The sequence below is a fragment of the Hibiscus syriacus genome, unplaced genomic scaffold, assembly GCF_006381635.1.
Source record: "Hibiscus syriacus cultivar Baekdansim isolate YM2019G1 unplaced genomic scaffold, ASM638163v2 tig00110944_pilon, whole genome shotgun sequence".
Taxonomy (NCBI): Eukaryota; Viridiplantae; Streptophyta; class Magnoliopsida; order Malvales; family Malvaceae; genus Hibiscus; species Hibiscus syriacus.
In genome coordinates, this window is record NW_024062925.1 from 266,605 (window position 1) to 338,693 (window position 72,089).

At 34.9% G+C, this 72,089-nt stretch overlaps 1 protein-coding gene, 2 long non-coding RNA genes and 2 pseudogenes across 4 annotated transcripts; all 5 read right to left on the bottom strand.

Annotated features, from left to right (window-relative positions):
• Positions 1 to 4,853: 4,853 nt before the first annotated feature.
• Positions 4,854 to 5,772, bottom strand: LOC120147822. The gene is made up of 4 exons (XR_005518321.1): positions 5,642 to 5,772; positions 5,299 to 5,365; positions 5,072 to 5,151; positions 4,854 to 4,954 (listed from the first exon to the last, which is right to left on the bottom strand). It is a non-coding gene; the product is annotated as an uncharacterized LOC120147822 (long non-coding RNA).
• A 342-nt stretch (positions 5,773 to 6,114) lies between these two features.
• LOC120147823 lies at positions 6,115 to 6,894 on the bottom strand. Of its 2 annotated transcripts, none has more exons than XR_005518323.1 (3): positions 6,831 to 6,894; positions 6,509 to 6,619; positions 6,115 to 6,223 (listed from the first exon to the last, which is right to left on the bottom strand). It is a non-coding gene; the product is annotated as an uncharacterized LOC120147823 (long non-coding RNA). The 2 variants fall into 2 exon arrangements; XR_005518322.1 differs by lacking the exon at positions 6,115 to 6,223 and adding an exon at positions 6,379 to 6,412.
• Positions 6,895 to 7,164: 270 nt separating this feature from the next.
• On the bottom strand, positions 7,165 to 17,480 carry LOC120147846 (annotated as a pseudogene).
• Positions 17,481 to 18,832: 1,352 nt separating this feature from the next.
• LOC120147848 lies at positions 18,833 to 23,304 on the bottom strand (annotated as a pseudogene).
• Positions 23,305 to 48,481: 25,177 nt separating this feature from the next.
• On the bottom strand, positions 48,482 to 52,253 carry LOC120147828 (cytokinin dehydrogenase 7-like). Its single transcript, XM_039161114.1, has 4 exons — positions 51,543 to 52,253; positions 50,927 to 51,202; positions 49,757 to 50,019; positions 48,482 to 48,846 (listed from the first exon to the last, which is right to left on the bottom strand). Exons 1-4 carry the CDS (start codon positions 52,236 to 52,238, stop codon positions 48,534 to 48,536), a joined length of 1,548 nt encoding a protein of 515 aa, XP_039017045.1. The 5' UTR covers positions 52,239 to 52,253; the 3' UTR covers positions 48,482 to 48,533.
• Between the last annotated feature and the right edge of the window lie 19,836 nt (positions 52,254 to 72,089).

Genomic DNA, 72,089 nt, shown 5'->3' on the forward strand with positions numbered 1-72,089 from the left:
ACGGAGTACACAGATTCACAGTTCCTACAATTCTGTAAGGAGCATGGGATTCAGAGGCATTTTACAGTACGCAAGACACCACAACAGAATGGTGTTGCGGAACGAATGAACAGGTCGTTGAATGAAAGAGCCAGATGTTTGCGGTTGAATGCGGGGCTTCCCAAACACTTCTGGGCTGAGGCTGTTAACATGGCGTGTTACCTTATCAACAGATCGCCAAGGGCATCGCTGGCTGGTAAAGTTGCAGAAGAGGTATGGACTGGTCATGATGTTAGTTTTGATAACTTACGGATTTTTGGTTGTCCTGCTTATGTGCATGTACCTGCTGATGAGAGATCCAAACTTGATGCAAAATCGAAGGAGTGCATTTTTCTGGGTTACAAGAAAGGTGTCAAAGGATTCAAGTTCTGGGATCCAGTTGCGAAGAAAGTTGTGATTAGTAGAGATGTCGTTTTTGATGAACAGTCTATGTTGCAGCAGAAGCAAGACACGACAGTGGTAGATTTCGAGCAGTTTCCAGTTGAGAAACCAGAAACTTCTCAACCGACTTCTGGTGGTTCCACTACGGATGATTTGCAGGATTATAGTCTCGCCAGAGACAGGGTGAGACGGACGAATATAAAGCCTCCGAACAGATTGGGTTTTGAAGACTTGGTATCTTTTGCACTTACTGTTAGCAATGATGATCCATTTACTTTTCATGATGCCGTTACTAGTCAGGAAAACGACAAGTGGATGGCAGCCATGGTTGAGGAGATGGAGTCTTTGAATCACAATCGTACATGGGAGTTAGTTCCCCTTCCTGAGGGTAAGAAGCCGATTGGTTGCAAATGGGTGTATAAGAAGAAACCAGCAGTAACAGAAAAAGAGGGGGAGAAGTTCAAGGCTCGTTTGGTAGCGAAGGGTTTTTCACAGCAGAAAGGAGTTGATTATGATGAAATCTTTTCTCCTGTGGTCAGGCACACTTCAATCCGAGCAGTACTTGCATTGGTGGCTAGTTGGGATTTGCATTTAGAGCAGATGGATGTTAAAACTGCTTTTTTGCATGGTGATTTAGAGGAGCAGATCTACATGCGGCAACCTGAAGGTTTCACTCAACCTGGAAACGAGCATTTAGTTTGCAGATTGAAGAAATCTTTGTACGGGTTAAAACAGTCTCCGAGACAGTGGTATAAACGGTTTGACTCCTATATGATCAAGATTGGCTACAACCGATGTGAGTATGATTGTTGTGTCTATGTTAAGAGCCTTGATGATGGTTCTTTTATTTTTCTATTACTGTATGTTGATGATATGTTGATTGCTGCGAAGAACATGGATGATGTTATCGGTTTGAAAACTTTATTGAGTCAGGAATTTGATATGAAAGATTTAGGTGCTGCAAAGAAAATTCTTGGAATGGAAATTTGCAGGGACAGAGACTCAAGGAAACTGCGGCTATCTCAACGGGTTATGTTGAGAAAATGCTAGAAAGGTTTGCGATGAGCAGCGCAAAACCAGTTAGCACTCCATTGGCGAATCACTTTAAGCTCTCATCAGAACAGTGCCCCAAGACAGATAAGGAAGCTGAAGATATGGCAAAGGTTCCGTATTCTAATGCTGTTGGCTGCTTGATGTATGCGATGGTATGTACTCGTCCTGATTTAGCTCATGCTGTTAGTCAAGTTTGTAAGTACATGTCTAAACCTGGTAAGCAACATTGGGAAGCAGTCAAGTGGATCTTTCGGTACTTAAAGGGTACTGTGGGACATGGAATTGTTTTTGGGAGTCAGCGGGATAACCCTTTGGTTGTAGGATATGTGGATTCAGATTATGCAGGTGACTTGGATAATAGAAGATCTACGACAGGGTATGTGTTTACTCTTGGTGGAGGGCCTATTTGCTGGAAGTCTACTGTTCAATCTGTCGTGGCACTATCTACAACTGAAGCTGAATACATGGCAGCGGCTGAAGCTACAAAAGAAGCTTTATGGCTTACTGGTTTAGTGAAGGAGTTGGGTGTTCAACAAGGTGGAGTTCAGTTGCTTTGTGATAATCAAAGTGCTATTCACTTGGCTAAGAATCAGGTGTATCGTGCTAGAACTAAACATATTGATGTAAGGTTCCACAAGATCAGAGAGTTGGTTGCATCTGGAGAGGTTTTGTTTCAGAAGGTACATACTGATGAGAATGCCGCTGATATGTTCACCAAGCCAGTTACGACAGACAAGTTCAAGCATTGCTTGGACTTGTTGAATGTTTCGAGTTGTTAAAGAAGCAAGGTAACCCAACCCACATTGAAGTTTCCAAGGGGCAGGATATTCGCCAAGGTGGAGATTTGTTATGTATGGCTCATAAAAAAGTCTCGTTGTGGGGTTACGAATTATGTGGGTTGGGGGTGTGGGGGCGCAGCCCCCGCGGTACGGTACAGGGTTGATTTTGTAATTATGTACCAGGGTTTTCTATTATAAATAGAGATGTAACATAGACCTAAAATATCATTGAATAAAACTTCTAGCGCCGCCTAGGCACCGAGGACGTAAGCACATTGCCGAACCTCGTAAAATTCTCGTGTTCTTTCGTTTTCTTTACCCATTTTCGTCAACAAGTAGCATGCATCTCACTCTCTCTAGGAGAGTTCTATTCATCCTTTCGGCTAATCCATTCTGCTGAGGAGTATTTCGAACTGTCTTGTGCCTTGTAATGCCATTTTTTCTGCACAACTCATTAAACTGCTCTGAAAAAATATTCCAGGCCATTGTCAGTTCTCAAATGCTTCAATTTTGTTTCCATCTTGTTTTTAGTGAGAGTTAACCAGTCCTTGAACCGTTCAAAAGCTTCATCTTTTGTTTTTAGAATGAAAACCCACACTCTTCTAGTGTAATCATCTATGACAGACAGAAAATACCTCCCACATCTATGTGTTTGTGTTCTAGCAGGACCTCATAGATCACTGTGTACATAGTCTAATGGTTTCTTTGTTGTATGAGTTCCAGTGGAGAACTTTACTCTAGATGCCTTCCCCAACACATATTGTTCACAAAATTCCAATTTATTAATTTTGTCATCACCTAACAGGTTATGTTTAGATAGTTCTTGTAGGCCCCTCTCGCTTACATGTCCTAATCTCATGTGCCATAGTCTAGCTTTGTTAGTTTCAGATTGAACTACATTTGACGAGTTACCAATCACAGTTCTTCCAATTAGTGAATATAGACCATTACTTCTAACTCCTTTTATGGCAATTAAAGAGCATTTAGTTACTCGTATACAACCATTTTCTGCCTTAAAAGAATAGCCACTTGATTCTAACATTCCTAAAGAAATCAAATTCCTTTTAAGTTCTGGTATGTACCTGACATGTTGCAGTATTCTTTCAGCTCCATCAAACATCCTTATCCTGATTGTCCCACTACCAACCACCTTGCATGCTTTATTGTCTCCAAGTAGTACAGTTCCACCATTTACCAGTTGGAGTGTCTCAAACTGATCTTTATGAGGACACATATGGAAGGAGCACCCTGAGTCAAGAATCCATTCTTTGCTTGGTTCTGATTTAGTAATTGCCAAAGCTTTAGCCGAATCATAGCCATCAGAGACTACACTTACTTCTCCTGAATCTTTTGGCTTTTCTTGATATTTTTTCTTTCTGTCAGGACAATTCCTTTTGAAGTGGCCTTCTTTATGGCAGTGGTAACACTTGAACGGTCCCTTTGATGACTAATTTCCATTTTTCTTTCCTTTTCTCGATCTTGATCTGTTCTGATTGTTCCTCAAGTCTCTTCTATATGATCTTCCTCTAACAGTAAGACTATCTACACTGTTCTCCTCATTCATATCATGTTTCTTTTTAAGCTCTTTGGCTCTAATCAGCGATTGAACCTCATCTAGTGAAATTGTCTGCACTCTTCCATAAAGCATTGTATCTTTGAAATGCTCATAACTCTTGGGTATAGAGTTTAACAACAGTAAAGCCTTATCCTCGTCCTCCATCTTGACATCAATGTTTTCAAGATCATCTATGATCTTAGCAAACTCATCAATCTGATCTGAGATTGATTTCTCTTCATGCATCTTGAAGGAGTACAGGCGTTGTTTTAAGAAGAGTCTATTGGCTAGAGATTTAGTCATATAGAGTAATTCAAGTTTAGCCCAGAGTGCCTGAGTTGTTGTCTCTCTTGACACTTCCCTTAGAGCTTTATCACTAGGGCTCAGAGTTATCGCGCTGTGAGCCTTTTCCAAGATATTGTTTCTTTCTTTTTCGAGCATCTCAGTAGGCAACGCTGTTGGTCCTTGCAGTGCTTCCACAATTCCCTGTTGTACTAGAAGGGCTCTCATCTTCACTCTCCATAGGCCAAAGTCATTCTTTTCGGTGAATTTCTCGATATCAAACTTGGCAGATCCCATCGTCGTTGATTTGTTCCCACAGACGGCGCCACTTGTTGTGCAATCTACCAATAATTATCCGAAGAACGAACACAGAACAAGAATCCAGAAAACAAACCAGAAAATCAAGAACACCAAAATATTTACGTGGTTCAGTCAGTGTGACCTACATCCACAGGAAGGAATCAATTTCACTAAAGCAAACGAAACAAGATTACAAGATTTAGAACCGGAAGTAAGAACTCTCTCTAAATCTCTCAATACAATCTGATCTCTCCTTGAACCCTCTCAACTCACTTATATCTTTATTTATAACTAAAGACCCCCTCCAAGTTGATCGGTTCAGCAACCAACTGTCAAAGTCAATGACAGTTATAACTGAGTTAGTTTTGGCTTCCAACTGTCGCAACCACCTTCTGATTTATACCATTGCCTTAGTCCAGTAAATTGTGAGTCATTTCAACACCTTAGCAATTGGATGTGATGCCGTTCTCTCTACTGCAGCAGCAATTTGAAGAATTTCTGATTCATCATAAGTAAAGGAAGCCACCGAAGAGACACTGGGTTTTCCTTCAGTGAGAGTCCCTGTCTGCACATTGAAAAAGAGTAATGTAGTGAACTTCTAATGTAGCACATTATATATATATATATATATATAGAGAGAGAGAGAGAGAGAGAGAGAGCATTATTTTTTAGGGTAAAGTACTTTGTCAAAAGCTACATGGTCTACATTGGCCAAGCGCTCTAGAACATCTGCACCTCTTATAAGCAGTCCTTGTCTTGCTGCTGATGAGTTTCATTGCCGAAACACAGAGTTAGCTGTTGATTGTAAAATGCAAAGGAAAAACGTTATATGACCAGTATGCATGCTATTATTCAAATTCAACAGAAAATGCATCAAAATCAATATTTATTTACATGCTAGATAATTACCGAGGGAGATGCCAACAAGGATTGCTGTTGGTGTGGCAAGACCCAAAGCACAAGGGCAGGAAACAACCTGGAAAGCAAAAACCAGCATTACAAACTGGTAGTGCAAATAAAATTTGTTTTGCACAAATAACTTTCAGTGACAATTCTCTAATAAAAATATTACATCTATTCAAGCAACTATCTTGAAGTGCTACCAAGTTAAGCAATTCTTCCCATATTGAGACTACTGTCATAACAGAGAACTTTCTTGGCAATCAAATGGGTAAAGAATGTAAACAATCAGGCAACTAATATTTAGGCAATAAGCTGGAGAAGAAACACGTATAAACATAAGAAAACTCACTAAGACATCCACTGCAAGTTTCAAACTCAAAAGCAAAGGATCTCCATCAGGGCCAGCAATATCATTGAGCAAAACATCTGGAAATATGTGCGACACAGCATAATACCTGGACAGAGAAAGCAACAAGGAGAAAGACAAGTAAGATTAGCCAGTACACAATATGCAGGATGCTAAGAGGCAAAAAACATTTATAACCAACTAAAACAAAAACCCACAGGACCAGAATAATCTGGTTTGAGTTATAAAAATAGCATGGAGAAATGGTAACTGAAGAAATCAGTAAGTTAATGCAGAAATTATACTTCTAGAATGGAACAAAGTTTGGGGAAAAGGAATACAATTAACTTGGGGGGAATGATCAGGAGAGGAGAACAAGAAATGAAGTGCATATAAAATTGTCAACTTTAACCATGGATAAGATTCCAACTATTTTATTATTTGATATTAGTTATGCTATTGATATTAGTTATGCTATTGACTAATCCAATAAAAAAGGTTCACTGGGGCACTAACCATGCGTACAATCTTAGAAATAGTTGAGTTGGAGCCAGTGGAAGTTGCTTCTATCCTTAAAGGACCATCCTGAAAAAGAACATTCATAAACATAAACGATGATTGCATGGGTAGAGGGTTCAATCTAATATTCTTAAGATATAATTTATAAAATATCCGACTAATACCAACATTTAATCTTTCTCTAAAAATACTTATTCATCTCTAATTATCCCAAGCAATCCCATGCATTTTACTACTAAAGTTATTGCTATATCTCTGAAATAAGCAATTGTAAAGTATATCTCATTCTAAAGAAAAAGCTAGTGGCGTAAGCCAGAGCATTTCTAAATTATATTCCTCAAAATTTCTTACCCAATTTATTGTTCCTGCAGAGACCATAAGACCTTTTTCCTTGAATACTGGAGGTGATTCTCCAGTCAGCATGGATTCATCAACCACACTTCTTCCTGCAAGAACTTTTCCCTGTGTGGAGATTTCTAGTTTCAGCATAAGTCCATATATATGGTAAATTTAATAATACAGAGATTACAAAAGTTTCATCTTAGTCTCATATCATTATCAGTATGTTGTTGACTTTAACTGAAAATACTAAGGGAGTTTCTGTACATGGACCAAGTTTATGAAGCAGATCATAATGTACCAAATTTTATCTTAAAACACATTCCCGACTTACATCTACAGGAATTGTTTCTCCAGGCAAAACTAAAACCGAGTCTCCAACTCGAATAGCATCTGAGCAAAGTGCAGAATCAGCAGAGGAATCAGTGTATGATGAAGTAATCACGAGCCTTAACTGAGTGGATATTAGTGACTGCAAAACCAATGATCTCATATGTGAAATCAACGGAATGACATTAAGATGAGTGATATTATAAAAGCATGTTATATCTTAGTTAGTTTTAAGGATCTGTATTCTTTAAGCCAGAGGTCATCGACCACCAAGCATGACGAGAAGTATAATAACACAAGAAGAAAGTAATTTGAGACTCACTAAAAGTTCATTCATGTCATTGGATACCGTAATCCTTGCTCTTTCTTCCAAAGAACGTCCCAGGAGCACAAAACCAAGAAGCATGACCTGCATGCCAAATTACAAAAGCGCTTCAAAAGAAGAAATAATCAACCAAACCAGCACTGATATAAAAAATAATGAATGTTCAGAATAAAAGAAATAATGATATAAAAAATAATGAAAGAAAAAGGAAGCTTATCATGATATTTGGTAGCTATAGGAGAGCCATGATATAAAAAATAAATACTGGAAAGCAGTAAAAGTGGGGGTAAATCACCGGTTTATCAAAGAATAAAGCATCCCATTCAAGTCCAGGGTCAACAAGTGAGATAGATGGGTGTTCAGAATCGTTAATATTTTCTCGTTATTTCTTCAATCTTGTGGCTTTATTGCTGCTAATTTGGTTGTGTTATGCTTATTTTCGTGCAAATCCTTACTTTCCAGAACTAGTGGTAAAATGGGCTTATTCTGCATTTTTATTATTATTTGGGCACGACTCTAGGCACGACACGGTCTGACGTGACAGTTTCTAGAAGGTCCAGTTAGTGACGGTTTCTAGAAGATTTACTCAGCGCGCCTTCTAGAAGATGGACGAGCAGAGTTGCATTAGGAGACTTGTTTGGAGTTTGAATTTAGAAAAAACAATAATCTTTAGTATTATTTTATTTTAATTTATTTGTTTATCCTTAAGCTTTGAGAGACTATAAATACCCTCTTGGGATAAGCCTAAACACACATCTCAGATTACAATTCTCTTCTTATTTCTAGTTTTATTAAAGCTTTCTTTTTTATTTTACTTTTCAAGTTTTTCGTTTTTCTCACAAGTCGAGAGTTGAAGCGATGACTCAATTCCAACGGGAGAATTGAAACAGACCCTTAATAACTTCAGAATATCTCTCTTAATCTATGCGCTTATTTTTCAAAATCAAAATAGTTTTCAAAATCAAAGATAGACTTTGGACTAGATTGTTGTTGCGATTAAACGTGTGGGCGGAAGGATCGGTTTATTGAAAGCACATTCGACTTCCTGGTAACACACTTGGCGAGATAGCTTCGCCAAGAGGGAATTGAGATCGGAATTGACGGTTATAGAAGCAACAATCAGAGTCGATCGCCACGAACTTAAACGGTAATTGATCTACGACAATTGATGTTGATTAGATCAGTTTCCGAAGCCGGAATCAAAGATTGCCTTGGGTATTCGGTATACAAAATAGAGTCATAAGAATTGCCCTTGGAGACAAAGTAACCGACGTGAATCTCAAAGGGAAAATCTAATTCGATGATCTAAGGGAAATTGAGTCAAAGCGAAGCTTGAGGCTATTTTTACCATATCTATTTTTCGACTTAAAATCTTTGCTTTATTTTTACTTCAAATCACTTTTATTATTATTTAAATATCTTTTTACCAAAACCCCTCATTTACTACTTTCACGCATGTTTTAAAAATTCAGACAAAAATTTGGAATTGTCTAAGTCCCTGTGGAATCGACTCTTATTTCTCTTTACTACGTATTTCCTTATTTATTAATTGAGAAAAATGAATTTATTTTTACATCGAAACGACAGTTGTCAAATTGGCACCGTTATCGGGGACTTTGTCAAAGTTACTAATTTTTTGTTTGCTTTTGATTTATGACTAGGACTAATCCGGGCGCATTAGTGGAGTACGACCCGGAGATCAAAGCCAGAGTTAGGAGACTTCACGAACAGATGCTTCGGGAAATAAGAAGACAATAATCAAATTCAGGTGAATCTGTTGATACAGAACCAATTCCGATGGCCGATCCTACTATCAGAGAGTTAGCCGCGACACCTACTGAACAAGAGCCTTTGTGCATTGATTTTCCCCATGGTGAAACTTCGTATCAGTTAAAAACTGGCCTTATTCATCTCCTCCCTACATTCCGCGGATTGCCAAACGAGAATCCACACAAACATCTCACGGAATTTCACATGGTCTACTCTAGCATGAGACCACAGGGAGTAATCGAGGATCAAATAAAACTTAGAGTTTTTCATTTTTCCTTAGCTGAATCGGCTAAGGAGTGGTTATTTTATCTTCCCCCTAATTCTATTACTACATGGGCTCAAATGACTTGTCTTTTTGTTGATAGGTTTTTCCCTGAGGCGAAAGTAAGTGAACTACGAAGGAGAATACTTGGAGTCAGGCAACTTGATGGAGAGTCACTTTACGACTACTGGGAGCAGTTTAAAAAGTTATGTTCTAGTTGCCCACAACATGGGTTAACTGAACAAACACTCCTTCAATACTTTTATGCAGGATTAACTCCATTGGAAATGAAGATGATAGATGCTGCCAACAGTGGTGCCTTGGTGAATATGACTCCTACTGAGGCTAGGGACTTAATTTCCACAATGGTTGTAAATTCCCAACAATTTCGCACAAATAATGAACCTCCTCAAAGGGTTCATGAGATAAGTTCATATTCCTTAGAAAATAAGATAAATAAGTTAACTGAAGTCATTAAATCTCTTGTTGCAGGAAAGACGGGACCAAACAGATCGTGTGGAATATGTGCATTATCTGATCATCCGACAGACGACTGTCCACTGATTCAAGATGATGTAGCAACTCAAGTCAATGCAGTTATAAACTTTCCAGGACCTCCCCAAAGAGCTTACAATCCCTACGGCAATACTTACAACCCAGGATGGAGGGATCATCTGAATTTTAGTTATGCTCAAAACTCAATGTCGAATCAAGATTATCAAGTGAGACCACCTTCACCACCACAACAGCCGCAGAAGACATCATTAAAGTCAATTGTCGAGAGGTTAGCACTTTCCTAGGAAAAATGCCAGATTCGTACTAAAGCCCATTTCCAAGAGATAGGCAAGAAGATGAGCCAACTGACTCAAACCGTGGGGAGATTAGAATCACAAAGGAGGTTATCATCACAAACTGAGCCGAATCCAAGAGAGAATGTTAGCTTCATCACCCTCCGAGGCGGTACATTTATTGAACAACCAAACCCAAAGGAAGTAAGCGCAAGATCCAAAAGAAGAAGAAAATTTGAACTCCTAGAGGGAAGAAGAAGCATTTTTCATAGAATCCCGAGAAAAAAAATAAAGATGATTCAGAAACTAATTCTACGCCATCTCCCTATGTCATTCCGCCTCCTTTTCCTGAAATATTCATTAAAAGAGACAAACAATCAGAGGAGAAAGAAATCATGGATGTATTACGGAAAATGGAAATAAATATTTCGCTTCTTGAGTTAATCCGAAAAGTACCGAGGTATGCCAGATACCTTAAAGATCTATGCACTAATAAAAGGCGACTTACCGGAAACGAAAAGGTGAATTTAGGTGAGAACGTCTCAGCAGTTTTCCAACGACGCTTCCACCAAAGTATAAGGATCAAGGTATGTTTTCAATACCTTGTAAAATTGGTAAGGTTAAAAGCAAGTGAGTTATGTGCGATCTAGGTGCCTCTATCAATGTAATGCCTCTCTCCGTCTATAATTTAATTTCAATCGAGCCTTTAAAGAAGACGAGAGTTACACTTCAGCTCGCCAACAAATTAATTATTTATCCTGAATGACTCATAGAATATGTTCTAGTAGAGGTAGAAGACTTAATTTTCCTGTTGATTTTTATGTGGTTGATATGGAAAATGATCATAGTAACATTCATTCTGAAATTCTCCTTGGTCGTCCCTTTCTGAGCACGGCAAATGCAAAAATTGACGTTCGAAGCGATATTCTTACTATGGAGTTAGACGGTGAGATCGGAAAATTTGATGTTTATATACCAATGAGATATCCAGATAACATGCATATTATTAATTTTGTTGGCGTTACTAACTTGTTAATGATGAATCTAACTTTGTTGATGATTTATATAGGAAATCGGATGATAAAAAAGACGACATAAGGGAGTTGAAAAATATTTCAGTTGTTGATTCAGATTTGATCTTAACTCCTTTAAAGCCTAAAGATTTACCTTCCTTTTGCAGGCACCAAAAATTAAGTTGAAACCATTGAGGAATCATTTGAAGAAATCAATTTTTGGTAAAAAAAAATGTTTTGACGGCTATTCTTTTCAACAAGATTTTTAATTTGGGAAATATCTGAAGAAATCTTTATGAGAATTTTCTAATTTCTCATAAGGAATTTCTTAGTTGGAAAAAGAGAATGAAGTGGAAGTGTTTGTCACGGAACCTGTAGTCTGAATCAGGTCGCCAAGCTAACGATGTTAAACAAAACGCTTCATGGGAGGCATCCTATTGTTTTTAATTCCGTTACATTTTCAATTTTTATTTTTATTTTGATTAAGCATGTTTCATTTAATTTTTATTATTATTTTGCAGGAACCGAATGTGTTTCAAACTTAAACAACGAAGAATTGAGAGATTACCATTTGAATAATGCCAAATTCAGACCCTGGGACCATGTAATGGCTTGCAAGCAGTGTGGTACTGATACCCCTCTGACGGTATCGATACCGTGGAAACATAATCGAAATATGATACCAATACCCTCAAATGGTATCGATACTACTATATAGTGGCATCGATACCCCTCTGACGGTATCGATACCGTTGACTCCCTACGCCGCACGTTAGCACACTTCTAAGGGAACCATGTCGTCATTAAATTCTAGGAGTACTCTATTCCTTCTCTTGCACTTTAATTTTACGTTTTGAGGCAAAACGCTTTAAGTGAGGGGGAGTAGAGTCTAGGTTGAGTTTCCCTTTTGCTTATCTTTATGTTTTGATGCTAGTATGTTTTGATTGGATTTGCAGAAATTTCATTGAATTTCTTTGTCTTGTTGAATATTTTTGGAATGTTATGCTTGTTTGGGAACACATGATTGTTTAGGTTAGGATGTTCTTGATAGCGAATAGCACGAATTGTGATCAAGTTGATATTTTTGTGATATTCCATGATTTTGTTGGTTGAAATGTGCTTAGCTCAATGCATAAAACAATTTGGTGAGATTTGAGCCTTTACGAGCATATCATTTTCGCTCTCATTTTGTTTGATTGAGTGTGTAGAATTTGACATTGGTATTCTAGAACCTGCATTTTAAATACTGTCGAGATTACACATGAACATGATGCTTAAAGATGATTTGGGCACCTTAGGATTAACTATTCCGTTTTCCATGCATTTTCCCTTAGTTAACCACTTTTGAGCCTATTCCCATTTCTTTGTTTTCACCATATTCATAAACCCGAGCCTTTTTATTTTATCCCTCTTTTCTACCCTTTTTAGGGCAAGTGAATAATTTAACCATTGTATGCTGCCTCGAAAAAAAAGCATTTCAAAAAGGAAAAAAAAGAGATTTTGTTCGAAAAAAGAGAGAAAAAGACGTGAAAAAAAGAAGAAAAAAATGGAACACGAAACAACAACAAAGAGAAAAAAATCAAATGCATTCCGAAAAGAATTTTGTTGTTCGATAGTTTGTCTTTTTATCTTGTTGAGGTTCATGTTTGATGGAGTTGAACTTATTATTTGTTAGTTCTTTGCCTTGAATTCTTCGCCATATATTTAGTCTTTTCCCCACCTTTATCTAAGCCCCGTTATAACCAATAAAAGACCATTTGATTTATGCATCTTGTTCTCATTAGTAGTGGAGATTTGATTTACTTGCAGGCCTATGGTAATATCGTGCCAATTTTGACATTGAATGTTTCTATACCCCAAACACATTGAGTGATTTTAGTGAATCCCAGTAAGATGTTGAGTCATGGGCATTGAGATTAATGAATGAATGGATGTTACAATTGCATTTGACTTGTTCCAATTTGTGATGTTCAATTGATTGATTTCTTGACTTGAATAATTCTTGTGGTCTCTACCTTGCTTCCTTGAATGTGAAAATTGACAAAGAATGGTAAATGAAATTTTTGACTTGTTTGATTATATCATACTTGAGGAAAAACATGAGATAAGTGAGGGGCAATTTGATGAGTGTTCAGAATCGTTAATATTTTATTTCTTCGATCTTGTGGATTTATTGTTGCTGATTTGGTTATGTTATGCTTATTTTCGTACAGGTCCTTACTTTCCAGAACTAGTGATAAAACAAGCGTAATCTGCATTTTTTTATTAGTTGGTCACTTCCGGAGACATGGTACGACTTTGGGTACGACACGGTATGATGTGGTAGTTTCTAAAAGGTCCAGTCAGCGACGGTTTCTAGAATATCTACTCAGCGTGCCTTCTGGAAGATGGACGAGCAGAGTTGCATTTGGAAACTTGTTTAGAGTTTGAATTAGAAAAAAAATAATTATCTTTAAGATTATTTTATTTTAATTTCTTTGTTTATCCTTAGGCTTTTAGAGGCTATAAATACCCTCTTAGGGTAAGCCTAAACACACATCTCAGATTACAATTCTTTTCTTCTTTCTAGTTTTATTAAAGTTTTCTCTTTTATTTTACTTTTGAAGTTTTTCGGTTTTTACCTTTATTTTCAATTTGTTTTTAAATATGCTAAGTATGACTTTTTTCATGCTTAGATAAATTTTTCATAAGCTGAGAGCTGAAGCGATGACTAAATTCTAACGGGAGAATTGAAACATGCCCTTAATATCTTCGGAATATCTCTCTCAATCTTTACGCTATTTTTCAAAATCAAAACAGTTTTTCAAAATCAAAGATAGACTTTGGTATAGATTGTTGTTGCGGTCAACGTGTGGGAGAAATATTTGGCTTATAGAAAGTACATTCGACTTCCTGAGAACATACTTGGCGAGATAGTTTCGCCAAGAGGGAATTGAGATCGGAATTTACGGTTATAGAAGCAACAATCCGAGTCGGTAGCCGTGAACTTAAACAGTGATTGATCTACGACAATTGATGTTGATTAGATCAATTCCCGAAGTCGGAATCAAAGATTGCCTTGGGTATTCGGTATACAAAATAGAGTCATGAGGATTGCCCTTATAGATAAAGTAACCGACGTGAATCCCGAAGAGAAAATCTAATTTGATAAACTAAAGGAAATTGAGTCAAAGTGAAGCTTGAGGCCGTTTATACCATATTCATTTTCAACATTTAATTCTTGAATCTCTTTATTCTTATTTTAAAACACTTTTTACTATTTAATATATTTTTACCAAACCCCCCCCCTTTCACTACTTATCTCCCGGTAAAATCATTCAAACAAAAATTTATAATTTTATAAGTCCCTGTGGAATTGACTCTTACTTCTCTATACTACGTGTTTCCTTTATTTATTAATTAAGAAGAATGATTTTATTTGACATCGAAACGATAGTTGTCAAATTGGCGCCGTTACCGAGAACTTCATCAAAGTTACTAATTTTTTGTTTGCTTTTGATTTATGACCAGAACTAATCCAGGCACATTATTGGAGTACGACTCGGAGATCAAAGCCAGAGCTAGGAGACTTCACGCACAGATGCTTCGGGAAAGAAGGAGACAAGAATCAAATCCAGAAGAAGAATCAAATTCAGGTGAATCTGTTGATACAAAACCAATTCCGATGGCCGATCCTACTATCAGAGAGTTAGCCGCGACACCTACTGAACAAGAGCCTTTGTGCATTGATTTCCCCCAAGAAGAAACCTATATCAGTTAAACACTGGCCTTATTCATCTCCTCCCTACATTCCGTGGATTGCCAAACTAGAATTCACACAAACATCTCACGGAATTTCACATGGTCTGCTCCAGCATGAGACCACAGAGAGTAACCGAGGATCAAATAAAACTTAGAGCTTCCTTTTTCCTTAGCCGAATCGTCTTAAGGAGTGGTTATTTTATCTTCCCCTAATTCTATTACTATATGAGCTCAAATGACTCGTATTTTTCTTGACAGGTTTTTCCCTACGGCGAAAGTAAGTGAACTACGAAGGAGAATACTTGACGCCAATTTGACAACTGTCGTTTCGATGTCAAAATAAATTTCTTTTTCTCAGTTAATAAATAAGGAAATACGTAGTAAAGAGAAATAAGGGTCGATTCTATAGGGACTTAGAAAATTTCAAATTTTTTTCTGAATTGTTTAAACTAGGCGTGTTGGTACAAATATTTTTAAATAATAATAAAAATGATTTGAAGTAAAAATTAAGAAAAGATTTTAAGTCAAAAAATATATATGGTAAAAACAGCCTCAAGCTTCACTTTGACTCAATTTCCCTTAGATCATCGAAATAGATTTTCCCTTCGGGATTCACGTCGGTTACTTTGTTACAAGAGCAATCCCCGTGACTCTATTTTGTATACCGAATACCCAAGGCAATCTTTGATTCCGACTTCGGAAATTGATCTAATCAAAATCAATTGTCGTAGATTAATTACTGTTTAAGTTCATGGCGACCGACTCGGATTGTTGCTTCTATAACCGTCAATTTCGATCTCAATTCCCTCTTAGCGAAGCTATCTCGCCAAGTGTGTTCTCAGGAAGTCGAATGTGCTTTCAATAAAAAAAAAGAAAGCTTTAATAAAACTAGAAAGAAGAACATAATTGTAATCTGAGATGTGTGTTTAGGCTTACCCCAAGAGGGTATTTATAGACTCTCAAAGCCTAATGATAAACAAATAAATTAAAGTAAAATAATCCTAAAGATAAACAAATAAATTAAAATAAAATAATCCTAAAGATAATTGTTTTTCCTAAATTCAAATTCTAAATAAGTCTCCTAATGCAACTCTACTCGTCCATCTTCCAGAAGGCGCGTTGAGTAGATCTTCTAGAAACTGTCGCTGACTGTACCTTCTAGAAGCTGTCACGTCAGACCGTGTCGTGCTCATGTCTCCAGCCGTGACCAAATAATAAAAAAATACAGGATACACATGTTTTACCACTAGTTCTAGAATGTAAGGGCCTGCACGTAAATAAGCATAACACAACTAAATTAGCAGCAATAAATCCACAAAATTGAAAAAATAACGAGCAAATATTAACGATTCTGAACACTCATAAGAGAACTACAAGAAAAAGGCAAATATAAGAACCAAATGAACTTAGCAGATCGAGTAGATGATTCTATGTTGAGAAAGACAAAGGAAATAAAGAAAAGTCTCACTGCACTAATGATAAATGCAGCAATTGATCCAAATCCCACAAGAGAATTCATATTGGGCGACCCCTTCTTGAACGCCATTAATCCATCAACTAGCAAGTCTGCAAAACATTTTTTGAGAACATTATTGATTGAAATCAACCTTTACTCACTAGTCACAACAGCATTAAGAAACTTTAGCAAGAGTTTTGCTAGTAAACGCCTTACGACCATGGAACCTTAAATATGGGTTGTTTTCGGAAATTTCGATTACAAAAATAGTTTAAAATTGTATGATAAAACATATAAACGTAACTTCAAAATTTTTTTTGGGTATGGATCCAAATGGGTGTCATCTGCCTCTTTTGTAGTGAATTTGGCATCCAAATTTCTAAACCTTTCAACTATATATCATATTAAATTTATAGTACTACGAAATTCTTCATTCTCATAATTAATATAGCAAATATAATACAAATCCATATTTCCAAACATAGAAATTTCTTAAATACCGGCTAAGATGTTAATGTATGTGAAGATAATAAAGGATAAAAAACAACAGTGATGGAGGACCTCCAAAAAAGATCCTGAATAGATAATTAAATCAAAGGCGTCATTTATCACATTTCAAATTTAAATAAGAAATTGCATGAATTGAATTAAATTACCATGGCCGATCAGTGAATGCAAAATATGTGAAGCATGACCTCCACAACACAGCGCAACCAAAGTCCAAGCAAACGCCACTCCGTTCCTACTCTTCACCAACTATTCATCTTTCTTCTTCAACATTTCCTTCCACTTCCTCAAGTCCTCCCCCCATTCCGACCCCCGACACTCTCCTCTTAGCCGCGAACCCGCACTCGCTCACGCGCTGAGCTATACTCTCCGCAACACTCTCCACGGTTTCGCTCTCCGTCACCTCCTCCTTCAACTTGATCGCCGCTGTCTCGGTCAATAAGTTGACCACTACCGATTCGAATCGCTCGTCGGAGGAGATAACTGATTTAACTCGCGACACGCATCCGCCGCACATCATCCCGTCGACATCGAGTAGAACCGAGGAATCTTTAAGCTTCAGCTCCTTCCGTTGGCTGGACGATTCCTCCGGCTGTAACGTGTCTCCAATGAATTGAACAAGACAAATCCATGAGTTACAGCCGGAGTTTGACTTGCTCAAACCTCTCGGTCAATGATTTGTCTGCCAAAACGGTCAACTTTGAGCTTCGCGGCATTATTGAAAGAGAGCTTTGGCTGAGTTGACAGAGAGAGCCCTCACAGATCGCCTGCCATTTCCATTGTCATTGCCATTGTGTGTTCATATAAGGAAAAAAAAGACAACAACACAGAATGCTACCAGGACATGTTTGAAGCCGACAACGAAACGCCGAGGACCGTAGCTGATTTTTTTTAAATGGTATCAAATTGTATTCCGCCACGTAAGCTTGCAATTATATCCGCACGTGTATTTTTGTTGCAATTAAGTGAACCTCACATAACCTTTGTGGTTGAAATTCTACGCCAGCCAGCCAGGTAAGCCCGGATCCAATCAAATCTTTTTAGATAAAATAACTTTTAGTCCCTGTGTTTGATAGTATTTTTTTTAATTGAGTTCTTTTTTTTTTTTCTACTTTAACTAGGGGTGAGTATTCAATTTGGTTGAGTTAAAACATTTTGAGTTACCTATCTTATTTTATAACTCAAGTTTTATTTAAAACTTTTGATTCAAATCGAATTTATAAAATTCGAGTTAAACCAAATTGTTTGAGCTACTAATTAAATTTAATTATATCTATTTACAATGTTGTAATACTAATTATATATATATATATATTATCTAGAAATGATAAATTAAAACTTAAAAACCAATCCACTAATCACTAATTTTTTTTGAGTTATTTAAGTCTTATATTATAACTAATATTTTATTTAAAAAATTAAATCGAAGTTATAAAATTAGAGTCTGGGTCAAATCGAGATTATTAGCATCAAGATGAATAAATTTTTTTAAATTTTTAAGTCAAATTTTACTCGCCCCTAACATCAACCTCTTGATAACTTCTTTAATTTAATGCACACCGTTCTAGCAATAAAACGAAATACCCAACTCTTAATTTCACACCAATTCAAGTTTTTCACCAAAAGAGAGACTTTATTTTGAGTATTAGCAGAAACTAATAGGAAAAGGAAATGGAGACAAAAGAAGCCATAAATCCACTGCCATTGCCAGTGTTCTATATTTGAGTAATTTTCGAGATTTGAGACAGAATAAATAAATGAATAAATAAATGAATAAATAAATGAATAAATAAATAAATAAATAAATAAATAATAAATAACTCTCTACATCGTTTCGGTTGCTTTACGACTACGAAGCAACCATCTGGGTTATCGGATCTGATTCGGGTCAAGTTGGAGATGCCTTAGTTTGTTTAGTGATATGAAATGTTAAGAGTCTCGCCATCGGGAACCATTTACATAGATAGTGGCCACATAATTCCTTCTGTCGATACAAGAACAATCAATAAGTCATATACATACACATAAATATGTATCCAAAAGAAACATGGGGCAATGATGGGTGACCATTTACATCATGAAAAAATATCAAGCTGTTGCTTCTGCCAATAGCACGAGCACATGAACTCTCGATCGCATTCACATCATGCAGGTGACAAGCTACGAAAAATACGCTTCAAACTGGGACAAACTACACGAAACCTCCCCAGGCTCATTGTGCAAATCTATCCGCCACAGCATTAAAACATTAATGACCTATATTAGTTTTACTTAAACCTAGAGATTGAAGTACGAGGGACGTTAAACCGAGCAAAATCTTACAGAAAACAAAAATAAAGCCGTCACCTTTGGACAAAAGCGAACATCCAAAATCTCCAGCATGGCACACTGTGATATAGCACTTTCAGAAGCTTCTTCCTCAATGTTGCAGGACTTAAAATGATCGATATGCAAAAGGAAACGTAAAAAACAGCATCAAGTAAGAAACTCATGTACGTACATCCACATTCATATATGACCGTGTGACAATTGAAATCAAAACGACATAGCATCAAGGAAACAGGAATCTGAAAGGGGATTCAGGGCAAGAACACGTACTCCATGAAAAAGGCAACAACACATTCAGAGTCTGAAAATTTGATAACTTTTAGATCAAACTAAAAAAGGGCAAGTTTCACACTATATTAGATCAGTGAAACTAATGGAACGAACTACTTATTTATGCATCCTTTGACAAAAGAGATGTCTACTAAAAGCCTAGTAAATACCAAGCATCTTTAAGAATACACTCCGAATAGAAATCACCAAAACAAAGGGGAAAAAGGTGGACCTAAAATATTAAAAACATGTGGTTTTAAAGACTGAGAAATGAGGGTGCATACCTGAAGAAAGAGACTAGCCAATCTAGGACAGCTGAGCTTCAAAACTTCCAAAGAGCAACAATTGCTGAATTCAAATACAGGCAGAAAAAAATTAGGAGTACCGGATAAAATAAATAGAAAACATAAATTAGGAGGCTCCTCTATGGCAGATTGGCACAGGGTACCATATGACAAGTCCAAATCCCCAAGTTCTCGTAAAGCACCTTCCTTGTAAAGAGCCTCCAATGATGAGTCAGATAGATATTTGCAAGCTTGTAATTTTAGCACCTAAAAGAAAGAAATTGATAAGTAAGCAAAAGAGTACGGCAGGAGATATGGAAAACACGGAGCATCCAAAACAATGAAAGCTTAAATCAGATAATTAGCAAGAATGCAAGAATTTTCTTAGACTTCCTTTAATGGTATGAGTGAAACAACATAGTGGATGTGATGAGTGAAAATTCTCCACAAAATTAACTGAAGTGGCATTAGCATTTTAGATCAAAACACAGTACCATTAAGAGTACAAACTGATCAACATTCACGCATTCATCAGGTATTAGTAGTACGAACAACCTAATGTGAACAACACTGATAGTCCATGTATGGTCCATCAATTCATTCATATAATTAAGGATTTACAAGTTACCTCTAGCTGCAAACAAGACTCAAAAACAGGCTGCAAATTTGCCAAAAAAATATATGACAAATCAAGTGTTGTTAAATTCGGAAGCCAGTGCAAAGAGTAAAGACCGTCGCAACCAATAGATGGGCATGACATCAATATTAATGACTATATCAGAGGGCAAGAAGCGGTGGTTGAATAAGCAATAATCCTTAAGTTGGCTGCATGTAAATTTTAATACAAGCATCAGCCATGGAACAGAATACAGGATCACAAACAAAGGTAGCAAAATAAACCTGCAAAAAGAAGTATCTAGAGATGTCAATAGAGGACAGTTTATGGAAGCTTCAGATAAGATGCCACATCCTTTCAGCTCAAGTGACACCATATGTGGAGAATCGATTCTGAGGGTGTTCAATTTAGGGCATATTCCGAGATTAATTGACCGAAGAGCCACCTGAAAGCAGGAAAATTCTTGAGCATTAATTTGTTATAAGAGTAAGAAATTGCATGCACCAAATAGGAAAATTAATTTCAGATGAAAGTTTAGAGCCATTCTAAACTTACAGGACAAAATGAAGCTCTTTCCAGATGATCACAGCCATCTAAACAAATTTTCTCAAGACAAGGACATGCCAGATACAGAGTAGTGATAGCACGACAACCAACCAGTGATAGGGTGACTAAAGATGTACTGGAGAACTGCAATGCCGTCAAGCTCTGGTAAAAATAGAAAAACCAAGATTTTTGTCAGAACACCAAAATAAAGACTCAAGACAATGCAGGAACCAAGGTTTCATATTTTATTTGTTAACACCAAAAACAATTAAAGAATATTGGTTAGCGATGTTAGATGCAGACCAGAACTCAGATCAATATACAGTGCCATTTGAAGTGATCAGAGAGCTGAGATGAAACCAATCTTACAGATCCATCTCATTTCAAGCCTCTTTTACCACCTAGTCTTTGAAATGTATATATATCATCTTATGTCTCGTTTATCACCCAATCTTTGTAAGTTCCAGTAGTAAGCCCTAACCTTAGACACTGCATGAGAACTGAGAAAAATTAACTATACAGGAAGAACCTATTCACGAACTTCACAATTATCCAGAACCAATGATTTCAACTTAGGGCATCCACCACCATCACTAAAAACGTTGCAAATAGAATCTGTCAAAGATGCACGATCTGTGAGGTCTACTTCTTGCAAACCTTGACACTGCAGTGCCAACATTGTCAAATTTTCCTGCTTCTGCAACGCTAATTTCTGCATTCTCATGAAACCATCACTATAGCTCAAACTCTTATCAACAACCAAGACAGAAAAAATAGCAAGTCAATAGTGCCTTGAAAACATACTTTAAGTGCATTTGAACTGATGTTAATGCAATGGAGTGCGACACAATTGGACACTGTTATGGATGATAGCATAGAACATTGTACATTCAAGTCAGTAAATCTGCATGGAAGAATTTATATTATTATTATAAAATAAAAGTAAAAAGAAAGACATGATACATATAAAAGAAAATTATGTCCAGCCAAAAGCATCAAGGCAATCTTTTTAGATTGGTACTAAAAAGAAAGGGGAATTGATGGAATAACAATATACTTTCGACACTGAATCAGTTGAATTTTCTGCAAACATGGAAGACCCAGTGACACTGATGTCAACAAGTGGCAATTGTTAAGCTCCAACTCCTGCGACAGATAAAAGAATTACTAGAGACAGCTAGAAGCTTTCAATGGGAATAGAAAAAGCATCTAGGTAGCAGCAATATATACGAGAAAAATTATTCAAACCTCCAACATGTCACTATAAGCTATTGCAGGAATTGAAGCCGAAGTGATACCCTCACAGTTGTTAAGCTTAAGAACCGTTAACATTGGTAGTCTTACAGACTTCACATACAGGAAAATGCATCAAAATATGACTTAACCATAAAGCGGCACTAATTTGAACTAAATCATTTGCAAAAATAGACCTCAAGTGAGATGTTAGGACAATACGACGAATTGAGAAGATGGAGCTTAGAACAAGTGGAAGCTATTTCTCGCAATGTTTCATCGCTAACACAAGAACAATTTGACATGTCCAAAGACTCTAATTGAGGGCAAGATCACTGCTGAACGAATGGCTGCATCTGTAAGTTTGTGGCATGTGCTTATATCAAGCAGCTGTAAAAGGGGACAATTAAGGGCTGCCTGTGCCATATTACTACGTTTCAAAGACAAACTCTTTAATAGTGGGCATCTGCAAAGATCAGATGTTAGCATAGAGAAATACCGGATTGACATCAAGATATAGTTATAACAAGCAAATCTAGATTTTGTCTCACCTGATGGATATATGCATAATATGGCATTTAGTTACTTTCAGATCACATAACCGGTCATGGTTAACAGGTATATCTTGACCGCCATCACCGAGAATAGCATCATTCACATCCAAACACCTCAACATACTACACTCAGTCAATGCATGGAAAAGAGCATCCCCTAGTTGGCCTTTTCCCAATGTTAAAGCCTCAAGATCTCTACCAATTGGAAATTGTATACAAAAATTAACAGGAGGCTATGCAAATTTCATATTATTAGAATACAAAATATGACTACGAAATATTACCTTAAAGAATAGACAGCTTTCATAACAAGAAGGTGCGTATTAGGAGTGCCACTCAGATTCACTTCAGTAGCATTCGGATATCTTTGATACATGTCATCGACTGCAAAATCAAAATGCAACGTTATTTCAGTTAGGTGTCCAATTTCATTACAACAATCTCATGCAAAATAATATAATTGAGTATCCATATAGTTCTCTTATCTTAAAAAAAGTGTCAATTCTAAGCAATTTCTAAAGTTTGTTTGGAATACAATTTTTTAACCAAATGAGAACCAAGTAAAGATATTATGCAAATCTTAGATTCACATTGTTCAAGAGATATATTCCTGTTTTCAAAGTTCAAACACCTCCAAAACTCCTCGTGAGTACTAGCTGATTGCCACTGCCTACAAACCATGGCGGCATCACAAAGATTACGTTGATCCAAGAAGGAGAACACCTAAAAACAGGAAAAACAAACAAAAAAGAAAAAAATCACTTCTTTACTCTTCCAGCAAGCATATAAAGATTAATAAAAGAAAAGGTACCAGCGCTAATTGGTGAAATAATCTGAGAATTTGGTACACTGATATTTATATCATATTTATAATTTTGTGTTTAAATTTATGATTTAAGTATTACTACAAATTATGATTTAAAGTTTAGTTGTTGGGTTTTAAATTTCATAATTAAATTATTCAAAAAATTCATAATAAAATAAACATAAAATAAATTTTACATAATTTATAAATTTAATGCGTGTATTTATTATATGGATAAATTAATTATATATATATATATATATATATATAATAAAACTCATTTACTATGTTTTTGATAAAAAATTGCAGACATTTTTTTACTGGTAGTCATGATATTGGACATGATCGATGAACGTGGAGGGTGGAATTGGCCTTTGTTTCATTCCTCAGGAAATAATCCACAGGTTGATGGCCACTATGACTCTGTATAAAGTACATTCCGTAGATGGACTGGGGTGGAAATGGCAGCCGACTCGGTTATTCACAATAAGGTCGGTGTATGAGCTCTGTACAAAAGCTGAGTCTAGATCGGTTGATAAAATTTGGAATATCATTGCTATATTTAAAGGACTACCAAGGGTGAAAGTTTTTCTTTGGCTGTTGGCATGCGATAAGTTGCTCACTAATTCCGAGAGGGTGCGACGCCATATGTGTACTTCCTCAAGGTGTGGTGTTTGTGACTCATCTGACGAAACAATTGACCATTTGTTTCGCACTTGCTTGACAACGTTAGAGGTGTGGAAACGGCTGATACATCCCAGAAAGTTATCTGAATTTCTATCCATGAATATTCATTCTTGGATGTTAATAAACCTTTCGAAGTCATATCACTTTATAAGGGGTTTTAAGGGGTGGGATTTGTTGTTTGGGACAATTCTATGGAACATATGGAAGAACAGAAACCTTTGTTTGTTTGATAAGGAAAAGTTGGGTTGCACATCAGTTTTGGACCAAATCATTTGTCTTTATGATGAAAGCTTGAGAGCTATGGAGATTGCAAACAATAAGATCCTTGTTTCATCTACTCGCCCTCTCAGGAGTAGGTGGGAAGCTCCACCGGAGAATTGGCTGAAAGTTAATACTGAAGGGGCCAGAGATAAGTACGGAAATACTTCGTGTGGGGGTGTAATTCGAGATAGTAGGGGAGATTGGAAGTTCGGTTTCTCTCGAGCAGTTGGGATATGTTTTGCCTTTGAAGCGGAGTTATGGGGAGTCTTTGAGGGTTTGAAGCATGCATGGAGATCGGGGCTCGGTCTTTAATCATTGAAACTGACAACGGGGAGGTCTTTAAGGAGCTGCACAATTCGAATCGAAATGGAGCGTCTCCGGCTATTTTAGTTCATATTGATGAGCTTTTAAACAGAAACTGGTCCATCTCATATTCACAGGTGAGGAGTGAAGCGAATAGGCTTGTTGATAGCACGACAAAGATGGTATTGAAAAAGGATTTTGTAGGAAGGAGTTTCTTCACGGCTCTAAATGTGCTCATCCTGATTCTTCTTGGTGACAGTATAGACAATACTTTGTAAATACGTTAAATTTAAATTATATACATTAATTGTGTTTCATGTGTGTTTATAATTATATTTTGATAATAAATGTTAAATATATTTCTATGAACATTACAGGCACATATTGTCTTATAATTATTTTAAAGTATTCAAAGAAAAAATATTAAACATACCTCATGTTAAATCTGAATTAACATTTATCATCAAATTAATAGTTAAAATGATTAAGAATTTAATTAATAAAATATTAGTCATAATTTATGGATCCAAGTAGGTAAAGAAAACTTCTGTTTGTTATGAAGACAAGACAAAGACTGGATATAGACTAAAAAACAACTTTTCTAAAGTTATTAATAGGGTAAACTATGACAATAGTTATCTTTTTTTTGTCTAACCGACCTCTTAATTAAATGTGTTTAGTCCTTTACATTATTGATTAGATCAATTTAAGTATTTCGTCCGTTAATTTCCGTTAATCCATTATTGAAAGTCTGAGTTGATAATTAAAAAAATAAAAAAAAATATTAAACACCCATATGCTTCTTCTTCTTTTGAGAGACCAGATCTTTGGAGGAAGCAACATGCGAAGATATTGTAGAAGAAAATGAAAAGGGAGATTGTTGATCAGTAAGAAATATTTAAAGTTGAAAAAGTATTGCAGAAGAAAATGAAAGGGAGATTGTTGAGTAAGAGACATTTAAAGTTATAGAAGCCTATTTTTGCATGAAGGGAAGCTTCTTCCATGTTGGCACCTACTTGCTTTTTCTACAGTAACCCAGTCGGTTTATAGGGCAGTTGTGCTTTCTGAGAGTGCAAATCCTTCCCTAGACCCGTTCCCAGTCTCTCGATGGACAACATCTAAGTCGAGAATGGTCAAAATCAACTTGAGCGGTGCAACCGTTCATGTTTTGTGCGATGTTAGTGGGTCTAGTTTACCAACCATTGGTGTGATCGTAAGGAATGGTAATGGGTTTGTTCTTTCCAGTAATGCTCAGCTGGTGCAACCCGTGCAGATTCCATGCAATGTTGGGATGATTAAAACCCAAGCTCTCTGCAGTGGTGTTCGCCTGGCTGTCATCTTTGCTCCTACGACCGTGGTGTTTGAAAGTGACTCACTCAATATCGTTCGCCAATGCGTAGATCCAGGTAATGACCTTTCTGTGCTTGGATTCTTCCTCGTTGAAGCTTGTGCTCTCTTGGCTGCCCATCCTCAAATCCGAGTTCTAACATGTTCGATGATCGACGAATGGTGCGGCGAACGAAAGAAGAAGTGAATGGCTTTGGACTCGGCATCGAACATGTAACTTCTGTTATGTGCAATACTGCAATTTAAAACATTTCCCCCTTTTCGTATTCCATTGGATGGGGTACTGTTTATTTGTTTTTCTTCTTAGCTGACAAGATTTTAGTTTCTCAGTTGTTGATGTGGTCAGAACGGATAGTCATCTTGATTTTTTTAAGGATACAAGAAACTAAACTAGAATGTTTGATATTCTCGCTGTTTATGCTTGGGTCGATCCTACAACTGGCTATTTTCAAGGTTTTAGCCTTTTTGTTGAACCTTTCTCTTATTTTTGCTATTTATTTGGTGCAAAGCTGTGAAAGATCCAACTTTAGGTTTGAGTTTCAAACGTCCAATGCTAATTGTTTTGCTTGGATTTTGATCTTAGGTACGGGTTGTTAGTTTTTGGCAAAAATTGGCCAAATCCCACATTGGAAATGAACAAAGGATGGAAAAATTCTTACCCTATAAATAGAACATTTCCCTTTGGTTAAATGTATGTCAATCACCAAAATACAAGTGGTGTACTAGAAAGCTATTAGCTATACTAATAGAGAATTTAAAGGGAAATTCTCTTGGGGTGTACTTTAGCTTTTGGGCATGTGTGAGAGTTAAATATTTTGTAGTGTGGTTGTAATAATTTTCCACATAGTAAATATTTTTTTTCTTGGTTGTCTTTTGACAACGCTTGTGGTTTTTCTCCATTTGGGAGTTTTCCACGTTAAATTATTATGTTTTCTCTCTTTTATTTTTCAAGTATTTTTGTTAATGTTATGATCTAAAGGGATTGTTGGATTACAAGGGATCTATTTTCCCAACAATTGGTATCAGAGCCAATGGTTTGGTAAAAGATAAACTTCAAGGCGGGGTAAGAATTTCTTTAAAATTTTTAGTATGCTCTGTGGTTGTGGCTTTGTCCGATCTTCTACATCAGAAAAGATTTTTTAGAAATTGTTGTGGTCCAACTGGAGGTCCTTTAAATACGTTATTGTGTTTATTGAGTGTGGTATTGTGTAAGTAAGTGCAGCCAAGAAAAGTTTTGTCACAAAGGCTATAATCGCCTAAGGAGGTTGGGACTTAAGCGGTACCATTTGTGTCCCCCCAATCTTTCCTGGAAACTTTCTTAGTGCATTTTGTAGACACAATTGTTCACTCATTATTCACGTGTGAGATCACTGTAGCATTGTTGAGCAAAAATGAGTTTCAGATTTGATATTGAGAAATTTGATGGGAGAATTAATTTTGGGTTGTGGCAAGTACAAGTCAAGGATATACTAATCCAGTCTGGATTGTATAAGGCCTTAAAGGGAAAGCCAGCTTCTTTGTCCGAAGGAAAGGAACCAGATAAACCTAGTGACAGCAGTGGAGACAAGGGAAAATCCAAGATGAGTGAAGAAGAATGGGAGGAGTTAGACATGAGAGAAGCAAGTCAGATTCGTCTCTGTCTAGCAAAAAATGTTCTTGCTAATGTTGCTAGATGGTCATCAACAAAGGAGCTTTGGGAAAAGCTTGAGGAAATGTACCAAGCTAAAAGTCTTTCAAATAGGTTATATTTGAAGGAGAAATTTCACAAATTGCAAATGGAAGAAGGTACAAAAATTTCTGACCACCTTAGTGCACTCAATGGGATTGTTTCTGAACTGGAATCTATTGGAGTGGAGATTGATGATGAAGATAAAGCATTGAGACTTATTTGGTCTCTTCCATCTTCCTATGAGCACATGCAAACCGTTTTAATGTACGGGAAAGAGAATGTGAATTTTTCAGAAGTGACAAGTAGCTGATTTCGGAAGAAAGAAGGCTGAAAAATGGAGAGAACAAATCTTCTGAAAGTGGAGCATTGTCGGTTTGTGGAAATAGGAAGAAGTATAAAGGCTCCAAAAAGAAAATTATCTGTTGGGGATGTGGGCAACCTGGACATCTAAAGAAGGATTGAAAAAATGGTGGAGCTAATTCGGCTAATGGCTCCAAAAGTGATGCTACTAATGTAGTCGTCTTTGAAAATGAAGACGATGAATTTGTTTTTTAAAGTAAGATATATATCCTCATGGCATGATAGCTACCAATTGAGTTGCCATGGAAAAGGATGTATGAAAAGGTAGCATGTCCACATTTACACATGGGCATTGGTTGACAGTTGATGCAAGGTGTGTGGTGGAATTGATGTCGATAGCTAATGAACTTCCTAGAAAGTCAATATTGGAAGTTGCACCATAACTTATTAGCAGTTTTTCGACATGAACTGGTCGAGGTAAAAATTCTTGGAGTTAGTGAATTCCAAGTGTGTATACTCTTATGGTGGAGTATGACAATTCTTGTTTTTAGAATTGTGACTATCATATCTGATGGTGTTATTGAGGTAGCTGTTGTTTTTATGGTGAAGAATTGTATGTAATTTTTGCCAAGGTGGAGATTTGTTAGTTTTTGGCAAAAATTGGCCAAATCCCACATTGGAAATGAACAAAGGATGGAAAAATTCTTACCCTATAAATAGAACATTTCCCTTTGGTTAAATGTATGTCAATCACCAAAATACAAGTGGTGTACTAGAAAGCTATTAGCTATACTAATAGAGAATTTAAAGGGAAATTCTCTTGGGGTGTACTTTAGCTTTTGGGCATGTGTGAGAGTTAAATATTTTGTAGTGTGGTTGTAATAATTTTCCACATAGTAAATATTTTTTTTCTTGGTTGTCTTTTGACAACGCTTGTGGTTTTTCTCCATTTGGGAGTTTTCCATGTTAAATTATTATGTTTTCTCTCTTTTATTTTTCAAGTATTTTTGTTAATGTTATGATCTAAAGGGATTGTTGGATTACAAGGGGTCTATTTTCCTAACAATTGGTATCAGAGCCAATGGTTTGGTAAAAGATAAACTTCAAGGCGGGGTAAGAATTTCTTTAAAATTTTTAGTATGCTCTGTGGTTGTGGCTTTGTCCGATCTTCTACATCAGAAAAGATTTTTTAGAAATTGTTGTGGTCCAACTGGAGGTCCTTTAAATACGTTATTGTGTTTATTGAGTGTGGTATTGTGTAAGTAAGTGCAGCCAAGAAAGTTTTGTCACAAAGGCTATAATCGCCTAAGGAGGTTGGGACTTAAGCGGTACCATTTGTGTCCCCCCAATCTTTCCTGGAAACTTTCTTAGTGCATTTTGTAGACACAATTGTTCACTCATTATTCACGTGTGAGATCACTGTAGCATTGTTGAGCAAAAATGAGTTTCAGATTTGATATTGAGAAATTTGATGGGAGAATTAATTTTGGGTTGTGGCAAGTACAAGTCAAGGATATACTAATCCAGTCTGGATTGTATAAGGCCTTAAAGGGAAAGCCAGCTTCTTTGTCCGAAGGAAAGGAACCAGATAAACCTAGTGACAACAGTGGAGACAAGGGAAAATCCAAGATGAGTGAAGAAGAATGGGAGGAGTTAGACATGAGAGCAGCAAGTCAGATTCGTCTCTGTCTAGCAAAAAATGTTCTTGCTAATGTTGCTAGATGGTCATCAACAAAGGAGCTTTGGGAAAGCTTGAGGAAATGTACCAAGCTAAAAGTCTTTCAAATAGGTTATATTTGAAGGAGAATTTCACAAATTGCAAATGGAAGAAGGTACAAAAATTTCTGACCACCTTAGTGCACTCAATGGGATTGTTTCTGAACTGGAATCTATTGGAGTGGAGATTGATGATGAAGATAAAGCATTGAGACTTATTTGGTCTCTTCCATCTTCCTATGAGCACATGCAAACCGTTTTAATGTACGGGAAAGAGAATGTGAATTTTTCAGAAGTGACAAGTAAGCTGATTTCGGAAGAAAGAAGGCTGAAAAATGGAGAGAACAAATCTTCTGAAAGTGGAGCATTGTCGGTTTGTGGAAATAGGAAGAAGTATAAAGGCTCCAAAAGAAATTATCTGTTGGGGATGTGGGCAACCTGGACATCTAAAGAAGGATTGAAAAAATGGTGGAGCTAATTCGGCTAATGGCTCCAAAAGTGATGCTACTAATGTAGTCGTCTTTGAAAATGAAGACGATGAATTTGATTTTAAAGTAAGATATATATCCTCATGGCATGATAGCTACCAATTGAGTTGCCATGGAAAAGGATGTATGAAAAGGTAGCATGTCCACATTTACACATGGGCATTGGTTGACAGTTGATGCAAGGTGTGTGGTGGAATTGATGTCGATAGCTAATGAACTTCCTAGAAAGTCAATATTGGAAGTTGCACCATAACTTATTAGCAGTTTTTCGACATGAACTGGTCGAGGTAAAAATTCTTGGAGTTAGTGAATTCCAAGTGTGTATACTCTTATGGTGGAGTATGACAATTCTTGTTTTTAGAATTGTGACTATCATATCTGATGGTGTTATTGAGGTAGCTGTTGTTTTTATGGTGAAGAATTGTATGTAATTTTTGCCAAGGTGGAGATTTGTTAGTTTTTGGCAAAAATTGGCCAAATCCCACATTGGAAATGAACAAAGGATGGAAAAATTCTTACCCTATAATAGAACATTTCCCTTTGGTTAAATGTATGTCAATCACCAAATACAAGTGGTGTACTAGAAAGCTATTAGCTATACTAATAGAGAATTTAAAGGGAAATTCTCTTGGGGTGTACTTTAGCTTTTGGGCATGTGTGAGAGTTAAATATTTTGTAGTGTGGTTGTAATAATTTTCCACATAGTAAATATTTTTTTTCTTGGTTGTCTTTTGACAACGCTTGTGGTTTTTCTCCATTTGGGAGTTTTCCATGTTAAATTATTATGTTTTCTCTCTTTTATTTTTCAAGTATTTTTGTTAATGTTATGATCTAAAGGGATTGTTGGATTACAAGGGGTCTATTTTCCTAACAATTGGTATCAGAGCCAATGGTTTGGTAAAAGATAAACTTCAAGGCGGGGTAAGAATTTCTTTAAAATTTTTAGTATGCTCTGTGGTTGTGGCTTGTCCGATCTTCTACATCAAAAGATTTTTTAGAAATTGTTGTGGTCCAACTGGAGGTCCTTTAAATACGTTATTGTGTTTATTGAGTGTGGTATTGTGTAAGTAAGTGCAGCCAAGAAAGTTTTGTCACAAAGGCTATAATCGCCTAAGGAGGTTGGGACTTAAGCGGTACCATTTGTGTCCCCCCAATCTTTCCTGGAAACTTTCTTAGTGCATTTTGTAGACACAATTGTTCACTCATTATTCACGTGTGAGATCACTGTAGCATTGTTGAGCAAAATGAGTTTCAGATTTGATATTGAGAAATTTGATGGAGAATTAATTTTGGGTTGTGGCAAGTACAAGTCAAGGATATACTAATCCAGTCTGGATTGTATAAGGCCTTAAAGGGAAAGCCAGCTTCTTTGTTCGAAGGAAAGGAACCAGATAAACCTAGTGACAACAGTGGAGACAAGGGAAAATCCAAGATGAGTGAAGAAGAATGGGAGGAGTTAGACATGAGAGCAGCAAGTCAGATTCGTCTCTGTCTAGCAAAAATGTTCTTGCTAATGTTGCTAGATGGTCATCAACAAAGGAGCTTTGGGAAAAGCTTGAGGAAATGTACCAAGCTAAAAGTCTTTCAAATAGGTTATATTTGAAGGAGAAATTTCACAAATTGCAAATGGAAGAAGGTACAAAAATTTCTGACCACCTTAGTGCACTCAATGGGATTGTTTCTGAACTGGAATCTATTGGAGTGGAGATTGATGATGAAGATAAAGCATTGAGACTTATTTGGTCTCTTCCATCTTCCTATGAGCACATGCAAACCGTTTTAATGTACGGGAAAGAGAATGTGAATTTTTCAGAAGTGACAAGTAAGCTGATTTCGGAAGAAAGAAGGCTGAAAAATGGAGAGAACAAATCTTCTGAAAGTGGAGCATTGTCGGTTTGTGGAAATAGGAAGAAGTATAAAGGCTCCAAAAAGAAAATTATCTGTTGGGGATGTGGGCAACCTGGACATCTAAAGAAGGATTGAAAAAATGGTGGAGCTAATTCGGCTAATGGCTCCAAAAGTGATGCTACTAATGTAGTCGTCTTTGAAAATGAAGACGATGAATTTGTTTTTTAAAGTAAGATATATATCCTCATGGCATGATAGCTACCAATTGAGTTGCCATGGAAAAGGATGTATGAAAAGGTAGCATGTCCACATTTACACATGGGCATTGGTTGACAGTTGATGCAAGGTGTGTGGTGGAATTGATGTCGATAGCTAATGAACTTCCTAGAAAGTCAATATTGGAAGTTGCACCATAACTTATTAGCAGTTTTTCGACATGAACTGGTCGAGGTAAAAATTCTTGGAGTTAGTGAATTCCAAGTGTGTATACTCTTATGGTGGAGTATGACAATTCTTGTTTTTAGAATTGTGACTATCATATCTGATGGTGTTATTGAGGTAGCTGTTGTTTTTATGGTGAAGAATTGTATGTAATTTTTGCCAAGGTGGAGATTTGTTAGTTTTTGGCAAAAATTGGCCAAATCCCACATTGGAAATGAACAAAGGATGGAAAAATTCTTACCCTATAAATAGAACATTTCCCTTTGGTTAAATGTATGTCAATCACCAAAATACAAGTGGTGTACTAGAAAGCTATTAGCTATACTAATAGAGAATTTAAAGGGAAATTCTCTTGGGGTGTACTTTAGCTTTTGGGCATGTGTGAGAGTTAAATATTTTGTAGTGTGGTTGTAATAATTTTCCACATAGTAAATATTTTTTTTCTTGGTTGTCTTTTGACAACGCTTGTGGTTTTTCTCCATTTGGGAGTTTTCCACGTTAAATTATTATGTTTTCTCTCTTTTATTTTTCAAGTATTTTTGTTAATGTTGTGATCTAAAGGGATTGTTGGATTACAAGGGGTCTATTTTCCCAACACGGGTGACTTGCTATCTCCTTTTGTTATGCTCTTTGAGGATAATGCAAATGCATTTTGGTGCTTTGAGATGCTCATTAATAGAATGGTAATTTAAACTTGGTGAATATATTGATCTTGATCATATATGTTTTTAATACTTGCATCTCTTTTCCATATGCCTATAGTGTGAAAATTTTAGTGACCGTGGTGGTGGTGGTGGTGGTGATGATGAAACACATGGGTTTTTTTGTTTTTTTGTTTTTTAATTGTCAACTTAGACTTCCGTTAATGGATTAACGGAAGTTAACGATAGAGGAACTTAAATCGAACAAACCGATAACGTAAAAGACCAAAAACATCTAATTAAAAATCGATGATCAAAGTCGATCAGACCAAAATAAAAAGGAATGTTGGCATAGTTTACCCTTATTAATATTGTCATGAGAAGGATTTAAAGATAAAAGATTAAATCACACGTGCAACACACAACTTTTAGTTCACTTTCAGATTTTTATCATATAAATATTTTCTTTAAAAAAATTATATAAATATTAATATATTTTTTGATTAAAATAAGTTGATTACAAAGTAGTATTTTTTCTATGTATTCTCAACCATTTAATATTGAATGCTTGATCACCCTACTGCAGCCGCTGGTGCTCAAACTAATGACTTCTAGGAATAACAACGATTCCTCAACCACCAAAGTAAATTGGTTCGTGTAAATATTGCAATTATTGTTAGGTTTATGGATAATTTAATATATCGTTTATATTATCCAATTTTTTATTCACTTGTAAATTAAAGGATTGAAGGTTTTGTTAAGGATGATAATGGATTGGATTAATTAGGTTGGAACATATTTTTGATCAAGTTAATTCAACCTCAATGAAAAGTACATATATTTTATTAGAATCATATTTGGTCTAAGTTTAGAGAGAATCATTCGATTTGATATTCTACTCAAATTTTAAAATAAAATTTAAATATAATTTGATTTAACTCAAAAAAATTATTTTTCATTTAATGAAACATGAACCTAATTAAAAGAATATTATATCGATAACAATATCGATTGAATTAAATTTAATAGATGATTTAAATATATTAATCGATAATTTAAATATACTCTAAAATTTATAAAACAAATATATTATGTAGAAATTATCTTAAAATAACTATAATAATTGAATTAATATTGAATTAATAAATTATTAATATTATTATTTTATTTCAACTTTATCTTCATGCCAAAGTTTCTCAAACTGCATTTATTGTAGTGTCTAAAATTTTTTTTAATCATTAAGGTGTCTAACGTTACAAACATTATTACTTTAGGTATTCGGGTCATAACTATCGTTAAAGGACGTGTGTCATGTTCTAGTAATTTTTAAAATTTTATTTAAAATCAAAAAATCAAAATTATACTTTTTTAAAAAGACACAAAATTTTGAAATACTTTAAAAAATACCCAAAAGTTTGAAAACCCTCATTTCAACCCTAAACCCACACATGTCACCACCCTTTATCGTCGACGAAGCTCCACTCGGCCTCACCTCCACCCAACGATCGATAACCCTATGAAATCGTGACCAAGCGATAGCCAATCGATATTTGTATCCGAAAAACCCTACGCAACATATCGTGATTCCACGTGATCCTGAAGGCCAATCGACAGCAAGTATGGCGACATATGACTAAGAAGATGACAAAGACTACGTCGACGATGGTGGTTGTGGTCGGCAAGGATGACATTGGCGGGTTAGGGATTTAGGATTTTTAGGGATTTGAGTTTTTTGTATCATTTAGGAGAAATTAGGGTTTTTATAAATATAATAATATTTTTATTTTTAAAAAATAAAATTTTCAAAATTGCCAGAACGTGACATATGTCACTTGAAGAAGAAATTTAACGAAAATTATGGCACTGATATCTAGAATGATAATGTTTGTGACGTTAGCCATCTGGATGATTCAAAAAAGTTTGGGCACTTATTTGAAAAAATAGTATAGTTTAAACACTTATTTTATAATTAAGCCTTAAAAGAATTACAAGTTTTTTTTGTATTTTTACTTTGTTTAATTTTAATGTTTTTTTTCTGATTAACGTGTTAAAACAACTTCTATAATTAAGCATAATTATAATAATTAACAATGGCTTTCTGATTAGGAACCATGTGGGTCCCAATAGTTCCAAGTCAATGATAAAGATAAGCTATGGAAAAGGATCCAACGGTGGACAATACTTAACTCTTTGGTCATTCTAAATGGCCGACCGCCCCCATTCTGAATACGTGAAAACGGGTATCGTTACGGTCAAAAAAAGAAAAGAAAACGGGTATCGTTACGGTAAAAAAAAAAAAAGAAACGGGTATCGTTACTTGTTATCCAAATAACACTCTAAAATGTCACATTAGGTTAGCATTATTCAAAGAGAGAGAAATACATTATTTGAATTTAAAATACTAATATATTATTAAATATATAATTTAAAAAGCAGAGGAGATAAAAGTCTAATTTTACTAATGTTTAAATTAATAAGAGAATAAATTACTATTAAATTAAAATTTATAAAAAAGAGACAAAAGCCCTTCTCACTCATCATATACCTTCATCCTTAACCTCAAATAACGATCAAAATCGAATGAAATTATCAAAATTTATTTATGTTATGTCAAGTCAAATTATTATTTAGAAAAAATACTAACAAAATTTGAATCCGGAACTTTGAGATATGTCAACAACAATATTAAACACTATACTCTTATGTTGTTGACAAAGACTCATTTAATCACAAATTAGAGGTGTGTGATTTATTTAATTACTTTCTTAAAGCTTAATAGGTTTGTTAAAAGTAAAAAAATACAAAATCCATATGATTATGAGTTAATTGTACCACATGTCCTCAAAATATGACCCTCATTTTAAATTGACCCATAAACTTTAAATGTTCTAATTTTTTGTCTTTTTTGGATTAATATGAGATAAATACAAGCACTACATCAAAAATGTTTTAGAGCGGCGTTTTGAGAGTAAACGCCGCTAAATTTAAACATATAGCGGTGTTTCCTTTCCAAACGCCACAAAATTGTAACTTTAGCAGCGTTTTTATACAAACACTGCAATATGATTAATATATAGTGGCGTTTTTTCAACAAACGTCACAACAGAGCAGCAATTTAGTGGAGTTGTTATACAAATGTCGCAATAGGTTTAATATATAGTGGTGTTTTTTCAACAAACGTCGCACCTGAATAGTACTTTAGCGGCGTTTTTACACAAATGTCGCAATAGAGTAGAAATTTAGAGACATTTTTTATTAAAACGCCGCAATAGAGTAGTACTTTATCGGTGTTTTTATACAAACTCTGAAATGAGTAAAATGTATTGTTTTCAAACTGGATGACCAAAATATGATAGACTTAAAATAAAAGTGACATTTGGTGTATAGCGGCATTTTTAGCGGTGTTTTTTGATCAAATGCCATAAAAGACTCGTACTTTAGTGGCGTTTTTATACAAACGCTACTATAGAATCATACTTTAGTGACGTTTTTGTTCAAACGTCGTAATAGTCCTGTACTTTAGTGGCATTTTTTGCAATAAACATCGCAATAATCATGTAATTTAGTGATGTTTTTGTAATAAACGTCGCAATAGTCATGTACCTTAGTGGTGTTTTATTATAAACGTCGCGATTATCCAATCCGTTAACCCATCGGGTTCCAAATCCCTAATTACTTCATTCACAATGCCCTAATTTTCCTAACCAACGCCCAGCCATCACAGTGAACTCACCCCCGGGCAACCGTCATCACAAGTGCAGCATCACACCGCCGTCACTTGCTAGTACATTATCTTCTCTCAGACTAAAGCTAATATATTTTATAAAAACATGTATTTAGGGTTTATAGTTTTCTAATTTTTTTGCTCTCAAATGTGTTTATTCCAAGAGGAATTCAATTTCTCAAGTATAGTGGGAAATGTGTGCGATCATAACTTTGTTTCTTTATAAAAGTATATTGATGGATGTAATTTTGTGTTGGTCCTAAAATAAAAAATTTAGAGCGGAGTTTTCAAAGCAAACACCATTAAATTTACACATATCGTGGCGTTTATATCCAAAATGTCACAAAATGGTTACATCCGCGAAAACTCGTACTTTAGTGGTGTTTGTGTATACAAACGCCGTAATGTTTTATAATTTTAATCGTGCGAAACCCTTTCCCCTTTTGCTATTTCCCATCTCCATCGGGCATACCCAAATATCGATGCAAAATTGATGTTGCTTGTCACCGCTCGAAGCCGTCGAGGCGTCTATCGTTACACCATCAACGCTCGACTCTCTGATTTGAGGTGCAAATTTTACCATTTTCATATGTACATTCTTTTTTTCCCATTTAAGGTTGTCTTGAATATAATATCTGGTTCTAGACGAGCTAGCTATAAGAAGGGTTGTGAGGCCAGATGGTTGTTTGTGCATTTTCTACAAAAAAGAAGTTGAGACTGTGAACCACCTATTTTGTTAGTGTGAAAAGATTTGGTTTGTATGAAAAAAGTGGTTCTCAAGGTGGAATCTCCATTTCACTTGCCCAGGTAACGTTAAATATTTTTTCTCCATTGGTTTGGCATCCCAGATCGTAATGCATGCAGGTTTATGTGGAATATAACTTTTTTGAGTTTATATGGCAATATTGCTTTATAGGATCGAGGTTGTGTTCAATAAGAAAAATTATGGTTTAGACTTAATCTTTGATTTTGTATTAGAGATTATAACATTTTCGTGTAAGTGCTCTAAGCCTGATTATAGCTTATCTTCTATGGACTTCTACAGAGATGTGAATGAAAAGATTCTCTTGAGATAGAGATATGGAATATGAGTGTTGGTTTAGATGTTGGAATGTTAATTCAGTGACCGATTGTGTTTTCGAAGGTAAGTCTTGTTTTAGACATTTCTCTGGTGAATGTCGTATTATATCAATGTTCGTTAAAAGAATGGTGATTGTGTTGATTGTGGAAAGAACTTGTGGTTGAGCTTGCTAATGTGATGGTTGTTTTCTATATTTTTCTTGTCTGTCGTTAGTTTTGGTCTGTAAGTCAATGATTGGGTCTGATTTTACTATATGTTGTGGTGTTAGATTTCAGTTTAACTTGTTGGATTGTAGTAGTCAAGAGAGGGCTCACGTGAAGCGCACTGAATGTTGCTTGGTTTGCAAGGTTTTTGTGTTTATTCCACCGAATACATGATCAAATAAAAAGGCAAAAAGGTGTATGATTGTGATATTGACCAACAGAGTGATGATGAGTCTGATGAAGAAGATGATCCAAATGAGGTAGATTTATGGAAAAAGATGAGTATTTTCTTCGAGTTGCCTTATTGGAAGGATCACATTTTGAGACATAATCTTGATGTCATGCTTATTAAGAAGAATTTTTGTGAGAATATTATTGGGACCATTCTCAATGTCGACAGAAAATATAAAGATAATCTAAATAGTCGACATGGGAATTCGGCATGATCTTCATCTGTAGTTACATCCTAATGGAAAATGTTTTTTGTCGCCTTCTATTTTTGCAATGTCAAAGAAAGAAAAAGAAGTGTTTTGCACGGTGTTGAAAGATATAAAGGTCCCAGATGGATATGCATCAAATATATCTCGATGTCTCATTGTTAAAGATCGAAGACTTTATTCTTTAAAGTCACATGATTATCACATATTGATGCAAGATTTACTGCAGTAGCTTTACACGGTTGCATGTCGAGTAAGGTTACGTCTTGTATCATTGAAATTTCTAATATAATGAAAGATATGTATGGGAAAGTTTGGATAGTTGAAGAAATTGAGAAACTACAATATCGAGCCGCCTTGACTTTATACAACTTAGAGAAGATATTTCCATCTTTATTCTTTACAATTATGGTGCACCTGCTAATTCATCTTCCTCACGAAGAAAAAGTTGGTGGACCAATTTTATATTGATGGATGTACCCTATAGAGACGTATTAATTAAATTATATGTATTAAATGACTAAGGATTATACCTTTTATCAAAACCATTTACATACTATTTTGGTTTGTGTATAGGTTCTTGTGCAAGTTGAATTCTTAGTCGTAATAAGCGTTATCCGGAAGGATCAATTGTTGAAAGGTATTTGGCAGAGGACTGTATGACATTTTGCTCTATATATTTGGAAGATGTTGAAACAATATTGAATAGACCAAATACAAATGATGTGTTTAGTACTAATGACTTAGCTGAGACTTATTTGTTTGGAAGTTATGGTGAACCACTCGGTAAAGTTGAAATTGCACACTTAGATGATAAGTCTTGGGTACAAGCACACCGATATGTTCTTTTCCATAATGATTCAATATATCCCTTTCGCACGTAAGTTTTACGGACTAAATCCTAATGTATTTACTTAATCTTTTATATTTCTCATTCTTTAACGATATAATATACTTTATAACGAGTTTAAAGAAGTCTTTAGATCTCCTGCACAGTCCTGAAGATTACATCAGCGAGAGATACATAAATTATTCACAAAAACTTTTCATGGATGGTTAGGGTAGATGGTAAGCAACTAAATCATTGTACATAGTTGTAAATAATATATAACTTTTGCTTTAATATATCGACATAAATGCTAATTAATTCACCTTTCACGTGTAATAGGTTTGGAGTGTGAGAGAAGTTAGTAAAGATGTTAAATGACTTTCTCAAGGTCCGAATAGAATTGTTAAAAGATATAATGCCTTCCTCATTAACGGGTTCAGGTTCCACACGAAATCTCGTGAAAGATTAAGGAGGACACAAAATTATGGAGTAATTGTTACTTCTTCAACTACAAGTTATGCTAGTGCATGGGACAATCATCCATTGGAGGGAGATGTAGAATATTAGGGAATTCTAACGGATATTATTGAGTTGGATTATTATGGAAAACAAAAGGTTGTGTTTTTTCAGTGTGATTGGGTTGATGTAAACACTACTCGAGGCATAAAAAGAGATAAATGTGGTTTTACAGTAGTGAATTTCTCTCGATTAATTCACACTGATCAACGATTGATGGATGAGCCATATGTATTTTCTTCTCAAGTCAAACGAGTTTTTTACTGTCAAGATCCAATGGATGAGGGTTGGTATGTTGTGCTCCGTAATACCCCTAGAGGCTTGATAGACATCGGGGATGGAAGTAGAGATGGCATTGAAACAAGATAAAAATCTTTACCTTTTGTAGCACGAAACTTAGATGAAACTATCACTAATACTACAGAATTTCAATGGGTTTAGAAGGACGTGGATGAAAATATTTAGAGAATTGATATGACATAAGAATGTAGTAAGATTTTATATCTTAATTTATTAATTTATAATATTATAACTTATAACATGTTGTCCTTCAATATATTCATTAATTGAATCGTTTTCTTACTAAAATTGTTGTTTGTTTATTACATATATCATGGCCAGGAGAAAATTAAGTGATTTGCGGATTGTTCGATCTTCTCAAGAGGAGGATGAAACAAATAATGAGAAATCGAATGTTGTTGACTCTTTGAAAGTTCCTATTACTGTTGAAGAAGTTGTAGAAATTGAAGGTAATGTTTGACACTTTCTTTAGTTATTGGTTCATTTTGAAAACTTACATTTAATTATTTCTTATATAATTGAAAATGATTGAACATTCAAGACTAGAGGACGTACAACATTGAAGGAATTATACTAACTTCCTCCTAGGAACCGTGAAAGTTTCAAGAAACGATGTCGGTCAACCTATTGGCCCAGAAGCACGTCTTCTATCCGTTTACTAAGGCATGGTTGCACGTAATGCTAATCTTTTACCGATCATTTATGAGTCATGGCGTGAAATGTAAATAATAACAAAAATTAGGCTTTGGATTTTGTTAAGGTAATAATATCATTATAATAGATAATCCATAACAATTCAATGGTAATTTATACTTACTTTGAACATTTATGTTATTTGTAGGAGAAATTTTCTTTAGAGGTCTCAAACGATTATTTGAAGCAAGTGTTAGGGAAGAGATGGAGAGACCACAAGATTTCAATAAAAAAGAAATATTTCAAGAATGATCTCAGCTTTGAAGAGAAGGTGCAAACTATCCCACCTGGAATGCTCATGTATCAATGGGAAGTCACAGTCAGGTTTTGGAGTTCAAAGAAAGGACAAGTATGTTGTATTTTTAAAAAAATAATATAATGTCATTATCATATTAACTTTATAAGTAAATATTTCAAATTGTAGGACCGATAGCATATTGGTGTTACTAGCAGACAACAACAAAAGTTTACTCACACAGCTGGATCAAAGAGCTTTGCTTGTATAGCTAATGATGAGGTATTATTGATTATTCACATAGTGATTTACAGTTGGCAGCACATACTAATGAAAATTAGTTATATTATTAATTAATTTTTTGCAAAACTTAATTTTTATTCTATATTGTAGGAAAATACATCTGGTTGTAAAGTTGGATAAATAAAGCTCTTTGACATGACACATACAAAAAATGATGACACTCTTATGACTGATGAAACTGCAAAAATTATGGTACATTTATTAGACACAAGATTTGAATTATGTTATATTTATATTTATAGTATGGCATTCTTATTTAAAATAAATATTTAATTGATTATTAGGAAAAATTGAGGGATACAAGGGCAGAGTATGAAGCTACGACTTCAAGCCATGGTATTGTTAATGCGGATGACATCAAAAATCAAACTATTAATGAAGTTTTGGGTCCTAAAAGATATGGTCGGGTTCACTGTCAAGGATCATTTGTTACTCCCACAAAATATTTTGGATCCAGTTTACCTCAGTACATGTCATCACAGAGTCAGTCTTCCCAATTATAAGTTAGTCGTTTAAAACAACAGTTGGCTAAAATGGATCAAAAAATGGCTCACATGAAAGTCGAAAATGATGCGGGGGAAGCAGAGAGAGAAGCAACATATCAACAAAAATGTCAAGACTTTGAAAATCGACTTGAAGTTATGATGCATATGATACGAAAAAATCAACCTCATAGTCCAACATCTTAGGTCTTATTTTAGATATATGCTTTGTTCATTCTAGTTAACAATGTTGAATTGTATTATATTTTACGTTAATGTAAAGTTTGATTTATTATTATGGATTTCAAGTTTGTTGTTATGGATGTCATGTTTATTGGATAATGCTACAAGTTAAAAATTTAAACTTGGGTAACAAAAGAGTAGAAAATACCGTCGACAAAATTTGAGTTAATTAGCGGCGTTTGTATAACAAACGCCACTAAATACATAGTCAATACTGGTATTTTAGAAAAAAAAACCACTAAAGTTCTAGATCATTTACAGCGTTTATACAAAAAATGCCACTATAGACATAATCAATAGCAGCGTTTTAAATTTACAAACGTCGATGTATGTCATGACTTTTACTGACGTTTTTGGGAACAAAGGCCACTATATGTTACAACATTTAGTGGAGTTTTTTACAAATGCCACAAAAGAAAAGATACATAGCAGTATTTTTCAACAACGCCACTAAATATCATAACCTTTAGTGGCGTTTATAGAAACAACGTCTCTAAAAATCATAACCTTTAGTGGCGTTTGTAGACGAAAAATGCCACTACCTTTTGTGGCGTTGGTTTTAGCGGTGTTTTTTCGCCACAAGGGTTTTTAGTGGTCCTTAACAAAATCGCTATATGACTGAAAAAATGTCGCTAAAAACCTATTTTGCTGTAGTGAAGGCAATATTTGTTCAAAGATAACTCTCAATCATTTGACATTGAACGCTCACACCTTTGGCATTATTGGTGCTTGAACCCGGGACCTCAGGTCCTCAAGAAACAACAACAATTCTTTTACCATTGAGGTTGCTAGATTCGTGATAAATGTTCTAATTTCATCTCTAAACTATTATTGTCGTTCTAAATTAGTCCTCAAACTTTTGAACATTTTAATTTTATCCTCGAACTATGACATTTATTCTAAATTGATCCCCAAACTATTTTAAGCATTCCAATTTCATCCCAAATTATACGTATATACTAATCACATCCCTTGTGAATAATTTGTTAGGCCAAGTTATGTTACTATATGTTTGGAAAAAAACAAAATTTAGGTTAAATTATGATTGAAACAATTGCATATTTGGATGAAGTTGGGGATAAAATTGGAATATTCAAAAGCTTAAGGATCAATTTGAAATGAGAATTATATTTTGGGGACATGTAATGCAATTAACTCTATGATTATTATTCGTAAATACAATATTTTTTATTATTAAGCTAAGGTGACTACAAAGTAGTATTTGTTCTATATACTCTCAATCATTTGATAATGAACGCTCAATCACCCTGTTGCAGTCGCTGGTGCTCAAACCCGTGACCTCTAAGAACAATAACAATTCCTTTAATCTATAAGGTAAGTTCGTTCGTTCTTAGTAAATACAATAACTTATATATAATGTGGATCATATTTGAGACAAAGAGGATTGGACTTTCAGTTGGTAACCCATTTTCACTTTCTCAAGCCCTATATTATTATTATTATTATTATTATTATTGTAAGCCTAGCAATTGGCTCAAACATTTTCTTATTAGATCACGTAGGAGGCAACTATTTGTAGATAACGGATCGTATTTTTAATTACATAGGATATCATTTAATTACGTTTAAATGATTATTTTAATTATTAAATTTTATCAAAATTATAATAAAATAATTATTAAATTCTCTTAAACTGTTACACAATAGTTATTGAAAACAAGTTTGTTTTATTAAGTTAATGTGATTACAAAATAATATTTGTTTTAAGTACTCTCAATCATTTGACAATGAACACTCAATTGCCATGTTATAGCTGGTGGTACTCGAATTCATTACCTCTAGGAAAAACAACGAATCCTTTAACCAATGAGGTAAGTTAGTTCATACTGAAAAGCAAGTTTTTCAATTAATACATTGGTGATGATTTTACTTTATACAACTATCTTTTATTTCAAAACTTAAATCAAAACTTATAATTAAAATTTTAGGATCCTACGAAGAATTACATTTTGAGTGTTCTAAACATTAAATTTATGAAATTTGAAATTTTTAACATACTATTATTAAAATATGTCGTTAAACTGTTTTCTCCGACTTATCTTTAGTTTACTGTCGATGATTCAACTAAGGGTGGATGCATTATGCTTCCATAGGAGTGAAGTGCATCTTTATTATTTAAAAAAATAGTTAAATTTAGTTTATTATGTTAAAGTAAAGAATAATAATTTTTTGTATATGCATTATTTTTTTTTAAAATTCGGTAAGAATAAGGATGCATAGCTTTCTCTAAGCTGGATCGCCTTATTACTGTCGTATTGTAGTCTCACCCTGGACGACATTGATAAGTGATAACTTTTCTTTCTAACAACTTTTTATGTTTAGGTCTACTACTCTAGAAAAAAAAAATCAATCACATTTTGGCAACATCCTCACTGAAGACAGTTGTAGAATGAGAGAAGGGACCAATCAGAGTGGACCATGCTTAGTCAAAACTTTATTAGTTTTAATCATTTAAAAACAGTGACAGATCTAAAAATATTTATGAAAGTTGTACTTATATCCTAATATCATAAAATTTTTTATAAGAAGTTGATACAAATAAAATATAATTAAATACAATTAACAAAATAAATAACTAATCTAAAAAAAATAAAATTTCATGATAGTATATATAAAAGAATCATATTAATGGCTACAACTGTAAAGTTCACTATCTATGGCAAACCCTTTTGTAGCTATGCAGAAAGGCTACTGCTGCTGCCTAGACTCCAACTTTTGACCAGCCTTTCCTTTTCAGACTATCATCGTGATATTATCAATCTTGGGTTATTCAAATCGTAAAAAGAAGGGAAAATACACAAGTCTAATAGAATATATATCAATCCAAGGGGAATACTACAAAACCCTAGTGACTTTATATTCCCTTTGACTCCTTAATTAGAAGAGTTTTGTTTTCTTTAAACATCATGGTATTTGATAATTACATAAATATTCACGATGTATATATTGAACCGGATGGACCTCCTAAATAAAAAGAGCATAAATATCTAAAATTATTTTTCTAATCTATCATACTTAAATCTATGACTTAAATGTGTTAAAAATTAACAAATATAACCAGATTAATATAAAATAGATCACACAATGAATTAGATTCATTATAAATATAGAGATCTTAAAGATTTTAAATACAAGTAATTTTAATGCTATTAATTATATTTTTTTAGTACCTAATGTATCTAAAAAGACTCTAAATAGTCCTATAAAACTCATCTAAATAATATAGACCTCAATAATTGGAGAAAAACATGAGATCTTATGTTAGAGGGTAAATTTCTAAATATATTTAGGAGAGATAAACTTATAAAATTTGAAGCGGTGAAAATAAATTATTAATTGAAAATATAAAAAATAACTAAAATATATACTAATTTAATTTTTTTACAGAGATGACCGACTCCGAATCTCATCCACCCCTTTCGGATCCTCCCTGCCAATAATTATAAAAATCATAAAAGAAATTAATTCTATTTTGTAAATTTTAAAATTAATATCTTACCTTATATAAATAAAGATAAAATAAATCTGATGATAAAAAAACTTTACTCCATATAATTTTGTGTTTAAATAAATTTAATTATCAGATGATTCTTATACTTCCAACTAAAAAGGTTCATAAAAGATAAGGGAAGTGCCTTTGAATATTGTGTCAAAGGGAATCCTAATCTCGAATGAATTTTATTTTTTTGTATGTAAATGAATAGATAATCTTTTGTCCTCTTGGAGAGAAATCTAGTGTTGTGTTTTTTTTCTCGTTATAAAGTAAATCAATATGCACGTGTCCCGTTACAGTATCAGCATTGATGCTATATGTTTGAAAGAAAATCATCTCGAAAACTATACTGACATGACAGAATACTGTTTGTTAATTTTTCACCAAAATCTGCAAGATTAGGTTTTCATGGAAGTGATATCCAATTGGATGTAATCTTCATTGATTTCTTCAAGTCAAATATAGTATACACCTATAAGTAGAAACCGTAACCTCACTTTTTGGTATTTTTTTCGCCTTCATTGTGCATTGATGTACCATTTCAATAGGGTGAATGCACTACCAGATGCAAATGGATTTGATGGTGTAAATTGTTTATTATGAAATCTGATTTTTTTTATGTTAAATATTTATTTTATTAAATGTGTCTATTCTAAAATTTTATTTATATTTATTCTATATGAAAAGTTATGTCATTAATATATATATATATATATACTTATCATCAAAAATATTTCTGTATCCGTCGGTGGATGAATGTGTCTTTTATACGTCTTCCCCTTGTCCAAAGGAACCCTACTTCCATTCATTATATTATAAAAAGATATTTAAATCTGAAATTCAACTAAATTCATTCGATATAATTTAATCTTTCAGATTTATAATGTTATTAGTAGGTTCAAAATCATAATAACATTAATTGTTGTGTTAAAATCACAACATGGATTATTAAAAAATAACATTAAACATTTGATTTACAAGTAACTTTATTGTTTATCGAACATGGTTGACTAAATTTTTTCATTGAACATTGTGATGGATGCTATCTTAAATTTTTAAGGAAACCAAAATTTTAAACATATATCATTATCAATTTTTATTTATTTTTAATTTTAAATTTATCATAAAAACACTAGCTTATAATCTTATTGTTGTTCTTGTAAAAAAGAATCAGTGTTGATGTATTAATAATTATGAATAAAATATTAAAAAGTAATAATCAATCCAAAGGAAAAGTGGGTAGAAAGGTCCATGCATGACACGACTCCCAAGGAACGTATAGGATGCTCTGCATGGAATTAAACGAGGACGCCTTCACTTATTGGCCGGTACATCATACAAGAAATCATCATCTTTTAATTGAACTCTAAAAGCTGCTCGGAGTCCCCTTCCAATTTAAGCTTTAATTTCTCTGCTTTTTATAATGAAAAATAAATAAATAATAAAATATAGAAAAGGAAAGGTAAAGATGAAAGTGGAGAAAGAAAAACAAAGTAGATTTGATTTGCATGCACTTTCAAAACAATCCCAGAGGTTGAAACAAGAAATTCAAAGTAGAAAACCTAATGGTTAAGGAAAAGAAATAAAGACTAATGGCATGGAGTTCGCTTATTTAGGGATGTAATAAGAAAATAAAAAAATAGAAATAAGGAATGATTTTGTTAAAATTGCCCTTTGTTGGGAGAAATTAAGAATCCTGTTTCGACCTTTTAAATTTTATTTTCTTTCAATTTAGTTCTTATCGGCTCCCATGAACATGAATTTGGCTAAATTCATCGATAATTGAGCACAACATCAATAAGGATGTTGAAAAATGCACACGAAATCGATAAAATTGACGATAGTCACGGTCCGCTTTAATCTTCTATTTTTTGAAGTCTCTTCGTAGGATAACTTTGACAAAGACGTCAGCAATTGGAGACAACTTTACTAATTACTATTTCTTTCGGCCTAATCCCTTAAATAATTTTTCAATATCCTAATTTCTCTAATTTGTTTCTTATCATTTCCCTAAATAAGTCTAACGAGTCGTATATCTTTTAAGCAAAAATCGGCACCGAGATACACAGGTAAAGTCATAAAACACTTTAAAATGGAAAAAATGATTTATAATATTTGAGGGGTCAAAATGCAATTTTACCGTCATATACTAATTTATAGTTTCCCAAAATTTTAAAGGCGCCCTTGAAGGAATTTTGCCATATTTTCGGCGCCATGCCAAGGTCCTGCCCCTAGATGTGCCTATATTGGGAGAGCATGTCTCTAGAATAGGGTTTGGATTTAACTTAACTCTAAACTTATTCGGAATACTATAATTATCAAGCATCGAAAAGAAAGAAAGAAAAGCTAAACTTGTATTGATGAGAGAGTTTCATCTTTTGTTTCAAAAAGAGAATCTTATTTTTTCCCCACATCTTTTAGAGTTCCACACACTGCTTTCCTTGTATGTTTTTGAAAAGGATTTGACCATTTTTTTTAAATGCAAGTTGAAGTCAAATTACATCCAACTTAAACATCAACCCCACTTAAGATTATCATCTTCGAATATGACATTAATTGAACGGTCCATAATGGTTGGCCGAAAGGCACAACGACAAAGACACGAAACAGATATAGAGTCTAGAAGCAAATCAGAGCTTAGTGTCTACACTCATTCAAGGCCATGCTTTCAATCTCTGGACCTTGTTAGTCAAATAAATTCTGCTATCAATCCCTGTACTTTGAAAAAATTTGAGATTCAATCCTTGTAGAATAGTATCTCAACATTTTAACTGTAATTCTTATATTGAAACAGTGGGATGATTTGATTTCTAACTTTTTAAATACAAGGACAAATTTTGAAATTTCGCTAAAGCACAAGGACCGGAGGCATATTTTTACCTTTACATTAAAAAGGATAAAATTTTATATATATTTGAGAAATTAGCAGAAATTACAATTGCCTACTGTTATTGTCGGGTAGTAGTACCCCTTTTAAAAATTCTCTGTCCAGGTGCAAGGATGGCCTTAGGATCAAAACTGGCCTTTCTCTTGGCAAATCTTGTCCATTGAATCCCAAAATGTCGTTTCCAATCCTCCTTTGAACGGTAGTGAGGGAGGTATAGCTTGAAATCCAAACCCTCACTGATGCACCAATTAACAATCTCTCGATTTTCCCCGACTTTTTCGTCGACTAACGGGCCCTTCGGGACAAATCGGAGCAATCCCACAATGTAAAAGATCTCGCTTTCCGGCAATGCCACCGATGTTCGACTATCCCATCTGAAGAAGAAAAAAAAACATGAATAAAACCAAGTGAATAACATATTTAAATGATATCAAATTTATTATCATTCATATGTTCAAGTTTAAAAGGGTAGTTTCGTCATCGAAAAAGTGACAAGTGTTTGGAACCAAGACAAATAATGGTGTCATTCTTGCTTTGGTTGGCGAATAAAATTTATGTTGTCTGTTTCTTAAAAGTCGGAGACTGATGAGCCCATCCATATATTGAGAGTTTACCCCACTTGGCAAAATCTCACTTTCCATAAAAAGAGTTATCGCGATGACCAAAATGTCCCCAACATTATAATTTTGTCATATTTCATCACAAAAAAATTCACAGTAAAAATATATTTATTATTTTCTGACAAGGACCCACCAAATATCTTTGTCTTTTCTACGTTTACTTTTACGTTAACCAAACACCTAACATGACGTAAACTGTAAACACAAATCCTCGATCAAAATACGGTTATGATCCACTACGGTTTAGCTCAGAGTACGATGGTTCTACAACCTTCGGTATGTGATTTAGATAATAGGTCAAATTTCAGTTTTAGTCCATATACTATCCTGACATTTGAAATTTAATCTTTATACTTTTATAATGGGTCGAATTCCCTTTCAGCATGATAAGTTGGAAAAATATATATTTTAAAAAAACTTATATCAATATTGAAGTAATCATGCTAAATCCTAAATTTGAGCATATACGGAGGGACCCTAAACAAAAAATTTCACCAATACGTAAAAATACAAAACTGGAAGAGGGTCCTAAGGGTCCCACGGTATGACACGTTTTGGATTCTGATGAAACCTCGTCATCCCTCACGTGACAGACACGCGGTTTTTGACATGAATAAGAAAAAAGGGGTCCACAATAATAAATAATGGAAGGGGCGACACTCACTTGCTTCGCAGAAGAGGGTAGATCAAAATGGGCCCACCGATTCCATCTTTCACCATATTCTTAAACACCGTCCGATCGAAATCAGCGATGTCCTTTTTGGACACGAACAGGTTCAACCAAGGGTGAGGAATGTCCCAAACACCATTGGCTTTAGCGTGTTCCTCCGCTCGTTTCACACGCAACAAGAACTCCATGTAGCTAACGTCCACCGTTGACATCAACCGCTCCACGAATCGTAGCCGTCCAAAAAGTCTGCTTACGGCCTGCAAGGGAGTCAAGGGCAACTACGTCATTTGGTGAAATAAAAATAAATTGATGCCATTCGTGAATTTGCAAATTCCAGAAGGTGATGGGGTTGTTTTTGTTATTTTGTGGAACCGGGGGACCAAAGGTCAGCCAAAATCTCAATGATCACTCCAGCTAAAGGTAACGTTACTATTTTAGCCCTGACAAATTCCTGATATCACGAAAGTGACAGCAATAGCAAAACGCCATTCTCGTAATTAAATATCAATAGAATGGGCACTTTCAAAAGCTTTCGTTTTTGTGTCAGAAAATCCAATGAAAGATACATTATACTGTATAGTCAGTTTCATCCATAAAACATGTAATAATTCAGAATTATTACTTACTAAAACAAATTGAAAATTGAAAATATATTTTATCATATAATAAATTGCAAAAAGATAACAGTTTACATTCACGTGTATACTAATAATTCAATTATTATTTTTAATATTTATAATTTATTAAGATTATATTTTGACAAATTAATGTAAAAGGACTAATTGTTTAATTTTCACCGAGAAAAAGGATGAAACGTAGAATTGAACCTTAAAAATGTGCAACACTAGAGTTTTTCAAAGGAATTAGTTTATTCTTGTTATAATGAAGGACGAGAATAAGCGTCTGTTCTCCGTCGCTGATGGTTGTACACGTGGTAGCAACCTCTGAGTTTACTTTTGACTTTTTTTATTGTCCGGCGACTTTTTTTGGTCAACCGATATATAGGGGACCCACCGAGCTACAACGAAGGTCAAAACTCAGTCACTAAGTCAACTTCTTTTTTAATCATTCATCGACGGCAACCGATCAAGGTTCTATTTTGTTAACGTTGTTTCATGATGCAGGTGATTATTAGCTATTGAGCAAAAGAAGTGGAGAAATTACCGTATCTACGGTTGAAGAGTGGTCACTGTTCCGGTAATGGTATGCCACTTCAAGGCAGTAGAGGACTGAACCGGCGGTTTGAGGGAGGCGACTCGGGTTGAACTCTTGGACCGGGTTTAGCTGTACGGACGGCCAGCCATTCACTGGATCATCGCTGTTGCAGAATACGAACCCTTCGACGTAATCAAACGACCCGCCTTCTTTCCGACTCACCAGAAACTCGGCGTCCCGAGTGAATTCCTCAAACTCGGAGTACACGACTCTTATCCATCTCACCTAATCACAAAAAAAAAAAACCTTAAAATGACCGAAATTATTGACGTTAACGTTCCAATCATGCACTAAAAAATAAGTTCTTTTGGTTAAAATATAGTAAAGTTATAGGTTAAAATTTGATTTAGATCCTTCTGCTATGTTCAAACTTGCAATTTAATCCTTAGAGGTCTATATTTCATACGTCCATAGTTATTTTAAATAGTCACGGCTATTCATTCTTGTTAAAATTCTGATGTCAGCATTTTAATCGTAATAAATCTCAAATTAATGTAAGAGGATTAAATCTTAGATTTGAAAATAGTAAAGGGGCCAAAATTAGAATTTGACCAAAAATACTCACCATGTCTGGAGCTTGCTGAAGCTTTACCCTTGCTCGGGTAATAATACCGAACTGACCGAGTCCGCCGAGGGATCCGAAAAAGAGTTCCGGGTTTTGGGTTTCGGAGCAGACCTTTATTTCTCCTTTCCCCGTTACGACTTCTAATTCCGTAACGTTCGACGTCTGGGGACCATAACGGAACGCTTGTCCACTAACGCCGGCGTTAGACAAAGTGCCACCCACGGTCAAGCTCAGGTAATCCGTCCACGACCTCGGAGCCAAACCGTACCTCGAAACGCACCGTGTCAAGACGTCTTCCCATAATGCCCCGCCGGAGACGTCGATGCAAGGGGAGCCATTGACGGTCATCAGTTTGAAATGGTTGTCCGCGGTGGAACGCATGTCCAGAACGTACCCACCATCAGACATAGCCTGACCGTTGATGGAGTGGCCGTTACCCCTCGCCGCCACCGTCAGATGGGGAGTCCTGGCCGCGGCTTTAACAACCCGAGCTATGTCCTCTACTCCCGAAGGTTTGATTAAAAACAAGGGCTTGACCGAATTCAGACGGCCGAAATCTTTACTTGCTATGCTGGAGAAGTCGCCGTTCTCAATGGTGCCTTGCAAGTTGAGGGATCTGAATACGGTGGAAGCGTCGTCGTCGAGCTTCGATTCGGCGTCGCTGTCGTGTACGATTCGGCCCAAGCAAGTTATCATCTTTGTTTGTAAAAATGGGGGGGGGGGGATGGGGGGTTTAGTTTAAAAGAGAGAAGGGTTAGTTGCTGTAGTTGATTTCAGTTAGAGCGCACTATGAATCTCTGAGCTCGGGAAGGAAGGGTCTTAAATAAGGCTTGAAATTGGGATGGATTTTTCTGTTTTAAAGGTAACTACGCATTTAGCACGCTATCATTATCTGTTTTAGTATATAAAATTTTAGTTTTTTTAAAATCATATCTAATATTTAATTTTTGTTTTATTTTAATACATCTTTAAAAACTTAACACATTTAATACTTAAGCTATCATTTTTGGTCTATTTTAATACCTAAACTTTCAATTACTTTCAAAACTTAACGTTACATTTTGATGAGTACCTAAACTTTAGGTATGATTTTGAAATATTGAAAGTTTAGGTACTAAATGGTTCAAAACTGATAGTTTAAGTATTAAGCACATAATTTACCCGAACAAATAAAAATGAAATTTTGATTATTATTAAATTTAATAGAAAAATAAATAGATAATAGTTACATTAAAATATTAATTTTTAAATTAACATATTTAATTTACAATTTTTATTTATTGAATCATCAATTTTTAAACATTATTCATTAAAATGTCAATTTTAAATATTGTTTATTAAAATATGGAGTTTTTTTAATAGTTTGAGGTGATTATAAGAGTAATATACGTTCATAATCTTTCATAACCATTGACAACACACAAACACTCTATATACGTAGTTGCTCGAGCCTAAGACTTCAGGGGAGAATAACACTCCTTTTAACCACTGAGACCGTTTGCTGAATTATGTTGCTACTTTAAATTTATATTGTCACATTGGTAATGAATTTAATATTAACCTTTCTATAATATGACATTGACTGATTCAAAGGTATATTGTAATACCCCAACCCGTACCCGACCCGGATACGAGTCTGAGGTGTCACATTGGCTTTTCAAACTTTGATTTTTGACGAAAATCAAGGAAATTTAAAACTTTCATTAAAATAACATTGTTACTTTACATAAGTTAACCAAAACAAGACAAAACTGATCAGAACATTCGTAACTAACACTTTTCTTACATGCCAACACACTATACACAATCAAAATACATACTTTATCAGTTACTTCTGATCTGATCTTTTAGCAATGATGTTGTTCTTGCCACCCCTATTTCTGCTCTTCTAGATTCTTGGTACCTACGTGTAAATCACTTACACGCAAAGTCATAGACTTAGTGAGGCATAAAATAAACATATAACAATAATATCATGAATACACACTACTATCAATCCACTAGGACATTGCAATGCACATATAGATATCACACTATGACATATAAGGATGATATGCATGAATGAACAATTATGTCTCATAAGAATTTCCTTTAGTTTATCTTTGGATTCCCATGTACATTATTGAGAACAAGAGGTACGTGAGTACATTGAGGTTGTGCACAATGCTGTCACCACAGCTCGAATAAAATCCCACTAGGGGCAATGAATATTTGTCCCGAATGACAACTATGTCCTCAAGGACCACTATGTCCCCAAGGACCACTATGTCCCTGTAACATCCTCAATACCGGGTTAGTGACTAAATTGTAAAATTTTAGAATTTGGTGATTAAAGTAGAATAGTTGAATAGTTCAATGATTTATTTGGGAATATTTTTGGAAAGTTGTTAGTAATTATCCAATGAGTTAAAGGGTAAAATGGTCATTTGATAAGAAGTATATTTTTCCCTTATATGAATGAATCACGTGGGGGGAAGAATTATCTTCTTCTTCTTCCTTTCTTCTTCTCCACCGTGAACAAATGAAGCTCCAAAGGTGAGTTTAATTTTTTTGTTTAATTCTTGGATTTCTAAGTGGATTTTGATTCTTTGGGTGTTATATAAGCTTAAGGAAAGCTTATATAGGATTTAAACAATAAGATGAGTGAATTAGGAAGTGATTTGTAAAATGGGTTTTAAGATGTATTTTTGATATGGTGTGGTTTTTAGAGTTTTGATGAAATTTTTGACTTGTCATCAACTTAATTAAGAGATATGAAGTGATAGAATTGAATTTGGAGTATATTGAAAATTGGGTATGATTATTGATTTCATTTGAAAGATGAGATTTTGAGGTTTAAGATGAGATAAATGAATATAAATTGGTTTAAGTATGTATGTTTGAGTTAAGAATATGAAAGGGAATGAAACATGAAGTATTGTCAGACTCGTATCCGGGTCGGGTATGGGTTGGGTGTTACAGTCCCGAAGGACCACTGATAATCCCTCGACTTTTGGCATGCCAATTATACCTACAACTCTCACATTAAATAAAATGGGCTTAATTATAAATACAATTCTCATTTTCATATCTCTTCTATCGCTTTTCACATAATACACAATTCACTTCATATAAATACACATGATCATTTCCATTATTTTTCATACCTGAATGGATCCTCATATAATTGCATTCATTCATATAAGTTCATATTAAAGCATTGATGAATTATGCATGGAATAACTATAACATTAATACTAGGGGTGTGCATTATCGGATATCGGATATTATCCGATCCGAATTTTCGGATATCCGAAAATTTTGGATACCTAAAGGAATGATCCGTATCCGATCTGAAAAAATAGGATATTCGAATATCCGGATCTGAATCCGATTTTTTTTTTTGCAAAAAAATTCAAAAAAAAAGTAACAGGAATTAAAATATTCATATTTGCTTTTTTTATCGACAAAAGTTATTTTTTCTACTGAATTTTGTTTTTCCCTCATCAGACTCCATCATTGAGTCAACAAATATTCTGTAACAAACAATAAAATATTACAATAAAATATATTCAGTAAACAAGCAATAAAATAACCGATACATACAACTATTATATCAATTAAAGAATACTCTTCGAAGTATCCCACGTAAGACATTCTTTAATCCCTAATAAGTTTCAAAGATATTGTTGATTTATTCAAGTGACAACAGAAGTAACCGCAGATGATGCTTTGTTAACCCCAAAACCAGACATGGAATACTGTCATGTTTGGTGAAGATGAGTGACATCACCCCAAGCTTTTATGGTCCACACACCATCACCAGATATATGAAAATATGTTCACAGAAGTATTTAGTATACTTCCCGGAACTTGTCGAGCAGCCCGCCTATATAGTGCCCTTATGACACCTCCATGAGTCACCACGACGACTCGCTTTCCTAACATATCGGGAAACATGCAACAATTCAGATATTCGAACCAGAAACATGTCCTGTCGGGTAAAACTTGGACGGATTGTTAAAAAATGACAGTATATACCTGTGCGTTCTGACTAATTCTCTGTAATGAAGATGTAGCACGATGATAGAGCTGTCTAAGCTTTCTCCACCTCTCTGCACGCATAGTGAAAACCAGATCGAGTAAACCAGTATGTTGAAACCAGAACGAGCATGTTTAATGGATATAAAAAAATATCCCTAATTTTTTTCGGGTTTTCGGATAATCGAAAATGGTTTTTTACCGATCCGTATCCGATCCGATAATCCGAAAAAAAAATTTCGGATACCGATCCGAATTATCCGAAAATTGAAAAATGATCGGATATCTGAATTTTCGGATCGGATCAACGGATCAGATCGGATTTTTTTGCACACCCCTAATTAATACGATATAAGTATGCATGTTCATGAATATGAAATTATAAGTTCAACTATAAGAGATAGACTCATCGCAAGTCTTATTTCAATACAATTCCCATCTAGGACATGCACTCACCTTAGCCTGCTTGATTTGACTCGATCCTAATCCGTCGATTGTTCCGGAACAAGATTATTAATCTACATAGTAATACATTAATACATATCAATATACTAATTGATATATTCTAAACTATCACTTCTTAGACTAAAGAAAGGCTAATTTCATCTCTTAATGAAGGTATGTATCGATGCACTCTACAGTGTATCGATGCATCCCTTAATGTGTGCATTGATGCACTACTTGTGCATCGGTAACATATATTTTCTTAAATTGGTTATAACGAACACAATTCAACAATATATTATCATATTTTCTTAATATATTATCATATTTTCTTAATATAAGTCCAAATGATCTGTATTTTGTTAAGAATATTATTTTAAAAAGTCAATGATAATCCCTCGACTTTTGGCATGCCAATTATACCTACAACTCTCACATTAAATAAAATGGGCTTAATTATAAATACAATTCTCATTTTCATATCTCTTCTATCGCTTTTCACATAATACACAATTCACTTCATATAAATACACATGATCATTTCCATTATTTTTCATACCTGAATGGATCCTCATATAATTGCATTCATTCATATAAGTTCATATTAAAGCATGATGAATTATGCATGGAATAACTATAACATTAATACTAGGGGTGTGCATTATCGGATATCGGATATTATCCGATCCGAATTTTCGGATATCCAAAAATTTTGGATACCTAAAGTAATGATCCGTATCCGATCTGAAAAAATAGGATATTCGAATATCCGGATCCGAATCCGATTTTTTTTTTTGCAAAAAATTCAAAAAAAAGTAACAGGAATTAAAATATTCATATTTGCTTTTTTTATCGACATAAGTTATTTTTGCTACTGAATTTTGTTTTTCCCTCATCAGACTCCATCATCGAGTCAACAAATATTCTGTAAACAAACAATAAAATATATTACAATAAAATATATTCAGTAAACAAGCAATAAAATAACCGATACATACAACTATTATATCAATTAAAGAATACTCTTCGAAGTATCCCACGTAAGACATTCTTTAATCCCTAATAAGTTTCAAAGATATTGTTGATTTATTCAAGTGACAACAGAAGTAACCGCAGATGATGCTTTGTTAACCCCAAAACCAGACATGGAATACTGTCATGTTTGGTGAAGATGAGTGACATCACCCCCAAGCTTTTATGGTCCACACACCATCACCAGATATATGAAATATGTTCACAGAAGTATTTAGTATACTTCCCCGGAACCTTGTCGAGCAAGCCCGCCTATATAGTGCCCTTATGACACCTCCATGAGTCACCACGACGACTCGCTTTCCTAACATATCGGGAAACATGCAACAATTCAGAATATTCGAACCAGAAACATGTCCTGTCGGGTAAAACTTGGACGGATTGTTAAAAAATGACAGTATATACCTGTGCGTTTCTGACTAATTCTCTGTAATGAAGATGTAGCACGATGATAGAGCTGGTCTAAGCTTTCTCCACCTCTCTGCACGCATAGTGAAAACCAGATCGAGTAAACCAGTATGTTGAAACCAGAACGAGCATGTTTAATGGATATAAAGAAAATATCCCTAATTTTTTTCGGGTTTTCGGATAATCCGAAAATGGTTTTTTACCGATCCGTATCCGATCCGATAATCCGAAAAAAATTTCGGATACCCGATCCGAATTATCCGAAAATTGAAAAATTGATCGGATATCTGAATTTTCGGATCGGATCAACGGATCAGATCGGATTTTTTTGCACACCCCTAATTAATACAGATATAAGTATGCATGTTCATGAATATGAAATTATAAGTTCAACTATAAGAGATAGACTCATCGCAAGTCTTATCTTAATACAATTCCATCTAGGACATGCACTCACCTTAGCCTTGCTTGATTTGACTCGATCCTAATCCGTCGATTGTTCCGGAACAAGATTACGTTCTATATCTACATAGTAATACATTAATACATATCAATATACTAATTGATATATTCTAAACTATCACTTCTTAGACTAAAAGGAAAGGCTAATTTCATCTCTTAATGAAGGTATGTATCGATGCACTCTACAGTGTATCGATGCATCCCTTAATGTGTGCATTGATGCACTACTTGTGCATCGGTACACAAATTACATTCGATGTTTTCTTCTTAAGGGGTTGTATCGATGCACTACATGTGCATCGATGCATCCATTGCATTCGATGTTTATTTATTTGAGAGTGCATCGGTACACATTGAAGATGTACCGATGCACACAACCCATAATTTTCACTTTAAGCATGAAAATCACTTCATTTTCAGCTCAAAACTTCATATTTCACCTCCTTTTATATTCTTAACTTTTATACACCTACTTAAGCTAATTAATACCCATTCAATACCTCTTAAACTTCAAAATCCAATCCTCCACATAGAATTCAAGAATCTCACTCAAATTCCAACATGTTCTAATTCTCATTCTAACACTTCCTATTACTTAATTCCACTAATGAAAAGTCAAATTTAGTCTTGAAATCTAACTAATACCTTTCTATCAAGATTTCACATATTCATCTCCTTACTTTAATCATTCCTAACTCCATCATCTTGTTGTTTTAAAACAAATTAAGCTTTCCTTAAGCTTAATTAACATCTAATGATCAAAACCAAACTTAAATTTCAGCTAATAATCAGCTCATGAGAAAACTCACCTTTGCTTTGAGCCTTCACATGAGGAGAAAAGAAGAGAAGAAGAGAACTCTGGAATCTTGTGCTTTGCTTCCTTCACCTCCACGTGTAGCAAATATATATATATATATTGTTGGGAAATAAACCAAGTACAAGTAATTTCCCTATTACTAGATTAGTGAGAATACGAAATAAAAGCGGAAAAATAATACCCGAAATTGAGAACGGAGTTCAGCCAATTGTGCTTACGTCTCCGGACTGCTGCAGATCTTTTACTAAGAGAGAAAATTTACAGGTGTTTACAAAACACTCACTATCACAAGAAAGCTCTCTAGTATTGGGAGAAAGAAATGATTTTTGGGATGATTTTGAAGCTAAATGAGCTAGGGTATTTATAGTTGAAACTTAAGGACTTAATCTTGTAAATACCCTAAACCCTAAACCCTAAACCCTAAAACCTAGGGATGAATTATGATTATCCCATTAACTTAAGGACTTAATCTTGTAAATACCCTAAAACCTAGGGATTAATTGTGATTATCCCATTATCATTTTTAACAAACATCTACCAAACTTTGAAAAACTATTTTTCAAAGAAACATTTACCAAACTTTGAAAACCATTTTCAAAGAAACATTTATCAAACTTTGAAAACCATTTTTTCAAAGTTGGTTACCAAACTTGAAAACCATTTTAATACTTTCAACAATCTCCCACTTGAAGACTGATTTTAATCTGTCTTCACACCTCGATCAATGCAACAGCTTTTCTAGTCTTGTTACTCTAGCATGCCAACTGAAGTTGAACATAACTTCAGTTTGTCTGTAGTCACCGTCTTTGTCAACATATCTGTCGGATTTTGAGCTCCACTGATCTTTTCAAGTTTCAAAATATCATCTTCAAGAAGAGACCGGATAAAATGATATCGCAATTGTATGTGCTTTGTCCTGGAATGAAAAGACGGATTCTTTGCTAGATGTATAGCACTTTGACTGTCGCAATACAAGACATTGTTTTCTTGTTTCTTACCTAACTCTTCCAAGAAACTTTGGAGCCAAACCATCTCCTTGCTAGCTTCCGTAACAGCGACATATTCTGTTTCAGTTGTGGAGAGAGCAATATCTTCTGTAGTTGAGAAACCCAACTCACTGCGGTTCCTGCTAGAGTATAGACATACCCTGTAGTGTTCCTTCTGATGCCAACATTTCCGGCTAAGTCAACATCTACATAGCCTGTCAGTATCGTATCTCTACCTTTGAAACAAAGTTCTTTGTTTGTGGTACCCCGCAGATATCTGAGGATCCATTTGACTGCTTCCCAGTGTACCTTTCCCGGATTATTCATGTACCTGCTAACAGCTCCCACTGCTTGAGCAATATCTGGTCTGGTACAAATCATGGCATACATCAGACTTCAATTGCTGAGGCATACGACACCTTCACCATGTGTGCACGTTCTTCCTCCGTCTTTGGTGACTGTTCTTTGGAGAGTCTGAAATGAACACCTAAAGGTGTACTTACTAGTTTAGCATCTTGCATGTTGAACCTGGAGAGTACTTTGTTGATGTACTCAGCCTGTGATAATATCAAAGTCCCTGACTTTGTGTATCTCTTGATCCTCATCCCAAGAATCTGCTTTGCAGCGCCCAGATCCTTCATAGCAAACTGCTTTGACAATTTTGCTTCAAGTTATAATCTTGCATGTCTGAGCCTGCAACGAGCATGTCATCAACGTACAACAATAAAATAATGAAGCTATTGTCGAACCTCTTGATGTAGCAACAATGATTTGCTTGGCATCTGGTAAAACCACTGCTACTCATGAAACTATTGAACTTCTTGTACCACTGTCTAGGAGCTTGTTTTAAACCATACAAGCTCTTCTTCAACCTGCATACCAGGTTTTTCTTGTCTGCCTCTATGTAGCCTTCTGGCTGCCTCATATAGATTTCTTCCTCCAAATCACCATGAAGGAAAGTTGTCTTTACATCTAACTGCACAAGATGTAAATTCTATGCAGCTACAATTTTTAACACCAGTCTGATTGTAGACAGTTTCACGACTGGAGAGAAAATTTCATTGTAGTCAATACCTTCTTTTTGCTGAAAACCTTTGACAACCAATCTCGCTTTGTAGCGTTTGCTCCCATCGTGCTCTTCTTTGATCCTGTAAATCCACTTGTTGTGAAGCGCTTTCTTGCCTGGTGGTAATTCAGCTAATTCCCACGTCTGATTTGATAAAAGCGAGTCCATCTCATCTTTCATGGAAGACTCCCACTTGACTGAATCCTCCACTTGTATTGCTTCATCATAGCACTCTGGTTCACCATTGTCAATCAGCAACAAGTAAATGCAAAGAAGGAGAATACCGTTGGGTTGGTTTAGGAATTCTGGAGGAGCGTCTTAGTTCCGGTGTGCCTGGTTCTTCTTGAACTGCTTCAGGACTGATCTGAACATCATTTCCAGAAATCTCCTCAAACTCAGTAAATTCCTTTGTTTCAGCTTTGTTATTGGAGCTGCTTGATTCTACGGTTGACCTGTCTTTGTACATCACATTTTCATTGAAAATGACGTCTCTGCTTCTAATGATCTTCCGATTTTCGTAGTCCCAAAACCGGTAACCAAACTCATCACCACCGTAACCAACAAATACACATTTGTTGTACTTGGCATCAAGTTTACTTCTTTCAGCAGAGTCTATGTGTACATAAGAAATACAACCAACACTCTTAAGTGTGAAAGGTTTATTTCTTTCTTGCTCCAAACTTCCTCTGGTATTCTGCCATCCAAAGGAACTGAGGGCCCACGGTTGATCAGGTAAGCTGCAGTGTTAATAGCTTCAGCCCATAGAAATTTGGGCAATCCGGCATGTATCCTCATGCTTCTGGCACGTTCATTCAGAGTTCTGTTCATGCGCTCTGCTACGCCATTCTGCTGCGGTGTCATGGGAATTGTTGTCTCCATCTTGATCCCATTGTTTGCGCAAAAATCTCTGAATCTCCTATTTTTGTACTCTCCTCCATTGTCAGACCTCAACCGCTTGACTTTCATACCATTCTCATTTTCCACCATGGCCTTCCATTTTCTGAAAGTATCAAAGACTTCTGATTTTTTCTTCAGAAAATAAACCCACACCTTCCTTGTAGAATCATCGATGAAGGTGACATAATATAATGAGCCTGCAAGAGATAGAATTGGAGATGGTCCCCATACATCAATATGAACTAACTCTAACTTTTTAGCCTTGGGTATCTTACCAATCTTTGCAAAGCTGACTTTCTTTTGTTTGCCAAAGATGCAATCCTTACATAGTCCGACATCTACATTCTTTAGATCCGGCAGCTTCCCCTTTGACAAAAGTGTCTTCATCCCTTTCTCGCTCATATGGCCAAGCCTTTGGTGCCATAGGTTTGATTTTCCATCAGCATCTGCTACTGCAATGATATTCTCTAAATTTAAGGTTACATAGAGAGTACCAGTCTTCTTACCACGAGCAATGACGAGTGCTCCTTTGGTAATCTTCCATTCACAACCTGAAAAGGTTGTACTGTATCCTTCTCCATCAAGCTGTCCTACATAAATCAAATTTCTTTTGAGACCAGGAATATGTCTCACTCCTGTCAGTTTCCAGGTGGTCTGGTTTGGCAGCTTTAGTCGGATGTCTCCTTTTCCGACGATCATCAAGGTTTCATCATCAGCAAGATGAACCTTCCCAAAATCACCACTGACATAGTTCTCCATGATTTCTTGGCATGGCGTGGAGTGGAAAGATGCCTCTGAATCCAAAATCCATGATTCAATCGGACTGTTGACGCTTAAAATCATGGCATCACCTGTCTCCTCCGTCATGTTGGCAGATTCCTGTGCGCCGGTATTTTTCTTCGGTGCTCGCAATCTCTTTTGAAGTGGCCCTTCTTGCCGCAATTATAACAGGTAAAATCTTTATTTCCTGTTCTTGATTTTCCTCTTCTGGATTTCGATCTGCCACAATTTAAATTTCTTTCTGAAGTTCTCCCTCTGGACTCCGTGTGCAAGGCTGAGGAGGTTGATGCTTCACCCGATTCTCTCCGTCGAATTTCTTCGCTCAGTACCAGATCCCGAACATGTCGAATTTTAATTTGATGTTTCCCGATGAACTGCTGACTGCTGTAACAGTAGCATTCCAACTGTCTGGTAAATATGATAAGAGAATTAAAGATCGAACTTCATCATCAAATTCAATTTCCACTGAACTCAACTGGGTTGTGATTGTGTTGAGTTCATTTAGGTGTTGTGCCACCGATGCCCCTTCCGTCATCCGCAAATTGAATAATCGCCTCATCAAATGAACTTTGTTTGAGGCCGATGACTTCTCATACATACTGGAGAGAGCCGTCATAAGACCCGCCGTGGTCTTTTCCTTTGCTATGTTGAAAGCAACATTGCGGGATAACGTCAGTCGGATAACTCCGAGGGTTTGTCTGTCGAGAAGAGCCCAGTCTTCATTCTTCATGCCCTCTGGTTGCTTTCCTGAGAGAGGTTGATATAGATTTTTCTGGTACAGAAAATCTTCAATCAACATCTTCCAAAAGCCAAAGTCCGCACCATCGAACTTTTCAATTTTCACATTCCCTTCGTCTGCAGCCATCGCTCCCACTCGAATCTGGTTTCGTTTGGATCGTTTTTGACAATTCTTGCGAACCACCGTGTATTAGAACACCTCCGTCGACAAATTTGTATCGCCGACAAAATTTTACTATTCACAAAATTTACTATTCACATGAATAGTAACCCGAATAGTAACCTCGAAAAAAATTGACAAAATTCACAACCCAAAAGCTCTGATACCAGTTGTTGGGAAATAAACCAAGTACAAGTAATTTCCCTATAACCAGATTAGTGAGAATGAAAAATAAAAGTGGAAAAATAATACCCGAAATTGATAACGGAGTTCAGCCAATTGTGCTTACGTCTCCGGACTGCTGCAGATATTTTACTAAGAGAGAAAATTTACAGGTGTTTACAAAACACTCACTACTCACAAGAAACTCTCTAGTATTGGGAGAAAGAAATGATTTTTGGGATGGTTTTGAAGCTAAATGAGCTAGGATATTTATAGTTGAAACATAATGACTTAATCTTGTAAATACCCTAAAACCTAGGGATTAATTGTGATTATCCCATTATCATTTTTCAACAAACATCTACCAAACTTTGAAAAACTATTTTTCAAAGAAACATTTACCAAACTTTGAAAACCATTTTCAAAGAAACATTTACCAAACTTTGAAAACCATTTTTTCAAAGTTGGTTACCAAACTTGAAAACCATTTTAATACTTTCAACATATATCCCTTCTTTAATTATTTTCCTTGCAAATGACCATTCTATCCTTCTATTCGTCATTCTTTTCAATTTGATCCTACACCACATTTCATATAAATACTTGAACTATTCAATTTTTCTACTTTAAGTACCAAATTCCATAACTTTACAATTTAGTCACTAACCCGATATTGAGGATGTTACATATATCGATTTTTTCATAGGTTTAGTATTTTACTTGTATTAAGTTTTGGCTTAAACTAAAAAAAATCTTTAAACTATACTCTTTTTTTGCTTTAAGCTCCTAAACTATTTTTTTATCAAAATAAGTTCTTAAACTATTATATGTAGCCACTTTAAGTACCTAAATTATTTTTTAGTCAAAATAAATCCCTAAACTATGTCTCTTTTTTGTTTCAAGCCCTTAAACTATTTTTTTATCAAAACAAGTATCTAGTTTTGTGTGACATGTCAACATCTTATTGGCCGGAAAACATTTTTCAAAGGTAAAAAAAGATAGGACTTAAAATGATTACATATAATAATTTAAGTACTTGGTTTGATCAAAATATAATTTAGGCGCTTAAAACAAAAATATGACATAGTTTAAGTACTTATCGCGTTTATTCATAGTCGTTGCACATTATTTATTAAGCACTTGTTCAAAGGCGTGACCTTTTTTTTTGGGACCAAAATTCTCTCATGCGTGCGTGTGTGGATTTGCTCAAACAAATTAAGGGTTATGAATTACATTAAGAAATTGACTTATCTGCAGCTTACCTGTTGACGTCAGGCAGAATAGTGATTATCCTGCAAGCGCTCCAATAGATGATTCACAAGAGAAAATTCGCCCAAAAAAATCAGAGAAAAAAAGTCTCTAGGGTTTAATAAAATATTATCAAATCAAACAATGCCAAAATCAGTCCACAAGCCGGACTGCTATAGCCAAAAATCGTATTTATTCGAATTTTGCCAAAAATAGCAAAATCCGAAAATCACTCTAAATTGAAATTCGAAATAAAATAAGCAATCTCCAAAAAATCCGGCCTAAATCGGATTTAAATTGACTTCATAATTGACAATCGAAATATTACCATAAATAGTAAAAAATATCTAATTCTAGTGATTCGGAGGGAAAAACGGCAGAATTTGAGGTTGAAAAAAATGTCACATGGAGTGTAGCTCAATGTAGAGAGTGTGCGCGTCGAAAAGAGCTTTCCGGATTGGGGTCTTATGCGCGATTCTGACACCTGTAGCCAAAGTTATGGCCAAAAGACTGAAACATACTCAAAACGACCCCAATGAAGAACATGTCACAATCAATTCCCACCTTTGCGCTGATCTGCCAATTCAGCGTATCTCAGCGCCATCAAGGTGCAATCTAACAGCTCAACATTGTCTCGGATCCCCTGCATCACCTGTTCATATGTATGGGATTATTACAATAAAGGATTATGCATTATGTCATGCAAGTTGCTTGGAAGCCGAGAAAATCATCCTAAATTATTTTCCAAATGAAATTCAGCCTTTTATATATATATTAATTAGTTAATTAATTACATCAAACGTCCTCAAACTATAGTTTATATGTTTTCAACATTCAAAGATATTGTGGTGTGCGTAATCTGATATTCTGATGCAAAGACCAGGGGCCGCATGAAATCATCCTTGAAAACGAGATGATTTTCCTCAACCTCATCAATGCAAATTGGGTGGGGGCTCATTTCGTCATCCATTGAAATAGCTTTCGAAACTGTTGATTCTTTTTACCACATTTGCTTTCTAGGTTTCCTGGAAGATTAATATTTTTGGGTTGTTTTTTTTAAGGTCGAAAACAGATGTTGCTGTCTAATATTGGAGCTGAGAATCTCATGACATCGCTTCTCGATGACAACAAATATATATGTCCAATACGGCAAAGACATAATCAAAAGTGTTTTCTTGTAATCATGTTAACAATAGAATGTTTATTTGCTAATTAATTGGGGTTAACTTGATTCATTTCCCTTCGATTTTTTTTATTTCCTTCTCGTTGTTCTTTCTGGTTGATTCGGTTCATTCCCTTTTGAGGGCTTGTTTCTATAATATATATATTTTTGAAAAATTCTGGGTAATTATAAGGTAGTACATGTTTAGAACTTTATTAACCAATTAGTAAAGCATATACACTACAGATGTAATTACTCGAACTCATAACCTTTGGGGAAAATAACATTTCCTTTTATAACGTAAGCTGCTGGATAGTTCTATAGAATCATTTGTGCACTCATTATTGTATTGGGGTATGATTGCCTCACTCGTTTTGCTTTGATTTAGGTTATTGATAGATTATCCTTTTTGTGAAATTTATTTTGACAAAAGTATTAATCTTCGGTAAATTACAACGGTGAAACTTCTTGTAAAATTCATGTACTATAGGCTAGAGTTGAACAATTCTATGTTCATACTGATTTTACCGATGACCTTTTGTTCGATTAATTATGATGAATGAAGTGGTTTTATAAGAGCTTAACATAAAGGTTATCGGTTATAAATTTTCATAATCGAATTAATTGATTTTAGTCAACTATACGCTAGACTTTACGCTCTACCCTACTATAGGTGTAGGAGCAAACTAATCTCTTGAGCAATTCAATTAACGTGAGATTAATTTGGAACCACGGAAACTTGGACGTTAAAACATCAAAGGGGCCAACTTTTATATTAGAGGGACCTATTTGTTTTTTAGACTATAATTCAGGGGCCTAACAAGTAATTTAACCTATTCAAAGCATGCAATATTGAAATTTGGATAATCGTGAAGATTAGTGATCGGATTTATGTTATATATGTATGTGTGTGTGATGCTTGCATTGACTAGATGAAGTATAGTCCAACATCCCATTCGTAAAACAACAAATAATTTTTTAATAGTTTGAAGTGATCATAAATTAGTATCTATTTAGATTTTTTCTTAATCTATTTATAACGTACATTAACCATATGTACACAATTACTTGAACCTGGATCTTCTAGAAAGAATAATATTTTTTTATCACCTAGACAATTTAATAAGTTTAAAAAAAACTAAAACAATGCACAATTTTTTTATTAAGCTAAAGTAATTACAAAGTAGTATATGTTCTAAGTATTCTCTACCATTTGATAATGAACGCTCAATCAACCTTATAGTCGTTGGTGCTCAAACTCGTGACTTTTTAAAACAACAAAGATTCTTTTAACCACTGAAGTAATTTGGTTCATGCTAAAACAATACACAATACCACGTCTTATTTGGGACATATTCGTTCCCCTATTGCATGGATAACACCACATTTTTGAAAGAATAAATGGCATATGATTCAATTTGTATACGATGAGGGTCGGTTTGATATTGTCTTCCCAAAGTGTCGCAAACAAACACTTGATTTGATTCCATGCTGGACCTTTGCATTGTCCGAATGATATCTTACCTGAAACTTCAAACAAAGCAATATGGATAATCAATAAGTTTTCCACAACCCTTTGATGGATATGTTGTTGTCATGCATAGAGGAACTAGACTATGTTAGATAGCTTCAAATCTTTGCCACCTATATTACATATCCGATTCTGTTTCTCTTTCTGCGATATTTTAAAAATCGAAAAAATGATTATTTTATTTTAATAGAGATTTTTTAAAAAATAAAATTTTGAAAAAGTTTAGAATCAATTTAGAATCTAGATTAAAATTTGAGGTTTAGTGCAATTAAACTATATAAACCCACACAAACATTTGTAAGAGGGAATCTCTCCCCATTTTTACGAATCAGAGAACAAGCAATACGAAAAACGCATTTCAAGGTCCTTTCTTCTTTCCCCTTTTTTTCCAGTTCTTTTGGTTAATTTTTTGAAATAAAATAGGGTAAAAAATTAAGGGGAGAAAGTGTTTTTGTTTAGCCTAGCCGTTGAAAGTCGAAATGTCATCGGAAGTTTGAGGGTCGACGGTCTTTAGGTCGTTAGGGGACTTTCATGTCTTCGAAAAGTTCGTGTTTTAGGTCTTTTGGGTTTCAAATCTTGGTTTTGGGCTAAAAAGGAAGTCTCGGTTTCATTCATTAGTAACTTAGGTTTCTTTGCCGGTGAACGAGAAGACAAAAGGTAGGGCCAAGTTTAAGGGTCTAAAGGTCGATTATTAGTTTCTCAGTCTCAAATCAGAGTTGGGGAAGATAAATTGGAGGTTTTGGGGTTTGTTTAGGGTCAATTTAGACTTTTCAACCATCGACTGCCTCGAAGGAGTGAAGCGCCACCGACGTATAGTGGGCAGTGAAAGTCTGGGGCTTTGAAGTTTTTTTTTGGTCGGTTGAAGGAGTTTTCTAACCTAAAAATCACCCTATGGATTAAATATTACCTGCCAGTCACCGTTTCCAAAATATTTCCTATTTAACACCCATTTTTAAGAGAGAGAAGGAGGCGCACATGACCAAACGTGCCTTACCCAAAAGGGAGGGAAGACGCGTGCCATGAAATGCTCATTCCATGGGTATTTTTGAAGGCGTGTCCGTCCCGGTCACGACGTTTCGATTCATTTAGGGCGATGTTAGGTTTAAGGTTTGTGTTATAATGGGTTTAGGGTTTTTATAATTGGTTTTAGGGTTTTTAAGGTTTAATGTTTAAGGTTTAAGCCTAAGAAAACACGTCTAATAATACAAAAACTTATTTAATATAAATACATAATAAAAACAAAATAAGAGTCAAATACATAATCAAGAAACAATAAATGAAAAGATTACAATTTTATTAGATCTATCGAGATTACAATTTTAGTGGATCTATCGATGTCTCATTGAATGTGTTCCGCAAGGTGGTGGTCGTCTAGTTTGAGGAGAGTTTCTTCTTATATGCTTCTCCTCCTCTTCACTCTCATCATCATCATCATCCTCATCCTAATCGTCGTCTTCCTCATCGTCATCATCATTCTCAATAACATTATCTCAATAAGGGTTGAATGTCGATATGACATCTGTAGAATAACGACCATGGAGGTGTCTGACTGACCATCCCACCACTTGTTGAGAACCGTGAAAATTGTGAAAAACCAGACATCGATGTCTGTGACGTATACTGCGGGTGAGGTGTTTTTGTGGAGGACCACCCACAAGATAATTCGCGTAGGAACTAAATGATGGATCCATAAGCATAGTCCAAAAATATCTGCTAGTGGGTGTCATAAAACCCTGCGGGCTCTATGCATAGCCATGTAGTGGTGGCATATGAACCGAAGGATAAGGCATCTCAACTTACGGATGTGGCATCTGAACCAGCTGCGGGGTGTTTGAAAGTGAGGCAGTGTCCCCATGTAAGTTAGAGGGTTAGGGATGTAAATCGGTATCACTGGTTGCTGGTGTGATGGTTTCGGTGGCATAGCTGAGGATGACCCGGAAACGCTGCTCTTTGTCCAGTAGTTGGGGGGCGATGATGTTGTGACATCGGACATTTTTGTGATGATGATGTATTTGCCTCCTTCGTGCTTCCTCTGAAAGTAAGAATGACTTTCTGTTTGCGTTGAACCATTCAATATAGCCAAGTGAAACTATGCAATTGATGTCGGTTCTCCCATATTGCCAACCAGTCTCTATGCTTCATTAACCAATTAACCTCTTTCTTGTCCGTCTATCGATGTTATGCATATTGTCGATGTTTCTTGGTGCTTCTGGAATATATTGTGTAAAACCAAATTAAAGAGCACGCGATTAATAGATGCCACTCAATAATAGCATAACAAATAAAGGTCACAATCGCCACCCATACATCTAATAGCCTATTTAAGTTAGGTGGGATGCAAACCCTCAATTCATCATTCAATATGGCAATAATTTGAACTAAAACAAAAATATAGTTTTCTTATCAAAATTAAAATGAGATTCAAATTATATAAATAAATTAAATAAAAAAAAAAAAACGTATCTTTACACCAGCTTTCTGGTGAATGAGTAATCAAATATCTTGTAATTCTTGTGGGATATCACGATGATTTTTCCTATTACTTGACCACCTATTTAATAATATATATATATATATATATATCATTCTATAATAATAAAAAAATTATTTAAAAATAAATTTAGTACTACTACCTTGAAAGTAACGAAAATGCATATGACTCATTCATGATTAGGCACAAAAAAGGCATGCGGTACCATGCCCACGATTAGAGAAGCATGAGATACCCGCCAATACCAGTCTTACTATATTTCATGGCCCAACATAATTCTCTAAATAAAAATGCCAACACTGCAATCCCCCAACTTAGTGTGCCGGCTACTTTAAAATCGATCAGATGTCGCAACCACGTACAGTAACGAAAATGCATATGACTCATTCATGATCAGGCACAAAAAAGTCATGAGGTACCATGCCCACGATTAGAGAAGCATGAGACACCCGCCAATACCAGTCTTACTATATTTCATGGCCCAACATAATTCTCTAAATAAAAATGCCAACACTGTAGTCCCCCAACTTAGTGTGCCGGCTACTTCAAAATCGATCAGATGTCGCAACCACATATAGTGGACTTGGTTCCAAGATTTGTCCGACATCAATATCCCTCCAATGTGTTGTAGTATATATGCCCGGATAAATGCTTTTGCCTCGTCCACCGAATAATTTTCGTGCAACTCTTTAAATTAATTTTTCAACTACCCTAATCTTATTCGGCCACCATTGAAATACTCCCAAGATACTTCCTTCATAGACCCCCCAATCATTATCTGCCACACCACAAATGACAACTCCATCTACCGAGAGCCCCAGTTTCATTGGAACATCCTTTAATGTAATGGTACACTCCCCACATGATAGATGGAACATGTGTGTTTTTGGCCTCCATCTCTCAATTAGTGCAGAAGTAAAGGCGGGTTAAAATTTACAACCTCCTTCAATTTTTGCTAAGTAACTGAATCCACCCATAAACAAATATGGCTAGATACACCTCGGTGTTTTCATCTTATTATTGTGAATAAAATTTTCTAATATACGATCATTTTTCTAAAAATAATTTCTAACCATTAAAATTTGAACTACTATTTCAAAATTATTTAAATAAATTCAAGTAAATAAATTTTAACAATTTAAATAATATATAATTGATTTCATAATATTCATAAATTTAAAAAGAATATAGTTTTGTATTCTTACTGTATCGACAAAATGACTCGAAATATGATCATCATCCAATCGCAACAACGTGCCTTTCATTTTTTAACTGTAATTAATAAATATTTAATAAATAAGTTTATAACCAAATAATCAAATAAAAATAAATTCTAAAATAAAATAATAATAAAATAATTACATAAAATAATTAATTACACAAATAATAAAATTTTAATGATTAAAAAAATAAATTATAAAAACAATTATACCTCACTAGATTGAAAATAGATAGAAATGGGAGATATTTATGTGTAATTTATTTGAGTAGGGGAAGAGGGTTTATATAGGCAGCCGGTTAGGGGTTGAGAAAATTGGCGGAAGAATTAGGCAGGAGTTTGGGGCGAGAATAGGGAAGGCGTGCCCCTAGGGATGCGCCTTCGAGGGGTATGAGCGGGGTATCAACGGATTCACCAGTATCAGGCGATTTTCGACTTAGGCACTTCCCACCAACTACGCCTTACCTTCGAATCCTCCTAAAGTATATTTCATCGAATTCCTTCTCTCAGGTGTTAGATTGGACAATATTTGGGAAATGGTGACTAACAAGTAATATTTTATTTATAGGGTTATTTTTTGGTGAAAAAACCTGAAGAAGAAGGGTTGATAGAGCTTAAAATGTTTTCTTGTTTTTGTTCTTAGGTTAAAAATGATTTAAAAAAAAGATGTCTAATATATTGAAATATTAGGGGCAAATTTCTCTTTAGTCTCCAAACCTTTGCCGTATTTTTGCACTATAATCTTAGTCTTGTACTTTTTATTTTATTTCAAATCTTGATGTCCTAATTGCATAATTTTACATTTTGTTGTTTGTTCTTTAATTTGCTTAGAAATTTAGCTGTAATTTCATTTTAGTACCTTATGTCTTCTGTGTTTTCACACTTTAGTCATTGTTTGTAGTATGCTTATTATTTTGAATTTTC

Excerpts from the sequence above, each read along its gene's own strand:
- LOC120147828 (XM_039161114.1), bottom strand. The coding sequence starts at position 52,238 with ATGATAACTTGCTTGGGCCGAATCGTACACGACAGCGACGCCGAATCG. Across the intron at positions 50,020-50,926 it reads ACTCTTCAACCGTAGATACG|GCCGTAAGCAGACTTTTTGG; the intron begins GTAATTTCTCCA and ends ACTCCCTTGCAG. Across the intron at positions 48,847-49,756 it reads TACCCTCTTCTGCGAAGCAA|ATGGGATAGTCGAACATCGG; the intron begins GTGAGTGTCGCC and ends TTTCTTCTTCAG.